At 45.4% G+C, this 71194-nt stretch overlaps 3 protein-coding genes across 9 annotated transcripts in view; 1 reads left to right on the plus strand and 2 right to left on the minus strand.

Moving 5' to 3' along the window:
* Window positions 1–1462: 1462 nt before the first annotated feature.
* FOXRED1 (FAD dependent oxidoreductase domain containing 1) lies at window positions 1463–18220 on the minus strand. 2 transcript variants are annotated; one of them, XM_066607268.1, is made up of 12 exons: window positions 18038–18219; window positions 12475–12695; window positions 11980–12090; window positions 10466–10584; window positions 9504–9598; window positions 9296–9397; window positions 8488–8564; window positions 8177–8334; window positions 7769–7898; window positions 7577–7681; window positions 6340–6595; window positions 1463–2541 (listed from the first exon to the last, which is right to left on the minus strand). In XM_066607268.1, exons 1-11 carry the CDS (start codon window positions 18174–18176, stop codon window positions 6341–6343), a joined length of 1512 nt encoding a protein of 503 aa, XP_066463365.1. In that variant the 5' UTR covers window positions 18177–18219; the 3' UTR covers window positions 1463–2541; window position 6340. The 2 variants fall into 2 exon arrangements, 1 of the variants encoding a protein (XP_066463365.1); XR_010793162.1 differs by lacking the exon at window positions 1463–2541 and adding an exon at window positions 6716–6860 and having other exon boundaries at window positions 6466–6595; window positions 7566–7681; window positions 18038–18220.
* A 196-nt stretch (window positions 18221–18416) lies between these two features.
* Window positions 18417–40596, plus strand: SRPRA (SRP receptor subunit alpha). The gene is made up of 14 exons (XM_066607270.1): window positions 18417–18606; window positions 19332–19415; window positions 19669–19832; window positions 20362–20516; window positions 30716–30866; window positions 30951–31107; window positions 31892–32004; window positions 32092–32210; window positions 32631–32717; window positions 32972–33144; window positions 33230–33443; window positions 34267–34430; window positions 34691–34789; window positions 37019–40596. Exons 1-14 carry the CDS (start codon window positions 18490–18492, stop codon window positions 37145–37147), a joined length of 1926 nt encoding a protein of 641 aa, XP_066463367.1. The 5' UTR covers window positions 18417–18489; the 3' UTR covers window positions 37148–40596.
* A 6850-nt stretch (window positions 40597–47446) lies between these two features.
* FAM118B (family with sequence similarity 118 member B) overlaps window positions 47447–71194 on the minus strand; it is a 29791-nt gene continuing 6043 nt past the window's right edge. Inside the window, exons 1-8 of one of the 6 annotated variants that reach the window (XM_066607275.1) lie at window positions 69478–69496; window positions 61151–61202; window positions 60460–60539; window positions 55456–55729; window positions 55057–55284; window positions 54774–54902; window positions 53519–53804; window positions 47447–48277 (exon numbers count right to left, since the gene is read on the minus strand). In XM_066607275.1, the coding sequence (XP_066463372.1) occupies window positions 47574–48277; window positions 53519–53804; window positions 54774–54902; window positions 55057–55284; window positions 55456–55729; window positions 60460–60536 (1698 nt within the window). In that variant the 5' untranslated portion in view covers window positions 60537–60539; window positions 61151–61202; window positions 69478–69496 and the 3' untranslated portion in view covers window positions 47447–47573. Of the gene's footprint in view, window positions 48278–53518; window positions 53805–54773; window positions 54903–55056; window positions 55285–55455; window positions 55730–60459; window positions 60540–60769; window positions 60943–61150; window positions 61203–62359; window positions 62465–69477; window positions 69497–71194 lie in introns of those variants that run through there. The other 5 variants (XM_066607273.1, XM_066607276.1, XM_066607274.1 and 2 more) reach the window with 5 other exon arrangements.

Consider the following 71194-nt stretch of genomic DNA (forward strand, 5'->3'; position numbering starts at 1 on the left):
TGAGTCCACTAAATGTCTTATCCCATTTGAAAAAAATCAATAATGGTGAAGTGGGTATAAGAGTATTGTGGATCAAACTATAAAAGGAAAATCTATATTTCCGGCTGCTGATTAGTCTCTGACTGGTTATTGGTGTTAGATAGCCCAGACACCATCAGCGAGTCTAATGTGTGCAGCTGTGTTAGAATTTCTTCAGAATTTCTTCACAAATGATAGAAATTGGTTTCAATGATTCGAGTCTTCTGATGTAAGAGTCGAAATTGATCCCAATACCAAAGAGTTTATGGAGACTTGGTACTGATGTTTGTGCCAAGTCTCTCTTCCGCAAAGAAGTCTCTCAAAGGTATATGAGACTTGACAAGCTTTAAACTCTATTTGTTAGGGTCATTAGACTAAGTATGATGCAAGACCCAAAACTCCAATTCTTATTGTAGCTCGTTTTTTGCTCTATTCTCGCTCGTTTTTGCTCATTCTTGCTCGTTTTTGCTCAACGCGTTTCACCACTAAATTGCGTGGATCATCAGGAGCATTGTGAGGTTAGAGATTTTCATCATGAGGAGGAGATTGTAAGGTCTTAATAGACTAAATAATGAAGAAACGAGTGTCCTAGCAGGAAGGGAACAACTGTTTCAGCAGAATATTTAGAAGGTGAATATAACGTAGAGAGGATCTCTATTCTTAGGTCCTTTGCAGTGTCAAAGGCCAAGACATACAGCTCTTGTTTCTGACTTTTTTCTGACTGCCTCCTCTGAATTGACGATGTATATTACAAAGTGCATTAATATGGCCATACAGAAGTGTATAACCCCACTTAATTTCACGGGACAACCCCTTTAACCGAGCCGAATGGCAGTGGGAAGAGACCCAAAAATGGTCCCAAGTCACAGCCCTGGATAAGAGCTAGACAGTTTAAAGGGATTTTCTGGTTTTGTAAGTTATAAAGCCAAATCTGATACACTCTAATCTTCGATGGCCCAACAGATGAGGGTTTGGTAATTGGTTGGACTTCGAAATGTTAAAATTAGAGATGAGCGAGCGTACTCGGAAAAACACTACTCGCTCGAGTAATTGGCTTTATCCGAGTATCGCTGTGCTCGGGTCTAAAGATTCGGGTGCCGGCACGGAGCGGGGAGCTGCAGGGGAGAGCGGGGAGGAACGGAGGTAAGATCTTTCTCTCCCTCTCTCCCGCCCGCTCTCCCCTGCTCCCCGCTGCGACTCACCTGTCAGCCGCAGCAGCACCCGAATCTTCAGGGACGAGCACAGCGATACTCGGATAAAGCCAATTACTCGAGCGAGTAGTGCTTATCTGAGTACGCTCGCTCATCTCTAGTTAAAATCTCAGCAGATGTAAAATTATTACTACATAGCAGTTTGGGATTCTGGATGATACAAAACAGTTCTGTCGCTGGAGAAGAGACGAGACCCACAAGCCATAAATGTATAAAAAACATCACACAGAGGGTCTAGAAATAGATTTTATGATCGTAAAAAGTACATTGCATTGTATAAAAAGGGAACTACCAGAAATCATTCTATTATAACATAATTTTTTTCACTTATCTTATTTCTGTCTTTGGTTAGAAGAAATTCCTCATGACAACACTTCCTGCTCTGTGTTTTGGCACGTCGGTGTTCCCATAGCAAGCAAGTAGAATCCAGCTTTCATTTTTCCATCTGACTAGTTGCTACAAGGCTCCGTAGCACTGTAACAGTACGGTTCCCAGAGGAGCAGGAAGTGTTGTCGTAGGGACACTTAAGTGTGACGTGGAATGTTAATCTCATTGTGCTATAAATTAATGGAGGTTGAAGGCCATGTACACCGTTGGACTCTTTTTTAAAATCAGTATGTTTTGGTGGAGGAGATCAGGGAGACAGAGAGCAGAGAAAGCTACTACTACAGGGGGCTTTAACTCACTCCAGGTGCATTTTCTGCTCTTATCAGCAGTGAGGGGGAACAGACAAGTAACTACACAGATAGAGGATGGAGGGATAGCTGTGTAGTATTGAGTGGGTGTAGGTATGCTGCACAGCTTATGAAAGGGGAATCTGAGCTTGTGAACCTTTATGAGAGACTAGCAGATCATTGCTGAGAATGCCCCCCAGACAGAAACTTAAAATGTACAAGAGTCTGCAAACCAAGTAGGAGGTTTTCTAAATGCATCAGAAGGAAAACTCAATGCAAAAAAAAAGGTGCAGAATTTTTTCTTCTGCGGGGACTTAGTAAGACGTGTGTATTGATTTTTCATGCACAAAGGTTGCCATATCCTTTAAATTATAAGTAATAGTATTTAAAGCAGATATAGATTTTCTGGTAATTCCCATTTAATTACAGGTTATAGCAGCAAATTATTAAAAAAAACAAAAACACATTCATAAAAGTCCTGTGATATGTAGTAATGACTGTGTAATCCCTGAAGACTTATCATTCTGCCTTCATCATCTTCTCCTTTTATTTTAATGGACACCATTTTCAGTTGAAGCAGCAGCCATTGTCGCAGCCGCCTTGTAATACAACGCCAGAGTGCATATTCTCCCTTCTCTCTGTAGTGACAAGAATTTTTTGTTAAATTCTATGAAGATTTCAGTTTAAAAGCAACCCCCCCCTCTCCCCACAATCCGCTGTCAGTACAGTTCCCATAGAGGCGGTCATCAGCCAGCTTTCCACAGACCCTGAATGGTAATGCATTGGTTACCCTCCTTGTGTTAGACTGATCCAACTCCAATAAACTATAGGAATTAGCTCTGCTCTGGTGTCAGTTTTTACTGCAATTCTAGAATTCCATTTATGAAACAGAAAGCTGTAAGTTAACAGCAGAACAGGTTCCTTATGATTAAAGAGTTGCAGGCGACTATAAGGCCGCTTTCATACAGGCAGCAAAATCGTGAGATTTTCTCGCGATGCAACAGTGCTACAAATCACATGTATGTGATGCCCACGCTTTCCTATGGGTTCCTTCACATTAGCGATGTTTTGTAGCCTGCTACATTGCAAGAAAAAAAAAAGTCATGGGTTGCTGAATATTGTCGCGATTTGCTATGTTTTGTAGCCCTTGTTTCACAAAAACGATGTCCTACTCTAAAAGCCCTTAAAATAAGGCCTATCTGCATTAAAAAAAACAAAAAAAAACAAAAACTAAAAACGTCACCCAACAGGCACTGTCCGCTCTGCCATATGTCTCCTCCACAGCTCCAGCAGACTTGCTTGTAATTTTCAGCCAGCGCTTCCTGGTTTGGAGGTTCATAATCCCCGCCTCGAGGAAGTGCTGGCTCCGATTGTTTCTCGAGCGCTGCTGCTCAGCCAATCACTGCAGCACCAAATGAACCAAATCACAGCCATTGCATTGAATGGCTGTGATTGGTTCTTGAGTGCCGTGGCTCAGCCAATCAGAGCCAGCACTTCCTGGAGGTGGGGTTTTTGAATTCCTGACCAGGAAGCGCTTCTAGAAGACTGCAAACAAGTGTTGGGGACGAACCAGGGCTTATTTTCAGGGTAGAGCTTATATTTCACAATCCCGTTAAAAGCACACTAGAAAGTAGCGACCCAAAAATCGCGATATCGCGGCGAAAAACGCAGCAATATTGCACAGAACACAGCTGCGATTTTATCGTGGCGATATTGCCATTGCTCGTGTGAAAGAGGCCTAAGAGATAAGAGGAATCAACGATATAGTGATGAATGAAGTCTGTGATGACGACAAGCAACATCGCTGCATCTGAGGCTGGAATCTATGGAGCTCTGGAAAAAAAATACTTCACCTCCTGACCGCTAGGCCCATGACAGACAAGTGTATTTCAGCTGCACCCATGCATCCGTAATACGGACATGTGTGCTCGTCTGACTGTGGGTTTCTTGACCCACACTATATAGATTCCTGTGATGCTCGTTATTTGGGTTCGGAGACTCGTCCGTATTACAGACGCATAAATCAGCCAGAATCTGCTTGTGTGTCATCAGTCAAGCATTACAATTTGAAACATTTTTGTTTTTTTGGGTGGGCGGTGGAGAGACAACATTCTATTGTAGACTTTGAAATTAGTGTTCACATAAACATAGTTACCCATAAATCAGGAACACCATATGCCTTTTAACTCACCCTAATGACATTCCACCCTACCCACTTTTTTTTCTTGATTGTAGCTATGAGGTACTGTGTTTTATAGGCAGAGTTTTTATAGGAACCATCTAGAGGTATTCAGAATTCATACATTTATCTTTTTTTCGGGGGAGGGGGGCTGTTTGAGTGTTAAAGTTTTAGAAATATAAAAATTCTACTTTTTCATATTTAATTTTTAGAGCATTTGCCATGCGGTATAAATGTTAGAATACCACCAAATGTATAGGTTTTGTTAGAGCTTTTACACACTAAAAACACTTTTACAAAATTTGGTTTTCATATTGTTGCCTGAGTTTTTAATGAAAGCAAAACCAAGCCCCTTCTAAGCGCTTGTAGATGTAGTCAGTCAGTGTAGAGAGAACCTACAAACAGCAGTGGAGGTACAGGGTGGGCACAGAGAAGTACCCCAGTACCACACTTGTATGAAAGCTGGCTAAAAGAAAGGCCTTTGTTTCTCATGGCAGCTCAGCTTTCATTTCTTGTACTGCGGAGGTAAAGTGAAAGCTGCGCTGCGATTACTACATTGTAGGTAAAATCCAACGCTTTGGCGCTGGATTGATGCTTTCATCAGACTAGATAATGATACAGTGCAGTTTAAAGAGTGAAAATGGTGACAAAGGGATAAACCCCACAGTGGGAGAAAAATAAAAAGTAGAAAAGAATAAAGAAAAAAATAAAACAGAAGGAAAAAAAAAAGACTAAACCACACCTTTTCGCATTTACTAGGTTAAAAAAACAAACAAACAAAAAACCCCACACCAATTTAAAAAAAATGCCAGAATTGCAGATTTTGTTAATCTTGCCTCTAGAAAAAAAAAATGGAATAAAAAGCAATCAAAATGTTACATGTTGCCAAAAATTGGAGAAATGAAGACTAGAGTTCATCCTGCAAAAAACAAGCTCAGTTGGTCATCAACCCCTTAACGACCGCCCATAGGCCTTTTGACGGCCTCTATTGGCGGGCTATGTATGAAGTGAGATTGCATGAGATCTCCCTCCATACAACATGGGTGCCGCCTGTTACTTACAGCCGACACACGGCGGCAACAGCTCTGACAAGCCACGTGGCTGATCGGAGGCGTTAACCCTTTAAATGCAGCTGTCAGTTCTGAGATCGGAGGGAGCTGTGTGAGTGTCATGGCAGGCGGGCGGCTTCTGAAAGGCCCAGGGCTGTCATGGCAGAATGCCTATGAAGCTGTGCCAGAGGGGTGGCTTGATAGAAGGCCTGCCTGATAGCAGTATGATGTAATGCTATAGCATAACATCATACTGAAGAACCGATCAAAGCATCCCAAGTTGTTGTCCCTTCTGAGGACTAAGAAAAATAAAAACATTCAAGTTTTAATAATGATTAAAAATGAGCCCTTGCACAACTATTTCAACGGAAAAATAAAAAGCTATTGCGAGCAGAAGATAAATATAATTTGAAAAAAAAAAAAAATACAGCAAAAAAAATTCTAATATATTTTTTTGGTATCGTAGTAATGGTACTGACCCATTGAATAAAGTTATCAGGTCATTTTTGTTGCAGTTGGTGCGCCGTAGAAATAAGACGCAACGAAAGATGGCGGAATGTCATTTTTTCCCCACTTCTCTCTACTTAGAATTTTTTAAAAGTTTACATACTACCATTGAAAAATACATCTCATCCTGCAAAAAACAAGCCCTCAGACAGCAACGGCGATAGATAAAGGAGCTACGATTTTTTACAAGGGGGGGGGGGGGGGGGGGGGGAGACGAAAATGAAAAAAAAAAAGCTTGGTAACTAAGGGGTAAGGTGCAGACAGGCTTCCGAATTAAAGGTTTACGTTTCATATTGCGGAGCTAATTTTGCTCATAAACTACCTTTTGGATTACATTGTTTTTTTGGGGAATTAAGCAATAATCATCAAAGCTCAAGAACAAACATTGAGGACAACATGCAAAAACGTGAGCACTCTGTTTTTTGGTGTGTCCAACTTTATGCAAAATGCTCACAGATGGCCACTTTTAAGGCTTTTCTCTCCTCACCCCGAGTGGAAAAATAAAAATGTGGTATACAGAGAAACTCCATAACATGAGCTAAAGTGTGAGCTACTGCCATTATGTAGTCTCTTCATGCACTCGTAAAGCTGCCCGAACAGTTCTCAAGGAAAACTGCAACAGCCTTTACCTCTTGGCCAAATCACAGCTTAGGATAAGATGGGATGCAGAAAGTAGTAGTAGACCCCAATCCACAACTCACCTCACACAATGTTTCTCTCTAGGACGGGCTGTTGGATAATAACACGCTTAAAGTCAAAACAGCTAAGATTCAATGTGATAAACCGTCCTTCGTGCATTAACTCTGCCAGCCCGCGCCCCACAGCTGGAGCCTGCTGCAAGCCGTGCCCACTGAAGCCACAGGCAAAGTACAAGTTCTGCACCAGTGGGTGAGCCCCAATGATCCCGTTCTGGTCAAAGGTGTTGTAATCGTAATACCCGGCCCAGGCCGACTTCACCTGCAAAATTGCAATGAACACCACGTTATTACATGAATTACACGATTCAACCCAAAGTGAAATGGACAATTTCCAGTAGCCAGAGTGCCTTTCTGAAATGCCTTGTGTCCAGACACTTACATGAGGAGCTTAAAGGGCCAGTCCAGTCTGTAGAATAATAGAAAAGTTGTGCATCCTTCTAATATAATTTGTTTCAATTCCTCACTGTTCGCAAGAGCTCTGCTTCCTGTGTGGGAACAGCAACCTTCATGTTCGCATCTAGAGGCTAAAAACATGAAGAAACCTTTTACTTCTCATAGCTGGGGGTTTGCTAGTTACAACCATGTCCTGTCTAGGTAAATATATTTCCCGAGAATTTCTTACAATGTATCAGTGTGGCAAAATATCAGTTCAGCTCTCAGACCATAATCTAGACTAGAGATGAGCGAGTATACTCGCTAAGGCACTACTCGCTCGATTAATATGCCTTAGCCGAGTATCTCCCCGCCTGTCCCTAAAGATTCGGGGGCCACCGCAGCTGACAGGTGAGTTGCGGCGGGGAGCGGGCGGGAGAGAGAGATCTCCCCTCCGTTTCTCCTCGCTCTCCCCCGCCGCTCCCCGCCCGAACCTTTAGGGACGAGCGGGGAGATACTCGGCTAAGGCACATTACTCGAGCGAGTAGTGCCTTAGCGAGTATACACGCTCATCTCTAATCTAGACTGAATACTACAGTAACAGAACCTCAAGCTGTCAGAAACTTTAGTTCCTTGTAAGTTTTCATCCTCTGTTCACTGCCAGAAAACAAAAAATTTGGGAAATGGCGAGGAATTGAAACAAAGTTATGAAGTTGCAGAACTCTTCATTATACAGCAATTAATGGGGGGGGGGGGTGGCTTTCTCAGGCTGTAAAGAAGATTCTGGCAACAGATAAAGGGTGACTGCACTTCTATAAAACCACCCGCATCGCCAAGGCTTTAGTAAGACCACTTACCAAGGACCTACCTTTAAGGACTCAAATACCGGCACTCTGTGCGCCAAGAGCGGCCAAACCTTCTCTTGGAAATAATTGTGGTCCACATCCAGATTACTGGTGTCCGGCTCCTCTTCCTGCGTAGAAGAAAGTGACAAAATAAACGGCTTATTTTTTTTTTTTAAGTTTGAGCTGCCGCCATCTTGTATGTGCCAACCACATACCTCCGTGGGAGACATGCCTCCGATGTAGTTTCCTCCCAGCCCTTCCCTCCTGAAATAAGCCCCTGTGCTGTCAATCAGCAATGGGCAATCCAGGCCTGGACCATTGGGACAGTGGAACATGTAGACGTATCTGGAAGAGAAGTCACATGATCGTTACCTCCGCTGCGTTATTAATTTGCAAGTGAAGTGTGTCGTCATTTGTAACCGTGGAAGGAAGATTGATAGGTAATTTCCTAAAACTGTAATTAACTCTTAGTAGTTTTTGTGGTGCAAATTTAAATCACATAAATAACTGGAGACGATAATATGTTATAATGCTGCATCCTCGTTGCCATGCCTCTACTGCCATTATATGGCAGGCTGCAATGAAAATGGCGCCACTGTTATAATTGACTAGGATGAGGATACCTTTTTCTGGGCTCTACAGGAAGTTTGACTTCATAGGTGCCTGGGTTCCCATGGCCAATCCCAACCATCTCTGCCACTTTGGAAGACCAGGCGCCAGCAGTGTTAACGACTGCCATACATTCCACATGCTGAGTTTCCAAACTGTTCTGCGTTTGAACCTGGAATTAGAAAAATATCAGAATACCCAGTGTGTGCGTGTATATGTATATATATATATATATATATATATAAATAATTAAAAAAAAAAAAAGATACAACTGTAAAAATATCAGGAATGAAATCACACAATGGTCATATCCAAGCATACTCACAATAACTTGTTTGATTCGTTTGAGGTTTATTGAATCACCCTCCGCCGTCAACATTTCTCGAGTGACATAGTCAAACCCTACAAGAAAAAAACCCAAAAATAACAAATTTATAAGATGCAGCAAACATCGGATATGGCATTCTAAAATAGTCCCAGTCAAACCAGTGGTCGGGCCAATTCATATGGGGTATATTCAGGCCATGGGCTGTCCCTGTATTCCACAGACAGCACAGAGTCCTATAATAGGTTATTCACAAGTCTGATTTTTCACATGAATCGACGATCCATGTGAAAAAAAATGACTATGTGTCCTATTCATTTTTGCAGGTGAGAATAGAACATGCAATGTGCAACTGGTACAGAACAGGGACGGGCGTTATTGTGCTGTCTGATACAAGCTGGACTCAAGTTTCTCGAGTGCAGCTTGCAAAATGGTCATGTGAGGATGGTCTAGGTCTCATATCACACTGTACAATACAGCCTCAAGTAGAGCGCTGCCATCGGGGGGTCATTAGTGGCCTGCATTTATTTAGACAGTATTAATTTTTGAGGGGCGATTTTTGTCCACTAAATCCCTATGCAGCGCGCTCTTAAAACAAGTAAAACATAGTATTAGGTAAAGATAATTTATGGTCACATTGCCCAGAAGTTCAGTCAACGGCTCAATTCAAGCAAAAGAGGCAGTTTGGAAGCTCATGCTTTGGGGAGGGAAGGGATACCATATCGTTGGATAAAGGATACCAATTATTCTTACACTTACGGAAACCATAGTGAAAATTGACACTTGTTCAATAAATTGGGGAACTCACCTACTACCTCTCCATGGCAATGCAAGACACCCATGGACAGAGCCTTCTGCCGGAAAGCATTGAGCAGAGTCCAGGGATCGAACCAGCCTTCATTCTCCAGACCTAGAAACCAAGTAAGGATAAATAGTTCCTTTAAGGCCGCTTTCAGATGAGCATATTATAGCCCTGGTGACCGAATCCAATAGTTGAGCATGGAGCAGCATCTTACCATAAGAAGCCAGCGCCACATCCTGAATATTGATCCACGGAAACTTTTTCTTGAGCTGATCTGGAGAAAGTAGTGCGACTTTGGCTCCCTGTTCCCTGGGATGTAAGAAAATACAAAGTATCACCAAAACAATCGGAGATTTCCTACTTCTATTCTTGCCTTGGAACGCTGGGTGACAATTCATTTGGCAGCTCCCATAACGGCCGTCACTCATTTCCTGGGAGTTCTGAATGGCTATAAGAGGGTGTTGTATAACAAGGCAGGTCTGCCATTGGGAAAGCTGGGTAGCAACGCCATGGGACAATTCTTAGTTATAATGTACTTACTGCCCATGACATCTTGTGCCCAAGTGTTAATAATTAGGACATAAAATATACTGGCTCAGCTCTGGCACTCACACTTTTTGGAATGTATCCTAGATCAAGGACTTGCTGACAGTCTAAGGGAGGCATTCATATGATCTGCCAGCTGTGGGCAAAGTCATGAATGAACGATGACCCGTAACAGACGTCCACAAGAACTGCAAAAATCTTCATACGGCAAAATCCATTGCTGCTCTCATAGAGATTGCTGTACTCACAGACCCTGAACGGCATCTAAATCCGCACTCCTATATACATTCCTCGTCTCACCTTTTCTCCCAATGTTCTGTAACGCCACACCTTACAATTTAGCAACTAAACAGTCCAAATTGATACAATGTATCAGTGCAGGTAAAATGTAACAAGCTATCAGGGCAGGAGAGAGACGTGTGCTGCTAATGTCTTCATCTAGATTGGATACTATTGTAGCAAACCCTCAGCTGTGAGAAGTATTAGGTCAGGATTCGTTTTCAACCTCTTTATATTAGCAAGGTTTCCATTCACTGACAGAACACTTCATTGGACAACGATTAAGATTTACGTACAAAAGACTACGTACAGCTACAGATGGACGGGTCTCAGCTGGTAGCATCTGTATACCTTTGGACTCGGTAGTTTTCCTCCAGGATCTCGGCACTTTTCTCACTGGACAGGAAGAGGTATCCAGAGGGATTAAACTGAATGTCAATACGGTCTCCGTTTTCAATGCCCAAGTAGTCCTGTAACAAGACCCGCAGGGTGTGAATACGGCCCTATAATAATCTAGGCTTCACACCACGTAAGGGGGATCAACAATAGGTTAAAGGGGTTATTGGAAGCAGCCAGCAAGCTTTTGGACAGAAGACCTTTCAAACTGAGTTGAGCTCACGCAAGGCCGCTTTCACATCTGTGTTGGAACCTCCAGCTGGGAAGTTTCGCCGCAGATCTGGATGAAAATACCGGAAGAAGAAGTGATGCATGCAGTGCTTTTTCTTTAGTCCAAAAGCCAGGCAGAAAGCGGTTGGACCCCATCGTAGTCAATGGGGTCCGGCCGACGCTGTTCAGTTTCATCCAAAGCAGGAAACCAGAATCCCTGATGCAGATGTGAACCCGCCCTAAGGGGACTTACATGGAGTGAGAAATCGTTCGCCAGAGCTAATGAGCAAACAATGACACAATGTGCTTGGGCGGCCACTTCAAACACAGAGATTTAAAAAATGTAACTGGATCGTTCAGTTGACTGAACCAATAAATGAGAACGACTGAATGATCAAATACGTTTTTTTTTTAACCATAATCGTTCCGTGTAAAAGCACCTTAACGCAGGAGAGGGCAGTTAGACTTTTTTCCGTCAGTGTCCGGTGTACAGACCACACGTCCCAGAACGCAAGTCACGAGAGCAAGTTACGTGTGGACACTGATATATATTATATATATATATATATATATTCTAATGCTACAGTGTTTTCCCGAAAATAAGACACTGTTATTTTAAATTTTGCCCCCAAAAGAGGCACGGTGTCTGTGTCTGTGTCCCCCACAATGATCTCCCAGGCGTTGCGGCAGGCTGCTGTATAATCCTCCCTGCTGTCAGAGGATTCTCACTCTGTTAAAGTGGGCTTTGAATTCACCTCTCTTTAGCAAGTCAGGGCTGCGATTGGATCGAGTGCCAGCCAATCACAGCTGGCGCTCAATGAACCGATCTCAGCCATTCAGTGATGTCATTCACTGAATGATCGAGCGCCGGCTGTGATTGGCTGGTGCTCACTTTCCGAAACCAGGAGAATTCAAAGCCCCATTTACCAAAGAGAGAATCCTCTGACAGTGGGAGGATTACACATCATCAGCCTGACGCAACGCCTGGGAGATCATTGTGGGGGACACAGACGCCGACTGTGAGGTGAGTATTGTGGTTTTCACCTAGTGTAGTTAGGGCTTATTTTGGGGGGAGGGCTTATATTTCAAGCCACCCATGAAAATCAGAGTAGGGCTTATTATCGGGGTGGGTCTTATTTTCAAGAAAACATGATAGATGTGGCCTATAGTGTAGGGTTTAGAGGTGGATATAGAAATAAAATACAGCGAGTGATATATTGTATCCCACGTCCTTTACATTCGGTATCCTGGTGCCTTACATTAACATTGCGCAAGAAATCTGCTCCAAACAGCGACATCTGGATGTTTTCTGGTCGGGAGAACTGCTGCCGGATGCCGCCTGCCGAGAGAACGGTGGAGGCGTGAGAGTACTACGGGATGAGAACAAGACAGGGCGTTATAAGATAACAGTATTTGGTATGACCCACTGAGATAAATTATATATAAAGCTCACAGGACATTCGGAGTACGCTATACGACACATAATGGCTGCCAAAGACGGGCAGACAGCGCTTTATGGAAGACACCAGGGTAAGGGAAGCCTATCACAAGAAGCATGCATAGATTGAGGTACAAGATACATATTAGACAAATGCTTACAAGGCAACTCCCTAATATAATGGTCTCCAAAAGGTGTCCTGTAACTTTAAAAAGTGACTGCATGGATGATGTAATCACGCTATAAGAACCAGTCTGATCACAACCTCTCGTCTACCGGCGTCCACTGATAGCCTTCACCTGGAAGTACAACTCACGCTCGGGTCTCGCTCGACCACTACGACTTTGAACGTTGTTCTCTGGGTTTGCAGTTTTTTCACCCAATAGGCAACCGACCAGCCCATGATTCCGCCTCCAACGATAACGACGTCTGCATGTTCCGGAGGTAGATGGTCCATGGATTTAAATGGTGACCAGTCACTGCCCGGTAGAGCTTCCTTCGCTTTTTTCTGGATCTTCACCATTTCGGTGGATATAACTGGGGAGGAAATGAAAGAGAATTAATGGAGGCGACAGATTTAAACCCAATCAGAGGTGATCAACAGTCATCAGGCTGGATGATCAAGTTGTCCTCCGCCACCATATGCCAGGGATCGCACGTACGGAGGACCACAAGGGTTTGTTGCAGGTAACCAACATCTGGAAGATACCAACGAACCGCTGAAATCCCAAACTATTTCTTTAACGGTGACTTAAGGCGCTGGTTTACATCTGCGTCATCTTAGCATTTGGTAAAAAAAAAAGTCAATTCTTGGCATGGTTTCTGCGCAGAAACTGTGTCAGGTTGCCACACGTGTCCATTGATGGGCGGAATCCATATGCCGATTCGCATCAGAAGTCTGAGGCTCAGCGTCTGAGTTCTGCAAAAGATTGAACTGTCAGATCCATGGCGAAGAATCCAATATGGATGTCACGGTTTGTAGCACGCGTGAAGGTCGCCTTCGGTTTCCATGCTACGGTAACTGCATGCGATCAAAACCCTGCCAATCCTAGGCAGCCAATGACTGCATGATTGTACAGCCATTGGCTATCGACAGGTGAGCGGGGTACGGACACATGCGGTTACTGCAGCTTAAAACTGTTCTCACACGAGCGTCTGTGAAATGCCGCATTTCAAAGCACTTGACAGCATTTTTTAACGCACCCCATCATTGCAATGGGCGACGATGAGGTATGTTAAAAAGCGCTAAAATGAACTAAAATAGAGCAGACAGCGTTCGACGATCGCAGCGGTAGAACGCTAGTCTACGAAGCCCCATTGAAATCAATGGACATGTTTTACAGAGTTTAGAAACGCTGGGCTAAACGCTGTAAAAAGTGGCGTGTGCGAGAGTGGCCTGAAGCTATTTGTACACGAATGATATTTCTGTCTGATTTTCAATGCTTTTATTTGAATGGGTGTAGCAGGTGGCATTTTTTTTTTTTTGCTTGGACAGAAACTCAGGGTCAGGCATTATTCACACAAACGTTTTATCGTGGCTATTTTGCCGTTTTTACACACGGCTGGAAATGATAGGTCTTGCCCTATCTTTTGGCCACGATCAGCCAGCAGCTCCCATAGAAGCCTATAGGAGCTGCCGGCAAGAGGAAGGGAGGGATTGTAGCAACTCCTAACCCCTCCCTTTTTCGGCGGCTCTCATAGGCTTCTATGGGAGCTTCTACTGCCGCGATCAGCTGGCAAAGGCAGGGGGAGAGAGTTTAGCATTGCTGCTCTTTTTGCGCATGCAGGGCACACCCCTATTTAAATGGCTATTTAGCTTAATGAGTTCCAGATTATTATTTTTTTTTTAGAGGATTGCGCAGTGTATCGCTCATTGCGCAGCATTGTGATTGCACTTGCGCACCCCCCCCATAGACGTCTATGGAGACTTTTGGTGCACAAATGTGCAAGAAAGATAAAAGCAGATCTTGTTTTTTTTCAGCGTGTGCAAAATGTGGAAATGTGTAAAAACCAACTGACATCAATGAGTTCTATCGTCTGCGTATTGTGCACAGAAATTTTAGGCATGCAAATACATGGGTGTGAAGGAGTGTGTGGGGCCGTGACAACCTCGCAGTGAGGATATAGAGGCTGGTTGTCAGCAGCGGAGGAGCTGTTACTGTAGTATGTTGTGTGGCTGCCGCGTCTCATCACAATATATTACATTCTGGGGTGGCATTTTCTGCATTCACTTGCTGCGATGAATGAGACAAAGGCCTGCTTCACACGGGCGACAAAGTCACGCAATTTTGTTGTGTTGCTACAAATCGCATGTATGAGAAGCATATGCTTTTTTTATGGGTTGATTGACACATGCAATGTTTTGTAGTCTGCCACATCCCGACACAAAAACTTTGCGGGTCCGGCGATATGCCCACGACTTGTGAGGTTTTGTAGCCCATGTTTCCCTATGGAGCCTTCCTCTCTGCTGCATCGCACAAAAATGCAATTTTCTTGTGGTGCGATGCAACTTTGACAGTAGGAAATCCTACCCTTAAAGCCGTAAACTAAGTCCTGGCTGCAGGGAAAAATAAAAAAACGGTATATATCACCTTAGAAGCGCTGTCAGCCCGGCCGTATCTTATCCCTGGGTCCCCGGCACTATTCTGCTTCATCTCTTCTGGCCAGGGATTGAAAAAAAAAAAAAATCACCGCCTCCTGGAAGCGCTGCCTCTGATTGGCTGACGCTTAGCCAATCACAACCAGCGCTCGATCAACCAATCACAGCCATTGATTAAGCACTGATTGGCTAAGCATCAGCCAATGACAGACAGCGCTTCTACGAGGTGGGGATTTTTCAATTCCCAGCCAGAAGAGATGAAGAAGACCGGTGCCGGCGATGGGAGGAAGCTGCAGCGGAGCCCTGGACAGCGCTTCTAGGCGAAATAAACTTTTTTAAAAAATTTCTGCAGCTAGGGCTTATTTTCAGGGTAGAGCTTATATGTGTAGCGCTACAAAATTGCGGTATTGCTGCGAGAAGACGCAGCGATATCGCACAGACCAGCGATGCGATATTGCTGCGATTTTCTCACAATGATGCCGTGTCACCCGTGTGGAGCAGGCCTAAATGAATTTTCATGTCTCCACTGGAAATCCACCGCCAGGTACTTGTCTGTGAGGGAAATTATATCTTGTATTTCAGTCTAATTTCCACTGTCAGTAAGTAGAATGTTCTGCAGAGTAAATTCATACACTGGGTTAATGATGTTTATGAACCTGAGAAAGACAGCGCGTCTCCAAAAGACCAGATAAAACAAGAGATACAAGTTTTCTACCTCTTCAATGTATATAGCATAGATGAGTCAACAGAACTTCAAGAAGGAAAACACGTTTGAACCAAATGTATGATGTAGCTGTGTTTTGGCTTTGTAACCCCCCCCTTTCTGTTTTACCTAGAAACCTATTTTGTCCTATAAAAAGCTGTGGGAATAAAGCAGAGCCAGCGTTTGCCACACATTGTCTTCATGTGTTACTTTTGTTGTTCTCTCCGAGCTCGTACCAACCACACTTAATATGGGCCCACAGTATATTGAATAGCGCCGATAGCTCTAACATCGTTTATATAGTATTTCACAAGGGTTTAATAAGGTCAGGAATATATCAGCAGATATTGCGCACTTAGAACAGGATTAATCAGTAACGTTTAATATCAAACAATAACCAGAGATAACTTGCACGGGGTCACTTACACTGTCAGCATTACTAATGGCTCTTTGAACTACACAGGGTTAATGTAGTGTAACAAAAATAAGATTTAGTCCGGTTTCACACAAACAATTTTGAATTGCAGATTCTGCGACCGCCGTCTGCACGTTAATACGCGGGAATTGAAATGTATGCACCTTCGCAGTTTTGCTCTCAACTGCGGATTCCGCGAGTGGAAGATACATCGCAGCCTGCTCTATTTTACAGCAGATTCCGCCTGTATGAGCTCTATTGATCTCTATGGATGCGTACGATCCAATGCATACAAAATTAACACTGGGTGCGGAGGTGGATTCATATGCAAGTTACTAGGAGACGAGATACAAATGGAATAAAGAAAGCAGGAATTTGTGGACGGACAATGCAGGACAGTCTGGGGAGCAACAACATCCGTCCAGACTGCTGTCTGCAACCAAGGAGATGTCCCGCGCCGAAACGGGTTTTTTTTTTTTTAAACCCCCCCCCCGTTCGGCGCGAGACAACCCCGATGCAGGGGTTAAAAAAACCACCCGCACAGCGCTTACCTGAATCCCGGCGGTCCGGTGACTTCAATACTTACCGCTGAAGATGGCCGCCGGGATCCTCTATCTTCGTGGACCGCAGCTCTTCTGTGCGGTCCACTGCCGATTCCAGCCTCCTGATTGGCTGGAATCGGCACGTGACGGGGCGGAGCTACACGGAGCTACACGGAGCCCCATAGAGAACAGCAGAAGACCCGGACTGCGCAAGCGCGGCTAATTTGGCCATCGGAGGCCAAAAATTAGTCGGCACCATGGAGACCAGGACGCTAGCAACGGAGCAGGTAAGTAAAAAACTTTTTATAACTTCTGTATGGCTCATAATTAATGCACAATGTATATTACAAAGTGCATTATTATGGCCATACAGAAGTGTATAACCCCACTTGCTGCCTCGGGACATCTTCTTCCTCCACAAGAATAAGTGGCGTTTTTAAAGTGGTTCATACTACTTCCAAAAAAGTAGTATAAACCAGCCAAGCTTAGAGAGCAGTATCCTGTTCTGAAGGCTCAGAAGAGCTCTGACCATGACCGCACAAGAGAATGTCACCTGAGCAATAGGCCCAATGTCCACGGGCAGGTTGGATTCCGTGTGGGGAATCCCGCACGGAACCCAGCCCTGCCCGCAGCCGGTTAGCCCTGCATACCTGTTTTGTTACTGCGGCATCTGCACAGGCCTCTCTACTTCTGGGTTCGCTGTACTGCGCATGGTCCTCACGACTCACCATTGGACGTGCGCAGTTCAGTTTTTTTTTTTTTTAATCTCCTGCTTTCCCACGGTGTCCGCGGTACATCCGCAATGTCAACTGAGGTTGTGCCGCAGATCGGACGGCTTCCATAGACCTCAATAGAAGCAATCAGTGGGAGATCCGCACAAAAGTGGAGCATGCTGCGATTTATTTTCCAGACAAAAAGGCCCGCAAAACAAATCCGCACGCTTTAAGCCATTTGCGGGTGCTCATGCTTTTCTATGGGCAGCTTGATTTGAGGGTCTGCCGCGCAGATTCCACAAATCAAATTTGCCCGTGGATATCGGGCGATAGAAGGGGTTTCAAAAGGATTGGGCAACTTTCTGATGTCGTTCCCTGCTAACAGTCCTGCTACCGCACGGACGATGTGCTCTACTTCTGCGCAGAAAAGCACAAGTATGCGCGACCATACGGCATTAGCTTCTGTGATTATACACAGCTCATCTGTGTGAGCCGGACCCGATGGGCTGAGAAATAAAGACTTTAATATCCCAGCAAACATAAGCCTTCCGCAATGTGATAATGCATTTGTAATGTTTGCTTAATGGGACTGACTAGCCATTCAGGTGTCTGGGAAAGCTGGGTGACAGCCTGTGTAGGAGTTGTAGAGGTGGTCACCCGACTTTCCCAGGAGCAGATGCAACTTTCCAGCTGCACAGAGAAGAACATGCATGTTATATAGATATTACAGCTGATCTTGTCAGCAGCTCCTGGGAATATAAAGTGATTTATCTGCTGCAATCATCTATATATCCCATGCACAGAGGTCATAGGAAGAGATATATATATATTACACACACACAGCTGATATATACAATAACTCACACTTGGAGATATACTTTCTGCCCCGTAATGGGAGGCTACTCACGTTTGGAGAAGTCGTCCTGCTTTAGTGCAGCTGTGTACGTCTTGAAGCTCTTGTGTTTCCATGCTGTGGCCCCCAGCACAGGGTCCCCCCGGGCCAGGAGCAGGCACGATCCCTTTCTGCACAGCCTGCCCGCACTCATAGCAGCCCTGCAATGACACTCCACCGCTCAGTTTAAAGAGATAGACGACTGTCAGGATGACATAATCAGAAAGCGACAAGCAATCACAGCGCAGGACTGTACATTTCACAGGCACCACTAGAGGGCGCGCTGTGGTGAAGAATTCCTTCGCGCAGCTGGCCAGGTGATGGGTGTACAAACATGGCGGTGGGTGTATCGCTTCCTAGTCCTCCACCTCCTCTGGTAAAAGCGGAAATGACGTGTAACCGGTGTTTCTCTGACGTGTCCCGGGACTGTAGGTGACGTGTGGTGTGTCTGGTCCGGACGGTGAAAGATGTTGGACTTCTTTACCATCTTCAGTAAAGGCGGCATCGTGCTGTGGTGCTTCCAGGGTGTACCCGGCTCTATTAGCGACTCGGTCAATGCGCTGCTGCGCTCTGTCATCCTGCAGGTAGCCGCCTGGGGGCGCTGTCATCTCAACTGTTAGGGTTCTGAGAGCAAATGGCTGTACTATAGGGGGATATTGGGGTGACTTTCAGGAGATGTGACTGGTTTAGGGGTTCCAGCCTTCATATGGTGACACTTGGGGTTCAGGACCTGTTGGACCTCTAATTCTGTAGGACATTGGAAATGTCACTGCATATTATCCTATTGGGTCCCCATTAATAATATGGGGTGTCAGTAAGGGGATGACATGATTGCTGTATTGGGGATCCTCATGTGATGGGTTGGCACGTGGCGTGGGCATGACTGGACATCGGGTATGATGATGATGGTGGTGATGATGAGAGCTGTGCTATCGGGTTCATGGGAAGTGAAGAGCTTTGGTTGTTTTGGGGTGCCACTGCCCTGGAATATTGGGGTTGATGGCAGGAGGGCGGAAGCGTTCTGGGATGACAGGTACATGTGGGGTGTTGTGTCTTGACATATGGGTAGTTCATGTCCTGCAGAGCTGTAATTTTGGGGTTCATGATGGGGCACTGACCGGGACAGCTTAAATACTAGCAGGGAATATACATGGCGCCAGTAATCTAGAGCATGACCGTGCAGTGGAGGCGGAGCTTGGTGATGGGCGGCCATGCCTGCAGAGATCTGAGGGGTCACTAACGCATCATTACTGGAGTTCCCCTTTAAGGAGCCATTAAACTTTTTTTTCCATCTTTGTATTTTCTGTAGGAGAGAGGCGGCAGCAACTGCTACACCCATGACTCGCTCACCCTCAAGTACAAGCTGGACAATCAGTTTGAGCTGGTGTTCGTGGTAAGACATTTCACCGTACTCGCAAGTCGCCCCCACGGATCGCACGCCTGCAGTTATTCATCTGGTCACTTCTATACAATGTTATTACCTCCTCCACCCCAATGCATGGAGGGAAACTAGAGCTCTGTTCATCCTGGACTTCCTGGTTCATAAATAGAATGTCAGAACTCCAGTGAAGACTGACACAGAATTGGAGGGGGAATGTGGCTGCACCATATGGGTCTGATTAATCATCATTTTTTTTCCTCTTTAGGTTGGGTATCAGAAGATTTTAACCCTGACGTATGTGGACAAGTTAATAGATGACGTCCACAGAGAGTTCCGGGATAAATACCGCAATCAGATACAGCAGAATGGCGCTCTGGGCTTATTAAATGGCTCCTTTGATTTCCATGGGGATTTTGAGATGCTCCTCAGGTACGTTATCCTTCAGGGGCTGCTGCTTTTGGATGTCGCCATTTGGACGGTATGAGCAGGGCGGTAGTAGTGCGGTGTAGTAGTGCAGTGTAGGGGTATTTGGGGGCAATGCTTTGTACTGTCTGATTTACTCCCTGACCTACTGACTGCAATCCCTGCTAGCCATCATAAACCGCGCCTGCAGTCATACTGTTTCTGCCGTCACACGGCTAAATGTCTGACCATTGTCTATGTGTAGAGCATCCCTCACTCTCCACCTCGCCATACCGTGCACATCTCCAGCCCTTTACCTTCTGTATCTCCCCATTACTTGTAGTATGTAAGCTCGTTGGAGCAGGACCCGCACCCCTATTGTTTCCATCAACTGATTACTATTTAACCGTGGTTCTGTAATGTTTGTATTTTGTCTTTCTGTATCCCCCCCTGTCTATGTAAGCGCTGCGGAATATGATGGCGCTATACAAATAAAGTTTATTATTATTATTATTCTGCGCTCGGCCTTACTTGTAGTTATGTCTCCGCCGTGCAGGGTTGCAGAGAAAAGCACCAAAGCTCGAGCCCCTACTGCCATGAAGACGTTCGAACAGTCAGAGAAGTCTAAGAAGACGGTGAAGTCCATGATTGAGAAGCCAGGAGAGAAACTGAAAGAGAATAATAAGAAGAACAAGTCTTCGAAGAAAGAGAGTGAGTCTAGAGGGTTAACCCTTTTAACTTTTGATGAAGCAGAACGCTGGTTATGAGCAGTTGGCACCGGTGGGTAGCCTTTGAGTGAATAATCAGCAGGGCAAGTAGCCAAGTCTGTCTTTGAGATCAGGAGGCACGCCATAGGCCTACATTCACATGCGTCAATCTCGCATGAGTTTTGTGTGTTGCGAGATGCACAAAACCCGTGCGAATATGAACTCCATTCTTTTGAGTGATTAATTGTATTTATTTTTCCTCACAGCGGTGCTCTGAGGTAAAAAATGGCGGCATGTCTAATTTTTTTTCCGTGCCCCTCGGAATGTATTGCCCATTGTTTTCAATGTGACAGTCAATCACATTGCCCCCGCGTGCGCATCGCATTGATTTCCATTGAAATCATTGGAAAACACTTGCTAATGCACAGACACGCCTGAACCGAGCGCTGGAGGATCGGAATTTCACAGAAGTGATGCAAGTCATTTTTGCATGAGCATCGTACCCGCGGGTAAAATGCACATTGACGAGCGTGATATTGGGCCAGGGTTCTCGGCCCAGTATGGCATTTGATGTATGAAGCTAGCCTGACTGGTACATGGGCACAGTCCTGCTCTGACTGTGGGGATCAGAAGAATGCTGCAATTAATGCTAATTGCGGACTTAAAATGGAGAGCCTGGTGAGGGGGAGGTGATACCTCTTGGATAACATCATAGGTAGTCTGGTATACAAAGTAGCAAATGAGAATGGAGTCTGTAGCTAATCTGTAAGGACTGGGTGGTCAGACTATATTTCCTGTTGTCGGCACATACCTAACGGTCCATATACGGTACTCTACTAGTATATAAATATATGCCATACAAAAAAATGAATAATCTCTCAATGCGGTTATTTTAAATTTAAAAAAATATAGTGTTTAGTCCCCTGACGGTCACATTAAAACTGGAAATCCCCTCCAGGAACTGTCACTTTTTTACTGTAATCTTGGAATGTGTCTCATGTAAGTGTAGTTGGCGCAGAACTGTCACCCTAAAGGGGTGTCGGAGTAAGCGGCTGCTTCTAGGTGATACTCAAGCAGTATTGAAGTATCGTTAGTCTAGTATGGCCATTCAGCGGTGCATCGGAGAAGAACACACATGAGACAGTCAGGTGATGTCTCCAAGCTCTTCTTAGTTATTTATATAGGAAGATTTCCAGGACTTGTCAGGAGGTGATCAGGAGCTGCTTCAGCCCCTCAACAACCAGTCAAAGTATAGTGAGCATCTCATAGCAAATCCTAGTAGGTTCACAACCCCGTTCACATGCAGGTATCTTATAGCTTGTAGAAACAGAACATTCTTCTACAAATTATTCTATTGCAAACAAAACCATCCCTGAGAAGGACCCATCCAGTCCAGGGATTATATTATATTGTGGAGACGTCCAGTACATAACAATAGAAGGTCAAAAAATCTAGAACTCATTATTCTTATAAATTGTATTTTTTTACTGTTGACCATTGCTTTGTGAAGTGCGGAGAAGTGGCTGCAGGAATGATGTTTTGTAAGGCCTAATGCATATGGCTGGAATTGCATTGCGGAATCCGGAGCGGGTGTCTGCCTCCGGATTCTGCAGCAAATACAGGCCATAGCATGCAATGTAAAAGTGGGTTTTCATGCCCACGAGCGGAAATCAATTGGCGATTTTTCTGCTCGCTGGGGGAAAATCGCAGCATGCTCTATTTTGAGCCAGATTCCATGCGGACAGCTTTCATTGAAGTCAATGGAAACTGTCCGTCCCACGGCACTTCTGCAATCATCATTGCGGAAAGGGCGCTGAATCTCCATCATTGCCTAGCGACAACTTGGTCACATCTGTACTGCGCATATCGCTGGCCGGCTTATCTGCAGCACAGGCAAAAACCATCCAGACAGGTATGTAGGGGGTCACAGGCATCGGGTTGGATTCCGCTACAGGATCCTGCATGGGGAATCTGACCCGGTCGTGTGCAGGCGGCCTTATACCTAAATGACTCTTGCATTTTCCCCTCTTTGTTTATACACATCATTACTGACCCAGGTACGTCGCTCCTAAGCGAATTCCAGAGGGGACAACTTTCATTTTTCAATGTACAAGGGCTAATCCCTTGTCTTGACTTGTTTTTACCTGATTCCTCAGTCAAGTAATCCGTAACCCTTTCCAATCCACTGTCTGACGTCTAAAGACATTCTGATTGAAGGCTGTACAGCTCTGATGTCAGAAGACGTCCGGCAGGGTATTCTTACTGTATATTACTGGCCGCTCTGTTGTGGGGGGCCTCTCCAGCATGTCACATACTGCCGTACTAGGTCTAGCCAGCAGATGGCCCCATTGTATAATGACAGAAAGAGAAAGCCCCCTAGGAAACCCTGAATCCAAAATTGGATTGCAAAGGGTTAAAGTAGTGGAAAGATTTTGCAGGCGTGGGATGCATGTAATTGGTTGGTCATTAGATAAGCAGCATCATACGGGCATTGTCTAGGGTTCACTAACTTGGTAACTTCTTAGTTCCTGTTTTGCAAGCTTCCTTAAACATATAAGGTAAGCAACGCATTACCAACCTGAATATCCGGTAACCAACTACACACAACAGCAGTATTGGAAATATAGCTTGTCCTGCCTCCAATAGTTTTAACCTTTTCCAATACAGTGTTGGCTCTCGTCCGACATTCAGCTTTTTCTGTGTAGCTCCCATGTCGAACGAGGGCTGACACATTTTTAATTGTATGTAGGACAGTGCTGCGATGTCAGAGGCTGTTCTGCATATGCAGGACAAGTAATCAAGTACTATTGTTCGTCGGTTGGTGGCTGCAATTATGTGGGACTGAATTACATTTATCTGATCATCTAAATAATTTGTTGCCTACACTAATTTGTTCACATTTGCATAAACTTTGGGACAATGAACAGGGTGATACAAACCTTATTTGCCATGCTCCTAGACCGTGCATGAGGTCTACCATTGGGTCTGGGCTCATCTGCTGTGGCTCTTCTAAAGAGGGGGTGTTTAGGAATACTCGTATAAGAGAAACCGTCATGTGGAAGTAATAAATGTGGCAGATGGAAGCCGAGCAAAAGCGCACAGACCTGTTTTACCTTGTGGAGCCATTTATAGGCTTGGTGAGAGTGGCAGGACAGAGTTATTGAGGACCGCTGCCAACCACACTGCCGACACAGCTTCCAGTGCTTATCCCTGGTTCTCAGCAGTGTTGTTGGCAGCTACGTCCAATATTACACAGAGGGAATCGTTGGCACAATACTTGTCTTTTCCTGCACTGGCCGGTTCTTCTATACACCGGCATGTTTTGTTTGCACCGTTACAGTCTGTACGAGGTGTATACGCAAAGAGTATTTGGAAACAGGAACAGTTGATTACGGAGGGATAGCAGGTCACGGGCTTGTATTTTGTTTTTTCTTGGCTTCCCAATAAGATAGACCGGTTCCATACCAACCACAGATCCTGATACCAGGCAGCACCTGGAAATGCAACTTCCTGTACCTTGTGCTCACTGCTCTTCACTACGGTACACCCAGCTGTATTACAGAAAACTAGAGATGAGCGAGCATACTCGGCCACGCCCCTTTTTCGCCCGAGCACCCCGCGAGATTTTCGAGTACTTCCGTACTCGGGCGAAAAGATTCGGGGGGCGCCGTGGATGAGTGGGGGGGGGGGGGGGGGGGGGTTGCAGCGGGGAGAGGGGGAGAGAGAGAGGGCTCCCCCCTGTTCCCCGCTGCTACCCCCCCGCCCCCCGAATCTTTTCACCCGAGTACGGAAGTACTCGAAAATCGCGGTGCTCGATCAAGTAATTACTCGAAACGAGTAGGTTCGCTCATCTCTACAGAAAACCCTTAAATCTGAAGCATGTAAAAGAATGGCTATGTATGGCATGCTTCTTGCTGCAGTGGGGCTATGTGTGCAAATCCAGCAATTTTTATGTTTTTTTTTGTAGGGTCAAAGTCTCTGATTATGACCTCGAGATGTTCAACAAACTTGTTATCCTAAATATAACATTCTCTGCATGACCAGCATGTATCCAGTGTCTTTTCCTTCTAGCTTGGCTGAAGTAGCGGTTGGCAGCTGTATCTGGCATGGTCTGTCAAATCTAGGCTCCAGGATTTTCCTCACGGGCCTTTTGAGGACCACCCAGTTGCTTGGAAGTTTGTGTGACCCCCCCCCCCCCTCTTTTGAGTCTGCATCTGGGAATGAAGCAAACACATATATTTATGAGTATTAAGTCTGAGGAGTCCCTTCACATGGGATGTGAGGTCTCCATCTCCGGTCTACAACTGCTGAGGGAAGTATAAGCCTGTCACAGGGGCTGTACCGAACAGGACGTCCTATGGAGACAGCTTGCCCTTTCTATTAGGTGTGGTTCTCGCTGAATAGAGAGCTAAGAGAAGACAACATTCTGGACATGGGTTTTCCTGCCTTCTTTAGCTTTCTGTATTTTTAACCTCGAAGTGTCATTCAGTCTCTACCTTGATACCACTTTTTGTGGGTGGTTTGAAGTGTGGAACCCTGATCCCTAACCCGTGTAGGATTTCCTGAAGTATCTGGCCAGTAAAATGTGTACCTCTATCACTTTCTATGATCTCTGGTACACTATAACTACAGATTGCTTTGTTCAGTAACGTCTTAGCTGTAGTCTTGGCATTGACGGTCTTCACAGGCCATGCCCCCTGCCACCATGAGAGGAGGTCTATGCAAACAACACTAACTCCCAAACACCTACCTTAGGTAGCTGTATGTAGTCAATCTGCAGGTCACTGGAATGGGCAGTCTGGCCTTGGAGTGCAGCGAAGAGGTGCTTTGGCAACTTTGCCTGGGTTGTGTCGGTCACAAATCATGCATCCCTGCACAAACCTGCAGCATTGTTGAACCCCGGGGCAATCCAAGCAGCAGACCCTACAACACACATTACCTCCTTTGACTGATGCGTTGGTCCTTGGCTTAAATGTGACATCCTAGAGTAGAGCGGGGAGGCACAGGTGTTTACCTTTTACTCTAGACTCCCTTCTCATCCGGTTCTGCACCCTCCTCCTTTTCACTCCTAGGGGCTTGATCGTTCAAAAGAGACAACAAAGACACATCTACACCCGATTCATTTGCAACCAGGTGGATGGCTGATGTATCCAGTGGGAGTAGGGCTGCCACTTTGGCTGCTGCATCTGCCTTTCGACTTTCCAGAGCTTCTGGAGCCTTGACCTTGACTGCTACCTGGTTGGGAAGAGCTAAAGCCTGGTGCAATAAGAATGCCACCTCTGTATTTCGGATTGGTTTACCTGATGATCCAACAAAACTTTTACTGCGCCTCTAGGGTGCGAAATCAAATGAGATTCCAAAAGCGTGCCTCAAATCGGTGTAGACATTAACAGTCTTACCTTCAGCCAGTTTACATGCTTTAGTGAGCGCCATCAGCTCGGCCCGCTGAGCAGATTTCCTAAGAGGGGTGGTTTCTGTTCAATTACCTAATTCTTGGTTACCTTAGCCTGTCTTTGCTTGTCCAACTCAAAATCTGCATTAGCAATTGAAGTTTCAGCAACATTTTCAAGACCCCCTAGTTTCATTTTCAATTGGCTCTAAACAGTCATGCATTTGCATTTGATGATCCATGTTTCCCTCCACACTTTTTCCTAATTCAGTAGAAGCAATGAAGCTGGATTCTGAACGGTACATCTTTTTATAGCCTTATTTGCAAGTTCACACATTGCTGTTTCATACTCGGTGAGCCTGGCCACTGAGAGAATTTATTCTGCGCTCGGTGGAGTGTTTCCAGTATGACGTGGAACAATGACTGAGGGGGTGACCAAGTACAATGGGGGTGGATTTGTCAATTAATACTGCCGCAGCCATGACCGTGCATGTGACTGTGACCCTAATATTACAGTGTCTTCTTTCATAGAGTAGTAGGCCTCTGGCCTACTTTCCCTCCATGTTTCTGTGTGAGCTCACCTTGTGCATGCCCATGTGTTTCATGCAAGAAAAGGGTGAAGGGGAGGGCCGTTAGGAAGGCCAAGAGCTGGGGCTAATGCTATGGATTCTTTGAGATCATGAAAGCATTGCTGGGCCTCCATGGACAGTTCAAATATTTGGAGGGATAGACAGTCATGGCAGGGTTGCAGATGGTTGGAGGCTTGGGGTTTCCATTCTCTGTAGTATCTCGCCAATGTCAAGAAGAGTGAACTTTCCGGGGGTTTCTGGGAAGTGGAATGGCAAGAATTGGTAATGTGCCCTGTGATATGTAATGGTCTAGACACGACTGTGGTTTGGGTTGACAAAGCGGAAGTTTAGACTTTGAGGTTTTGCAACAGTGTTCTGCAAATAAATGTAGCAAACAGTCTCTTCCAGACACTGTTCAGCTGAGACACAACACAGAAGCAAATCATCAACCTACTGAAGCAGTGAGGTGCTGGATACTCTGGGACCCAGTTTTGCAGAAGTGTATGTAGGGCGTCGGAGTACTGCCCTGGAGAGTTGGCTGCTCTTTGCGGGAGCACACAGTAGCAATAGTGCTTGCCACAATGTGTCAAAGCGAATAAAAGAGCTGGGCACTCCCTTGTAGGGGTATGCTGAAAACATGCATTTGTGATATTCACCACTGTGAAAGAGGTGAAGCTGGACGGTACCTGTGACAACATGTGGGGATTTGGCACTTTTAGTGAGTGCTGACAATTGGGACAGCATTAACTGCCTGTAAATCATGGACTATGCAAAAGGTTTCAGGTTGTTCCTTGGCAACCTTTATCTTGACTGGAAACAATGGAGTGTTGTAAGGGGAATGACTTTTCTGTATGATACCTCTTTTCAAGCGCTCAGAGGGTATTGCCTGATGTTGGGCGGCTATGTCAGTTTTTTTCTTTACCAGAGTGACAGGCAGTCGTCCAACATCCATTTTGTTGTTTGGCCTACATAATCTCGACCGATGCAAGAACTTGTTGCATGTAAGGAGATATGTTGTCCTGGTAATCTGCAACTGTAAGTACAGCACAAAGGGCAGTTAGCTGTTGGTTAGTTAGGGGGCTAGTCACCTTAATACTATTGTTTCTTGATTTGCTGTAAGTATATGTGCCCCCAATAAGTTGGCTGGGCAGGTTTCTGACACCAAAAATCTACCCACAGCTTCCTGAGTATCATGAAGGATTGCAGTTAATTGTTTTGTTTTTCATAATTGCATTTCTTTACCTCTTATTTTCATTCCATGGTATTATTGTACCTTGACGCCACTGGAACTGGTGGGTGTGCACAAGGGGAAGGCTGTTTGACAGCCAGTTGATGCCCCATTTTTGTAATTGGCTGCAGGGCTGGCTTCCCGTGCTCGGACTCACAGGTCCTGGCAGTGATTAATCACTCCAGCCGCAGTTTTCCCAGGCGTGCTGGTCCACTGGTGCAGGACGTAGAAGGAATGTGAGCGGCGTCTGGAGGAGCGCCTTTCTGAACTAGGAGGCAGCAGACCCTCAGACGGAGGAGCGGCGTTCTGACTAGGCGCTGTGACTGCTTGCCGGGAGGCTGCCTGAGCGCCTGTGCCAACAGTCACAGCGCTGCCAGTAGCACACAGTGGAGGCCGCCGGGGACACTCACGAAGATGTGAGGGTGCCGGTGACTGTCTTATGGGCCGAGGGGACTCTGATGCCAGTCAGCCACCTTGGAGCACAGTGAGTGGGGAAGAGGGCGGCGGAGGGAAACAGTCACAGCGGGACGTGCAGCTCTGGTCCTTCTGCAACGATGCTGTTGCTTCTGGACCGTGCACCGCTGTACCCTCCCGCTCCCTGTCACTCACCCCCGGCGCAGTGTGTCTGTCCCCGCCACTGTCCTCCCTGAAGTGGTTCAGTCAGTGCTCTTGTGCTAACAGTCTCGGCGCACTGCAGCAGGACTCCAGTCCTGCTGCAGCCTCCCTTGGACCCGCTGTGTCCACTCACTGACTGCCAATGACAAACGGGTCATCACCTGGCTGTAAAACAGCCTTCCCCTTGTGCACACCCACCAGTTCTGGTGGCGTCAAGGTACAATAATATCTAATTCCATATTTCATCACCCCTGAAAGCAATTCTGTTGGTATATCAGATGTGCTAAAAACTGAACTGGCTGCTTTAGGGGCCAATAACAACTGATGGGGTCACTTGCTGGTAGGGTGAGGGTAGTCAAAACAGATTGACTTTCCTCACCTGGAATTGCTGGTGCAATGAATGGGTGTGGGACATCCGGATCGCCAATTTTTTAATTGGCTGGTGGGTTTTGCCCTGCACCTTTTGTGGACAATTGTGAGAAAAATAACCCATTTCCTGGCAATTGTAACACCGAGACTGCACTAGATTCCTCCTTTACTTTGTTGGACCATTGCATCTGAGCTGACCACCTCGTGCTTTTGAGAATCTGTGTCGCATTCATTCCAGTATTTCTAGATTGCTCCTGTGTAAGTTCAACTGACTGACATACTGTTAATAAGTGAGCAGGATCTTGACCTCTGTTTTGGCTCGGGGGATTACCTTATGGATAGGTTTATGAAGTCCACCCAGGAACGTACAGTATAGGATTCTTTCATCTGCAGTTGCTCTTGACTGTAATCCCATGTGGTCGTCTCCCACTCCCTCATACCACACACATCCTTGCATAATAGACATGGTTTCCCCTTTCTTTTGGGTGATGTTATCAAGTGAGAGAGGGTTCCTCTCCATCTGTGCCATGACCTTCACAGCAGTCACCTCTCAGGTCCTTCCTAAAAGTCTTTTAACTTGTCCCAATTCCGCGTTAAATCAGTCTAGCAATTGGGCATCCCTTTCTCTAGTCTTTCACCATCTTGACATACAGCCACAATACAAATAGACACAGTAGGCAAACCCCTCTATAAAGTGCACTTCTATTAACCACAAATCGCCTTCACACTTTGCAGCATTCATTCAAGTAGTCTTAGTCCCAATAACGTTTGTCAACCTAGATCCGGTGGGGAACAGATCAGTCTGTCACTGTATGAGAGAACGTATCGTTTTACAAAATAATCCCAATCTCTGTTGCATCTGGAACAGGGGCAACGTACTAGTTAAGGATACTAAAATGGTCCACTCAAATAAGGGGCTATCGGAACTGTAAAGGCTCTGATTTACCCCTCCTGTGAAGGAGTAGTACACTACATATACAAAGGGGACACTGTCTACTCATTCACACTCACAGACAATGTTATTATTTTCATACACTGATGATCTTACAGCAAGTAAAATAGAAATTGAATTCTGTACCCTTCTCTAGACAATAGACAGTCAAACACACTTAAGAATCAAAAGGTCTTACTGCGGTTTGGTGTTTTGCTTGATGTCTACTATCCGGAGATCACTGGCAGGTTTCAGGACATCTCACTTGCCCGCATTCTCCACCAGAATGTTAGAGTAATCAACTGCTAGCAGGTGATACTTGTGGAGTATTGAAGCCTCATCAGTCAAGCATGCCCAGCGGTTCATCAAAGAATACACATGAAACACTCAAATGATGTTTCCAAGTTCTACTGAAGCGTTTTATTATTGCATAGTTTATATAGCAAGATTTCCAGGACTTGTCAGGAGGTGATCAGGAACTGCTTCACCCCCTCAAGAACCAATCAAAATAGAATAAACTTTTCATAGCTAATCATAGTAAGTTTACAACCCCTTCACATGCAGGTATCTTATAGCTTGCAAAAACAGAAAATTCTGTTACAAATTATTCTATTGCAAACAAAACAATCCTTGAAAAGGACACATCCAGTACATAAAGAAAGACATGTCCAGTACATAATCGTTTGTAAAGGAATATTATCCTTGAAGAAAGACGTATCCAGTACATAAACAGTAGAAAGAATGTCAAAATATCTAGAAGGACATCTGCTTAGAATAATTCATTACTCTTATCATTTGTATTTTTCTGTTACTATACTAAAAAAAACCCTTTTAAGTGCATTGCAATTTTGACTGGAGAAGGGGGCACCCTCGGCAATTGTCAGTGTATTTCTATTGTTGAGTGTCCTGATGACTGTTTTCTGCACCACATGACCTCGTCTTAACATGTTTGCGTTCCACAGACATTTCTAGCAGGTTCCACTGCTGTGCCCTATGCCCAGAGCAGAAGAGGGGCCTGGGCCTCGGGCGGCTTTTGGAGGCTCTGCTTATGCTGCACACACTGATTTCCTGCCCACACTGAAGCCTTCTCTCCGTTTTGTAGACATTGCACCAGAAGTCGTCCCGTCAAATAAGGTGAAGGTCAGTGCCCCTGCATCAGCCGGGGACAGGGAGGAGCTAAGTACCGAGGAGGCCATACAGAAGAAACGTGAGGAGTTCTTTAAGAAGAGAATGAAGACTGGGGACAAAGCCAGGTGGGTATATGACATGGGTCAGAGTCATGCAATCACTTGAATGCTGATGTAGCCTATATAGTTGTATTTTCTTTCTTTCCATAGCAAATCCCCAAAACCGGAGGCTCAGAAGGAGAAAGGAAAGCAGCCCCGTGTATGGGAACTTGGAGCATCAACCACCAAAGAGTTAGATTACAGCAAACCCACTACCAATGGCAACGCAGAGGAGGTGGCTGCACCAGATGATGATCTGGAGGCACTGGTGAGATAGAACACCAGGGGGTATCCAGTCATAGTCCTGGGGAAGAGCTAGGATGCAGATATATGGATCCTCCAGTTATATATAATGAGGTTTTGCAACTTTGTCCCCTTCCTGTTGCGTGATGAATACTCAATTGGTGGGAGGTCAACTGCTGGGACTCACTGCCCTTCCTGTCATAAGACTATGGCTAGGAGCTTGGATGGAGCTGCAGTCTGTCATTTGCCCTGACATTCTATTCAGTCTATGGCAGTTTGCTTGGGTATTCTTGTCATAGCCTTTACTGTTCTGGCATTTAGCACCTGTGAAGTGGATGGGTGATTCAGCTGCCGTTGCGGGTGAGCGGTGAGTTGCGGGAGTGAGCGGGGGGAGAGAGAGATCTCCCCTCCGTTCCTCCCCGCTCTCCCCCCGCCGGCAGCCGAATCTTTAGAGATGAGCGGGTAGGTACTCGAATAAGGCACTACTCGCTCGAGTATTTTGCCTTAGCGAGTATGCTCGCTCATCTCTAGTGATAACTGCTCGTGGCCAGCATACCCCTTTTAATAACCGTATGCAGAGGCGTAACTTGAAGATTCAGGGTCCCAATGCAAAATCTGTAACAGGGTCCCCAACTATGCTTTATTCATACTACTAGGCTCCCTATACGGAGAAGATAGGCCTTATGGGGGCCCCCTAAGGGTCCTGGGCCCGGGTGCAACCGCATCCCCTGCACCCCCTATAGTTACCCCCCTGACCATATGTGAACCTATTTGGTCATTGTGGACTGTTCATGTGATGTGTTTTCCAGAGATCCCGTAGTGGTCTCATGTCAGGAAACCCCCCGGATGTGGAGTATGAAAGCAGCAGCGAAGACGAGGAAGACATCCCTTCTGTTCAAACTAAAGCTGCAGCCAAGTCCAGGTAACCTACATGTCACTGGCCGGTGAGGAGAGGGTTGAGGGATCTGTGTTGTCTTCTCATCACTAGGGGTTTTCTTTCTTCTTCCAGTGCCAAGAAGAGCGCATTTGGAGGAATGTTTGGGATGTTGAAGGGCCTGGTGGGGGCTAAAAGTTTATCTTTGGAAGACATGGAACCTGTTTTAGAGAAGATGAAGGACCATCTCATAAGTGAGTATCAGATTGATAGGAAATAGTGAAATGTGTGAGCAGTGGAGCTGTGATGCACCTTACACTCAGCTTCCCTGGAGTATTGACTGGAATAAGAGAAGGTGTCTCATAAGTCAGTCCCTATCACATATACAAGTACCCATGGTGCTCAGTAGGCTGCCATACTGGTCATGTTATACACACTGTAGAGCCTGCTTATGCCGAAGACTAATAATGCTCGGTGTACCACAGGGCCTGAGGAGTGGATCATGACTCAAGTCCTACCTGACCACAGATAGATGCAGATGCAAATACCTTTTTTTGTCATGCAGAACATCACCTGTAAGGCATTTTAGTATAAAATTGATATCCAGAAGAATGTTGTCAGTGACATTCTTGTGCACAGATCAGTCATTTCTAACATTTTTGCAATTCTTGCAGCCAAGAATGTAGCCGCGGACATTGCTGTGCAGCTGTGCGAGTCTGTGGCAAAAAGACTGGAAGGGAAAGTCATGGGAACTTTCTCAAGTAAGTCGGAATACTTCCTCCAAAAATGTAAATTTGTAAATCCCACATCCACCTGTTCACTATATTATCCTGCATTGTACTCCCTATTCTGCTGGTGGAGACATAATATACGAAGACTACATTAATTATCCTGAATTGCAACCAGTAATTACACTCCGGAGCTGCACTCGCTGTTAGATTGCTTCTTGGTATAATAGTGATCAGGGGTGGACATTGAGTTTGTGCCTCTCATCTCTCCACTTTTCTCCTATTAGCTGTGACTTCGGCAGTGAAACAAGCTTTACAGGAGTCCTTAGTGCAAATCTTGCAGCCAAAGCGTCGTGTGGATGTGCTGCGTGATGTGATGGAGTCACAGCGCATGCGTCGTCCATACGTCATCACTTTTTGTGGGGTGAATGGAGTCGGGAAATCCACCAACCTAGCTAAAGTAAGTACATAAAAGAATGCAGGGAGATGTCAACTTTACCCTCCTCCCAATTAATAACTGACCTCTCCTCCTGCCCCGGATACAGATTTCCTTCTGGCTGATCGAGAACGGTTATAACGTGCTCATAGCGGCTTGCGACACATTCCGAGCCGGGGCGGTGGAGCAGCTACGCACTCACACCAGACGCCTTAATTCCCTGCACCCTCCTGAGAAGCACAATGGGCGCAGCATGGTGCAGTTGTATGAGAAGGGCTATGGCAAAGATGCCGCTGGAATTGCCATGGAGGCCATATCTTATGGTGAGCGCCTTCACTGGAGAGATACAGATTAACATTAAAGGGCAACTCGACCTTCTAGCATCTGATACAGTTTTATGTAAATCAAGTATTTAATCTCTATACCATTAAAAATTCTGTGATTATCTAATAGACTTTTTAATTTCTCATCCATTTCAAGATTGCTTTGAGCTGTATGTGAATGGAAACCTTGTTGATTACACTCAAAGCATGAAAACTCATACAAACCTTGTACTTTTTACAGCTGAGTGTTTGATATATCCTTTCTAGGCAATCTTTCTTTTGTGAAGGTTTTCAGCCTCTCGATATAAACAAGGATGTTTCCATTCACTGACAGCAAGCCAAGATCTTGAAAATGGTGCGAAGTTGAAACAAAGTGTTTTAGAAAGTTGCAGAAACTTTCATTCTACAATAAGCATGCATCACACAATGCTTGGCATGAATCTGTTGGTTAAACTGCTCTGGTGAAGTTAAAGCTGTGCTGTGATGGTTGCTATGGACAAGTTTTAGAAAATCTGTGTCCCGCTCTGTCAGGTTTCCATCTTTTATGCTGAAAATGGAAATCTGCCTGAAACCACAGAGTTTAATGTGCGAAACAGAGAAACGTGCCGTCCACGTTGCTCTTATATTCTGCTAAAACAAGACTGCCAGGGAAGGAAACCTTGTGAAATGGAGACCAAAGTGGTCTCCTTTTCACACATTAAGGGCTATGGTTCTGTCTCAATGCATCTTGGGATGTGAGACAGAACTTTGGACACAGTGGGGTCAGGCCTGAGACTGTAGTGTGAAAGGAGCCTTATTGTGTGTTTCTCTTGTCATGATGCAGCTCGGAATCAGAGCTTTGATGTAGTGCTGGTGGACACAGCCGGCCGCATGCAGGACAATGCTCCACTGATGACTGCACTGGCCAAGCTCATCGCTGTCAATATGCCGGATCTCGTCCTTTTCGTTGGGGAAGCCTTGGTCGGCAATGAGGCGGTGGATCAACTGGTAAGGTGTTCATTACCTGCTTAGAATATTTGAGTCTAATGATAAACCAGTCTGGGGAAGCTGTCTGACATCCCATGTGGCTGCTATGTCAGTCGTGATAGCTGTCACCCATATATTCTAATTACCTGTGGATCATAGATGCAGCCGGCAACCAGACAAGACGATGATACACCTTAAATCTAAATCCTTGTAAATGCTCAGATGCCAGGTGACTATTTATTTATTTCATGGATGTAACGATGGGATCTCTGGATTCGCAGGTGAAGTTTAACAAGGCTTTGGCGGATCATTCGATGTCGGAGAAGGCACGTCTTATTGATGGGATTGTGCTCACCAAGTTTGATACAATTGATGATAAGGTAGGAACTTACATATTCCAGGTTAAAATTCAGTAGTTTTCTTTTTGGCACTAAGCTGCCACTGTTGTTCTGTACTGTTCCTAATTTTGGCATTGTGCTGACCCCCTAAAAAGTTTCATGTCATTAACACCAAATGGTAAAGGTTGTAAAAAATTTTTTTCTCTGCTCTGGCCCCCCAAAAATAAATGTTTTAAACAGAGTAGTTTTTAGGGAATTTGGCCACACGGGTGGGCAGTGTATAATTAAAAAAAAAAAAGTGCGGCTCAGTTTGTAAAGGCTGGGGGGCCCTGCGAGCAGCGAGAGGTAAATATTTTTTTTTTAACTGCTCTTCGGTCCACCCTTGTTGTTCTTCCTATTTTCTTTTGCACCAGGCCGTTTAACCCTCTGCCTGGTTGTAGAAATGGGAATGGTTATACATTATATGTACCCCAAAATGGTACTAATAAAAACTACAGCCCCACAAAAAACAAGCCCTCATATGGTGTAATGGCTTTTGAAACTGGGTGATGAAAATCTCCAAAATATCACATTCTAAGGTTCCAAACTAGGCCACGTCCTTAACGCCACTGGATGTAAGTTACGTCCTGTGGGTCGATTGCGCTCCATACAATGTGGGTGCCTGCTGTTTCTTACAGCGGACACCCAGTAGAAACAGCTCCGATAAGCTGCGCTGCTAATTGGAGCTGTTAACCCTTTAAATGCCGCAGTCAATTTTCACAGCGGCATTTAAATGCCCCGACCGATGTTCGGGTTACCGTGCAGGAGCGATCAATAAATGTGAAAAAAGTTTTACTAATTATTAAAAAATAAATAAAAGGTAAGTAAAAGTTTTACAAAACCCTTTTCCCATACTTATATTAAAAGAATCTAAATAATAAAACAAAAATACATATTTGGTATTGATGCAGCTGTAAAAGTCCAATTTATCAAAGTAACGCGTTATTTACACGGTGAACGTCGTCAGGGTTAAAAAAGGTAGCGGGTCATTTAATAGCTGATCAGTTGAAGTCCACTGTCCAGGACCCCTGCCTATCAGATGTTCACTAAGCTGCACACATCTCTTTGCAGTGGCCTTGCATGGCATTGCAGGCACAGCCTCCATTGAAGTATATAGGAGCTGTGCCTGTAACACCATGCTGTACCATGGCAAAGTGTACTTGTCAATGTAAGTATGTATGTTTCTATATTTTCATCAGTATGACAACAGCAAAACCAAATTTACATAGTTGTCTTTGTTTCTTTGTCTTTTGCACAATAAGATTGCGCTCACACATAGCAAATTCAGTGGAGATTTTCTACAGCACAAACACTGGCAAATTTTGCATTAAAATTCATACCATTGGCGTGGATTGTAGTGCAGATCTGCAGAAGACTTCACCCCTTCACTGCCAATCTACGGCAAAATCCACCATGCATGAACATTTAAAGAAAGAAAAATTTTTTATTTTTTTTTAACGGAAGACTGCGGTGTCTGAGGGCTTAAACTGTCAGGCTTGCAGCTGAACTCCAATCCTGCCAGTTGTGTGTATGAGCCGGGCGCCTGCTGCCAATATATCAGTCATGGAGCAGAAAGTAACCCTCACCGGTCCCGAGGAAAGCTCAGCAGTGCTTCAGTACAGTGAAAACCCTCTAGCTGTATGAACATCTCAGAGCAAAATATTTTCAGAGTTGACAGCAGGAATTTTAACTTTTTGTCAGCTTTTCAATAAGATTATAAAGTCACTTTACAAGTTAATTAGCATTTTTGCTAAGTTCTGTAAGGGAGGGGGTGTGGGCTGGAATCAGATTGCAGTAGGCTGTGTTTTTAATTGAAAATAAATAAATATATATAAAAATCCCCAACCTCACCATCCTTGTCCAACTCTTATCTTCATAGTTGATTCACTTCATAATAAATAGTTCTGCACCTTCTGAATAGGATACAAAATTTCAAAATTGAAACCATAGTATCAGCTGTATCCTGCTGTGAGTCCCTGATAAGGCTCATTGTTGTCAGCATGCTGAAAGACAACGATGAGCGATGCTTTAATGAAAACTGCATGATCTCAGTGCAGTTACACACAACGGTTATTGCTCAAAAGATGGCTTTGAGTGATTTTTGAGCGATAATGGTTGTGTCTAAAGGGCCTTTACAGTGGTTTCCCAATCAGCTGATCGGCCAGAGGCCCGGTGCTGCTGTGCTAATATTAGATGATGCTCTCCTAACCTCTCGTTCTTCCTCTCCTCCAGGTTGGCGCTGCCATCTCCATGACGTATATCACCGGACAGCCCATTGTGTTTGTGGGTACAGGGCAGACCTACTGTGACCTGCGCAGCCTGAATGTGAAGGCTGTGGTGGCTGCACTGATGAAAGCCTGAGCGAGGCCTGCGGCCAGAGATCTCTCCATTAGTGTTATATCTGCTGTATTATCTTCTGATGTGTATTCTCTGCTGCCTAAATCCTTGTCCCTACTGGGCTCCATTGTCCATGTGCCTCGCACTTGTTGAGCTCTGAGCAGCTGAATGGGGGGGAGGAGGGAAAGGCAGGACCCTATATATACACAATTCTCGGCCATAGAAAAAAAGCTATTTGGATTGTGCTAATCTGGAATATAGTAAAATTCCAATCATCCACGATTATCTGGACTATTTGGAATTCAAAGTGACTGGAAGTTTGGACAGCCGTAGCCTATTTCTACTGCTACCTTGACTGTTTAGGACCCAATGTCATGGTTAGGTGCTGACACCCCAGCCCTGAACCATCACAATAGGTTCTGGGACCTACAGGGTTGTCATTAGACCCGCCAGATAATGATACTCCGACACAGAAAAAAATTTTCAGTCAATGGCTGTTGCACCATGAATGGCCAGCAGGCGGTGCTGACCATCAATGTATCTTTATATTGCTGCTAATGGAAATCTGCAATCTCTTAAAGGGGTATCCCGGTTCCAACAAGATATCCACATGATGGTGGATAAACCAGTTGATCATTGCAGGACCTACTGCTGGGACCCCTAGTGCTCACTAGAAGGGGGAACTGGTTGGTCCCTGGATAAAGGAAGCACGGGTTCGGCAACCACACTGTACTTGATTTGAGTGAGAGCGCCGGAGATACCTGGGGATTGTCGACACATTCAATGAAATGAATGGAACATATAATGCGCCTGCCTGACATTTGTTTCCTTACTTCAGGGATGGACTGGGCTCCAGTTATCATGATCTGTGGGGGTCCCAGTGGTAGAACCTCCACTGATCAGTTAGTTATTATTTAGTCTGCGTGCAGGGGATAACTTGTTGGAACCGGAATACCACCCCCTCCCTTTTATATATTTTTTTTAAGGGCTCTTTCATGCGGTCATGGTGCTGTTAAAACCACATCTGAAAACCCATATACATTTTTAATGTAACTTTTTGGGGTGAAACACTTAAAACAAATGTTTCATCTGGGGAAACTGTAACCGTATCAAAAAGAGCTGCAAAAAATGCATATGCTTTTAAGGCACCTCAACCATGACCGTATGAATACACCCTCAAGGAGGCCTCCAGTTTTATGTAAATCTAGTTCTATCACCGTATCATGGAAGGCTGTGCAACTTTGTAACAGACGGCTTTAATCCTTCATTTTCAAAATCTATGTGCTGTCAGTGAATTGAAACATTCTTGTGTCTAGCCAGAGCCTGAAAACCTTTTCCAGACCTGATCCTTGACACAGCTGAGGGTTTGCTCATGTGTTTCCCCTCTAGACACCTCTGCTGGACATCAGCCTGATACATTTAGGGTGGCTTCACGCGGACATATTTGCGTGCAGAATACACAGAGAATAGAACTCATTGAGTTCACTCTCCTATTTCCCTTTTTTTGCACGTGCATTTCTCTGGTTTGCAAAAAACTGCACCTTGCTCTATTTTGTGTGCATATGCGCACAAAAGTGCCTGTAGAAGTCTATGGGGGGAGGGGGGCGCGCGAAATACAGCACAAAACAGACGGGAAGAAAACGCATTTGGACATCAAAAGGCTAAATGGCCTTTTAAATCAGTGCGGAGAAGTGTCTCGTGCCCATGTGTATATGCAAAAAAGTACAGTAAAATACACTGATACGTGCACAAAAGTGCCTTGTTCGCTGTGCAAATGTATTGCGCTGAGGCACACCACACACAAAAACACGTGTCTGTATGAAGCCGACCTTAGAGCGGCCCTCTGGGCCTAGACAAACAGAGATGGCTGCACAGTTTCTCTGATTGGCAGGTGCTGATCACATTAGCAGCATCAGCCAATCAAGGCAGGTTTCATGTCACTAATAGACAGTGCACATCAGGTAGTCGGAGAAGTCGTGCTGGCACGTGCCTGATCGATAGTTCTCGTGTTTGTTTGGTTCGGAGGACTAAGACAAGCAGAAATGTGCAGGAGCACGGGCACAGGTGTAAAAAGGGGCCTTAGGGCTCCTTCACACGAATGTCCTTTTAACACTCCGATAGCCAAACTAAAAAAACCTAACTATCGGAGCTTGAAATTGTGTGAACGAAGAATAGCCATGAGCAAATTGTAGCTATTTTTCACAATTTTACCCGGCTGGCTGTGGCGTCTTGCAGTGCAACAACGCCGCAGCCCCGCAATCCCTCGGCCGCCCAAACTATAGAATGACATGAAATGCCTCACTAGAGGCACCTGTCATTGTTTAGCAGCTCCCTGCTCCTAAACTCCCTCCTCCCCATTGCTGGCCAGTTCCCATTGACTCCTAGAGAAGTCTATGGAGTCTCCAGCGTTTTGCCATCAGAACAAATCCTATTTGTTGACCTTAAAAAAACACGCCTATTGCGCGAATTATTTATTTATTTTTTCTTTTTTAGGTGCGTTAAAAAAAGGTGCGTTCATCTAAAAGAACTGGAAGCCATTGGTTCTTTTAGATGCAATATTTTTGACTCGCCTATTTTGCGTTAAGGCCTCTTTCACATGAACCTGATTTTATGTGAACTGATTTGTGCTTCTGCTGTTGACTTCGCAGGGCTGGTCTGCGCTGACACACTGTAACGTAGCAGCTGTTAAGTATGATTAGTGGGAAACAAGAATGATTGATTCCATGACTGCATTTTGAAAATGGTGAAATATAAAATCCAAGGCATATCAAAAGTTGCAGACCTTTCATCATAAAGTGAGTGCATTATTTACATTTCACTGGAGTGGACCCCTTCCATGTTCCTGCCACTTGCCCCTGCAGGGGGCAGCACCTCTTGTGAGATCAGCCAAAGGTCCCTTTACATGGGGCAATTATTGTCCAAATTATCACTGGAAACAGCAAATTCAGGTGATAATCATCCCATGTACAAACGTCCGCCAACAGGGCACTGAGCCAAAAATCAAGTGACTGACCGATGTAAATGGGAGCCGCTCAATCTTGTTTATTGTGAATGGAGGCGGGTGGGCTGCCATGAACCCCGGCCGCTCCGCCTTCACTCACTTGACCGACTCTTGCTCCTATGTAATGCACAGGAGCGACCGTCGTACCTGAACAGTCAGCATCGTAGGAAGACCTAGTGAACGTCCTCACGCCTCCGCAAGAGCAGTGGTTCAGTGACGGGCGGTGGCTGCTCGCAGTAGATTACTGGCCACAGATCGCCGGGTTCATGCTTGTCTATAGCCTCACCTCAGCAATGTTCTTTATGATCTGTTTATTCCCTGCTGCATTCAGATGGGGAACTTAGCTTAATGACATCTTGTTCCTCCTCGTCTAGTGGCGCCATGTTCTGCTGATGTGCAATATATGGATCAGTCCATTTAAAGAGAGTAAAACCTAATTTATAAGAGAATAAATTTCTTAAATAAGAATAAACTTTCTGTATCTGCAAGTTGTTCTGGTGGGAACAGGGGGGCTTCCAGTCCTGGCTGTACACAACAGGGGGGGACTCTGTGTTCTCATTACTGTACGGTATGATCCTCTATTCCTGCCAGTTGGGGGGATGCCTAATTCATGCCATTACCTGATGGGAGCACCCTGGCCCTCGTACCAGCCGGAAGCGTTTATCTCCTCTCCAGTTATGTCCAGCGTGGCTCCGGCGACACACAATGTAAAGGTTAGATGTCGCCTTTGAAGATGGCTTCTCACACTCTCCGTTGTGGCACAGTTTGGTCCTCTGCCCTTATTTCCCCAGTGCATAATAGTTACCAACTCGGCGTCATCCTCGATCAGATTTTCCTCAGCATTAGAGCTCTTTCACACGGGCGCTGCAATTTTCGTCCGGCCGTGTCATGGCCGCAACGCTACCGAAAATCGTAGAGCAAGAGGCAGCCATAACCAAGTCAGGCTGCATCTCCCGTTTCTGCACCCGTTCAGACGGCTGAGTGCGGGGTGTAGACGTTGTACCCTGAATATCGTCGGGCGAAGGGAGAGAGTTTAGCTCTGCTATACGCCCTTCCACTCTCTGCCCCTTGCCGGCTGGCTGCAGTGTGCTAATCTCCCATCCCGTCCCCTCCCTTTTGCCAACAGCTGGCAAGGGTGAGGGAGTTTAGTAGAGATGTTGCTAAACTCCCACCTCCCTTTTTTGGCAGCTCCTATAGGAGTCTATTGGACCGGCCGCCAGATAGGTCCAGAACCATCTTTTCCGGCTGGCATAAAAACAGTCGCCTATCTTTTCGGGCTGGCCATTTTTACCCACCGGAAAATTTGCCGTCTGAACTGATTCATTGGAAACCAATGCATCAAATGGTCGCGTATGTATGCCGGCCGTGAAACCATGGTCGATAAATGTTATTTTAGTTATATCTGCTCCTGTGCATACTAGGTGTCAACCCATATGGATGATGTAATAGCTGCTATGTGCGTAGTCACCCAGCTTTCCCAGCCTCCTGAATGATACATGTCACTTTGTGTCATACAAGCAGATTTACTGCCATTCAGAGGGCCGAGGAACTGTTGAATAGCTATAATGGCCAAACCGCTCCTAACCCAGCTTTCCAAGGAAACACGGAGATAATTAAGCAATCTAGAACAGAAGAGACAATTTGAGGGTTTGCATTCACTAGCATTCTTTGACAGTTTTACTGTATCCCAGTTCTTAAATCCCCCTTAGCAGGTCATGATTGAGGGTTCATTTACATGACTGAGTACGATTACGGTCCAAGTTTGATATTGCACTTGCAAAGCTGCGATTTGTTTTCTCGTGATGCGTAGTGTAAGAAAAACAGATTGCTGCACATGCCATCTTCATGCGTATGAAAACTGCAGGTTTTTTTCAATAGGAATAAACAAAAATCATACTCATGAAAATCGCACCTGCATGACCTGTTGTGTGAACATGGGGATTGGAGTTCAAGGGGTATTGCAGGCTTTTACTATTAATCACTTATCCTCAGGACAGGTCATCAATAGTCGATCAGTGGGCGTCCGCCACTTGAGATCATCGCCGATTAGTTGATCCTCCAGCCTGCTGTCGGTGCAGCAAGGTCAGACATTGTCACCAGAAGTGTAATTGGAGGATCTGTTCCTACTGATTCCAGTGGCCGTGAAACCATCTATTACATTTCTACCACTGATGACAGTGGGCTGGAGAGTAGCTGATTGGAGGGATCCCCAATTAACTACTGCTGTCGTGTCTAGTAAAAGCCCAGAACACCCCTTTAAGAAACTAATTTAAACTTGACGACCAGTAAACATTTATCCTTGTGGTAGCACAGGGTTCCTTCCTTGCCTTGTGCCAGGGTCACAATCACGGTCCACAATCCTCTGTGCAGCTATCAGTTATGTAAGCAATCAGACCCAGCAGTGCCTTCGCATAGAGGATCTGAGTTTATAGGTCCAGCCCCAATCACAAACGAGCCAGCCGATCAGTATCTGCCTCTACTCGACTGTTTTAGCTGGCGGAGCATTTATTGGGCATATTTAGCCTGGGTTCCCACACAGCGGATTCCCGGCGGAAATCTCGCGGTTTGGCCGCAGCGAAAAACCGTGAGATTTCCACCAGGAGAAGCGCTGCTTCAAAACCCGCGGCACTTAGCTGCGGGTTTTGAAGCGGCCCAGCCGCTTGCTCTTCTGCTGTGGCTGGCGCTCCCATAGAGGAGAGCACGGCCGCAGCAGAGGAAGAAAAAGAATGAGCATGCTGCGGCCGGCTAATCCGCGCCGCAGTGCCGGCTTCTGCCCGATTTGCCGTCCTGTGTGAATGAGATTTCTGAGCTGGAAAAATGTTTAAGCCGGAGTGGGCCTATAATAAATCATCACATTGCTAATGTTGATAAAGACCTGACCAAAGGTCGAAGCGTTGTAGCTGGCTTTTATATGGAAGAATACAGTGTTTTAGGTTTACTGCATCATCGCATGCTGCTGTAGATCCTCTATTCTCCTAAATTTTTCAGTTAGGAGGGGTTGAACCATCCAACATAAGTGGTATCCAGTCCTATATACATAACACTTTTTCTAGGCTAAAACTATTGATCTATCCTTAAGCTAGGTTATCAATAGCAGATCAGTAGGGATCCACCACTCTGTACCACGGCCAATCACCAGAAGCTGCTATGGGCCGCTGGCTTGGTTAGAATGCCATCCATAGTGCAAAGCCATGGATGTGAATAGGAGAGTTGCAATACCAAACTGGGTTACTGCAATGCAGCCCACACTGTGACAGTTCCAGCCATCTACACCCTCTCCTAAATGATAGGTCATCAACAGATTTAGCCTGGAAAACCCATTTAAAGTGATTCGGTCATCAGGTTCATGCTACCCAAAAGCACAGGTAACATCAATCTGGAAGAGGGATGCCTGTTGCCCCTGTGGGCGTTTTAGTCTAAGACGTAGCAGTGTTTCAAAGTAAACACATTTTGAAGTTTGACATTTTGAAATGCTGTGTCATGGAGGGGGGCCGTGTTAGCAACTCCCCACCTACAGCATGCAGAATGACAACTCTATGCCCCCCTTTTTTTTTGTGTAGGGAGAGAGCTGTCCATCTTTATGCTGCGGGCGGGGAGAGGGCAAGCATATCCCAGCTGTTATTCAAACTTCAAAGCGGATTTACATAAAGCATACAAAGGGCCTACAGGAATCCCTGACCCACATTCCTGGTGCCTGTGGTTCAGACAGCAGGAGGGCTCCTTCAGACAGACGTATGCACATTTGTGTGTACTTTTTACGTACTCAGGGCCTATGCACATGCGCGAGTGCCATTCCCCCCCATCGTGATTTAAAAGGCTAACAAGGCTGAGGTCCAGATGTGTTTTTAAAGTATTGCACTTTTGCGCACGTATTGACTGCGCACCTCCCATAGACTCTTGTGGGGCCATTCGTGTGCAAATTCACACAAGAGGAGCACGCGCTTTTTTTTTTACCACACACGCGAAATGCACAAACAAAAAAAATAAAGGAGAACGAAGCTATTGAAATTAATGAGTTCAATCCTCTGCCCATTGCGCACGCCAATCCATCCATCTGAGGGGACCCTGAACCTGATGACACAATCTCTTTACAAGGATTCTCCACTTTTCATCATGTGGTTTCTAGGTTCAACATTCTGCTTGGATGAATATAATAGGAATTTTTATAGTGGTTAGCGTTCTGTGCTTCTGATACAGAACTCCAAATCCTCTGCGTAAGCCCACGTCAGTCTTACCTGCAGCCCAAATCAGGGCAGCTTACTGTGCTGTAAAAATGGTTTCTATGACTAAAATAGGATCGGTCATCAACAACAGAGAGGTGTGGGTCTAGCGCCCCTGACGATCGGCTGTTTGAAGTGGCTGCAGCATTTGGGTGCTATGACCTCTTTACTATGGGTCAGTCACAGCGCCGTACATTTTCAAGTGTCTGTTCCTGGTATTGCAGCTCAATCCCATTCTCTTGAGTGCGATTAAGCTGCACATAGACCATTGGATCAATGAATATCACAAGCCTGAAAAGGGGTGGAAGCACTTGCCTGCACACTGCAGTGCCTTCACAATTGCGATCACGAGATACCACAGTTTTTTGTTTTTTTTAACGCGAATGTCAATGGGACTTTCTAAATGTTAGATATACCTCGCACAAAAATAGTGTGCTTTGTGATTTTTGTGCAATGCGTTTTTAGCATTAGTAAATGCCATTGACATTTGCGTTAAAAAGCGCAGCGATATCACAAGTGTGAAGGCACCCTCAAACAGCTGATTGTCAGGGTTCTGGCAGGATTTGTCCATGGTGGGGATTTGGAGCTCTGTATCAAAAAACTAAAATCCACCCACTATAAACGATATAATAAATCGGAACAGAATTGTAAACTTCGTAGAAATTGATAATGGAGTTGATGGCTGCGCATTTACTTTAATCACAATATAATAAACGTTCTACAACTTTCTAACATGCTGTTTCACTTTCTCACCATTTTCCACATGTAAAAAGAAATGTGATTGAGCCTCCACACAAACCTGACAGCTGAGGGTTTTGTTACAGTTGCATCCAGTCTAGACAAGTGAGGTGAGCAGTCTGGGCTCCAGTCTGAAACATTGTAGCAAGATCTCAGACTAGGAGACCCATTTGTGCTGCTGTGATTTGATGACCCTCTGGGAGGCAGACTGGATACATTGTTGTAACCAACACTCAACTTTGAGTAGTGTTTGATCTGTCCAAGTTTACTGACAGCAAGCTGAGATCTTGAAAGTGGCAAGGAATTGAAGCACAGAGAGCAGAATGTTTCAGTACGCAATGCTTATTTACACCATCTGTACAGATTTTACATGTAAACATTACAGGAGCGGCGTCCCTGGTGTGAGACATGTACAGATCTCACTACAGTATGAAATGGGTAAGAAAACAAGACCTAGAAAATGAGTGCGACCGGGTGCTGGTACAGCTGAAGAAGCTAAAAAGCCTTTTAACAAGACTGGCGCCGGGCAGCGTCACATACAGCGCACTAGTGTTCCTGTCCTCCTTGCCAACGTCGGCTCGTCTTCCTGCAAAGACTCTCGAGCTGCAGCCACGTCCTCGGCTCATCTGACATCACAGTGAGGTCGGTGGGGGTCATGTGCTGTCACCTGAGAACGAGAGAGGAATGAGAGACATAGCTCAGACAGGAGATGCAGATGGCGGCCTGGGATATCCCACAATGGGGGGAGATTTACTAAGCAAAGGAAGGAGTCCATTTATATGACATTATGTACCACTTTTATATATTTGCTCCATTTATACGGGATGTATTCATTTAGGCATTGACAATTGCACGAATATCAAAATAGCACACATGACAATGAACCCGATTAAGTGCCACTTTTATTCGAACCTCTCATTCCCGCTTCCAAGATTTCTCCAGAGCAGCACCAGTCCTCTGCAACGCGTTACCAAAAGGTATCCGGTAACAGCAGTCGGTCGCTTCTGAACGACCTTCTGCTTACAGTGAATGGAGGTGGTGGTGGTTGAGGGGGTTTGAACTCATCCTGATACGCACTGTCTCTATGCTGGCAGTGCTGTGAGTGATGCCTGTGGTACTCTCTCCTATGTAACAGCATAGGAGCGAGCATCACTGGGATGAGCTGCCAGGCATTGTTTGTATTAACTTAGACCAGACAGTTTAAAGTTGCACCAAATTTATCACGGTGGCTCACGCTGTAATGATAAATTTGGTGCATCTAGTTAGAAGTGCATATAATAATAATCTTTATAGCGCCAACATATTCCGCAGCGCATATTTTTGTTTAAATTTACTCCAATATTTTAAACCACATTCTAACCCCTTTAAGCCTTTCCCTTGTCTAATTAGGTACAAAAGAGCCTAACATACATTAGCATAGTACAAGGGATGTAAGCCAGATTTTGGCGCAAATTCTGCTGTATTCAGCCCCAATTTATCACATAAGAACCCCAACCATAAATTCCACAGTTCATACATTCAATCATGGTTGAAGATGTCACTGGAGGGAGGCCCCAACCAGTCACTAGAATTAAATGTCTCCTATGCATTAGTGTAATTTCACATGTAGCGGGATTTGCTATGGAAAAATCTGAAGTGTTAATTGACCTCTCTGTATTTAATTATCTTATACTGATCCCGAGTTGCGCCCTGTATTTTACTCCAGAGCTGCACTCACTATTTTGGAGCTTTGCCTTCTGGTTCAGCATACTCTAGCGCTTTGAATTCTTGGAAGTGCTACCCTTACACCAGGCTCTGTAGAGTCATAATACAGTAGAAGACTTTTTTTTACTACATTACAAGATCCCACTTATGGCTTTTGTTAACATCTGTAGCGATCAATTATGTCATAAGAGAACAATTTAAAGGGATTGTCTCAGTTACAGGTACCCCATGCCTTAAAATACAAAATCAGCAGTTACTCACCTCTCCCATTCGTTCTCCACTGCGACGTCAGTTTGCATGCTCAGCCCATTTATGAACGAGCTACAGCAGCCAATCACCGTGCTCAGCAGTCATGGCTGAGCGCAGTCATGGCTGCTACAGCAGGTTTACAGGACGTCACCGCTGCCTGTAAACAGACCGGAGCTGTAAGCAGAGGACAAACAAGGAGAGGCAAGTAACCGCTGATTTTTTTTATTTTATGGCATGGAGGACTCTGTGCCAGGGGTGTACATAACTCGGACAACCCCTTTAATTGTTGAGTGCGCTGCACTCGTCACAGGATCGACACCAGTGACTTATAACTCGGTCCCATCAACTTACTATGTTCCCTTTTACCCCCTTACATAACGCACAACGATCCTCATCCATCAAATAGTCAGATCAGTTTTCAAACTCTTTAATGCTACAACATAGAATTTTAGGAACTTGCATATTCTCCTATAAATAAAGAATTTTTTTAAAGTTCATTTGAAAAACAAAACTATTCTGTGGTTCATGAAAGGCATTTTTATTTCCGTCCCCTCTTTGCAGGACGCAACCCTAGGTCTGAGCTGTAGTTTAAGGCAGGGGAGGGCATTGTTCTAGCTCGCATGGAGTAGCGGTACTGTGAGGGAGGAGGAGATAATGTTACAGAAGAGGGTGAAGGCGTCGCTTCGGCACTTGTTTCAAATGTTGACCTTTGCTGATCAAATAAGGATCTCAACTCCCGCTGGTTGGCACCCTGCTGGATCACCAGTAAGTGTAAGCTTGCAGTGAGTTTGCTGATGTTGGTGTTCATACAAGCGAGCAGATTATTTCTCTCCGTCTCCACCTTTAGAATCTTTTTAAACACAGCGCTGTTGCTGTTAACTCCCACGGCGAGTTGGCACAAGTCTAAATGTAATTCGTTCACTTTGGTCATTATTCCCTTTCGTAACCCTTCCTGTGCGGCTGTGAAGCTCCTCAGCTGCTCCTCCAGCATCCATAGGGTTTGGCTGTTGAGCGAAGGTGGTGGCTCTTGACATGATTTCCGGTGACAGTTAGTCCATGGTGGATCTGTAGACTGAAGCATCATGGGAAGTGTAGATGGCAAGGTGCTCTGTTCTTGATCAGTCTGTGTAGACCTGTCTCTTCTAGAGTGCTCAGGGTTCTCAAGGAAAAATGGCAGAAACTGGCGCCTGGATTCACAAGACTCCTCCTCCTCGTAGTTTAACTCTTGAGCATGTGATTCCCCTAAAATGGTAACGTGGAAACGTTAAAAATAGCGTAAGATGGTTTTTTAAAGTTATATAATTTTGCTGGTTGACAACCAATATGGCTGCCAATACAACTTGCATGGGGGTTGGCACGCAGCTTATCTAGACCCCTTAATGCCAAATCTGCCTAATTATGTACATGGGAGCAGGGGACAGATCACTGCACTAGGCAGGGTGCAAGAAACCTGGGTGACAAGCCCAGGGGAGCATAATGATGGATATTACCTCAGCTTTCCAAGAAACAGATATAACTGTTAGCGATTGGCAGACAAGGGTTCAAAAAGTGCAACTAAAGAAAGAAGGCTTCAAAGAGGAAGAGTCTTGTATTATGGCATTGACCAAGACAGTCAAAAGCGCTAAGGTCAACTCAGGAGATGGCAGTTAGACTTTGTGGCTCCTCGGATGCATTTTGGGGTCAAGGAATAATCCACATCTTGAGGGAAGGACCTGAGATCTCCTTCCTTTTTAGATTAGAGCTCAGCTGTAATCCCATTGTCCTTTATATTTATGTAAGATTGCAGGAGGGTGCGGTGTGGTGATGTTCTGCAGCCTCTTCACTCCACTCACGATCTACTAATTTTCCACTAAATCTGCTTCGGTTGGGAACACAATACCGCAGGGGCGAATAAGAGGAAGGTAAAGAAGTGATGCCATTCATTCCTTTTCTTTTTAATCCCAATTTCCGGTCCATAAAGACGAAACGTTTACCAGCCCTGCTCCATGAGTTATGGTTGCAGCTACAGACGAGCATTGTATAATTCTAAAGAATGTCCTTCCCACCACAACTAGTTTTAAAGGAAACCTTCAGTTTTTTCATCCCACGCCTTCCAAAGGCTATAACTTATTTTTCATGGGTGATGTCTTTATCAGCAACATTTAATACTATATAATGTGTTGAAAACCTTGCAAAAAAACTTGTGGCATGGAATGGAAAAAAACAGTAACTGCTCAAATTTTGAAGTTATTATTTGGGTTATGCTGTTAGAGAAGTGTTTCAGGCAAATACTATGGATGACCTATCCTCAGGATAGATCATCCATAGTTAATCGTTTGGGGTCTGCTGCTCGGGACCTTAGCCAATTTATTGATTGGGTGTCCACCGTCAGCACCACAACACACAGGGGTACAGAGCGGAAGCAGATCATTCCAACCTTTGGTAGTGGCCCGTACTTGTAATTGCAGACACAGCTCTTATTAAATTAAATACAGTTACCAACACTGACAACTACACTGGGCTTAAAACTAACTGCTTCCGCTCCGTACCCGTGTGCTGTAGCGCTTAAGGCCCATTTAGACAACGATTATTACTCAAAAGATGTCGCTCAAGTGACACTTGAGCAATAGTCGTTGTGTCATTTGCAGCCCAAGATGAGCGATCACCTTGCGCTGCCAGCAGAGGATGCAGAAGACAAGTGGGGTGCCCCGCTTGTCTTCTGCATCCAGTTGTTATACAGCCGAGCGCTCAGAGCGGAGGATGTAGAAGATAAGAGGGTGTCCCCGCTTGCCTTCTGCATCCAGCTGTTTTCCTTTATACAGCCGAGCGCTCCGGGCCGGGTATGGAGAACGCAGCTGGACCGCTCTGTTTGTCATACCCAGCCTGTCATTAGGGAGCGGGATACAGCTGAAACAATAGTATCAGCTGTATCCCGCTGTGAATCCCTGATAAGACTCATCGTTGTCTTTCAGCATGCTGAAAGACAATGATGAGCGACGGCTTAACGAAAACTGCACGATGTCAGTGCAGTTACACACAACGATTATCACTCAAAAGATGGCTTTTGAGCAAATTTTGAGCGATAATCGTTGTGTCTAAATGGGCCTTTACGGTGGTTACCCAATCAGCTGATCGGCCAGAGTCCCGAGTGACGGAGCCCAGCAGATCCACTATTAATGACCCATCCTGAGAACAGGTCATCATTAGTATTTGCCTGAAAACCCCTATTTAACTTTATGCTGCAGGTCAGTACAATTGCTGCAATACCAAAATTTATATATTTTATGTTTTACTACTTTTCAAACTAAAACTAAAAAGTAATAAACTAAAATAAACCATCTGCTCTGTCACTGTATTCTGAGACATAAAACTTTTTTGTGCCAATGGAGCTGTGTGAGGGCCTGTTTTTTGTGTGGCGAGCTCTAGTTTTTATTGTTAACATTTTGGGGCACATATGATGTTTTAATAACTTATTTCATTTTTGGGGGAAGAGGAGATGACCAAAAGATAGCAATTCTAGCTTTTATTTTACTACTTTCCCCATTTGGTGTAGATTTGTGATATTTTAATAGGTCAGACTTTTATGGATGTAGCAATACCAATTTTTCATTGTATTACTTTTTTACTAATCCATTTGGTCTAAGGCCTCATGCCCACGCCCGGATTTACGTTACAAGAGTACCGAAGTGGCAAACAAAATGCGCACGCTGGTGATTGTGGAAAAACAAGCGTTTTTCCGCGGCCTCCATTACTACTATATTAATGAAGACCTGCCACAGCATGAATCCGCGGAAAATAGAACATGCCACGATTTATTTCCCGCTGCGGAAATCCGCTGTAAAATTCCGCGTGACGACATTGGCTGGCAGAAAAGTTATTAGGTTCAGTAAAACCTAATAGCGGTGGAATTTCGCCCCGGGAACCGCAGTACAAATGCGTTCGTGGGCATTTGGCCTAATACTGAGACAATGTAAACTTAGGTCAGGCAGTTTGAAAACGTGCCAAGTTTATCATAAGGGCTCCTTCTGGATGATAAATTTGGTGCATGTATAGACACTTTTGTCTAACTTTATGACATATTGGTGGACTTTGTTTGTGCCAACATTTTGTGACTTGATTTATGGCAAATTTCGGTGCACATTGTTGCATATTAGCCATGCCGCCTATCCACATAAACCATGCGCCTCTGTCAAACAGGTCATTAGGCCACTTTCACATCGGCGACAAAATCATGTGAAATTTGTGCGTTGTGAGACGCACAAATATGAACCCTATTCATTTGAATGGAGTCATATATGAGCAATGTTTTCCTGTATAGCACCGTAATGCTATGTGAGAAACAAATCGCAGCATGTTCTTATCTTATTGCGGTATTGCCCACTGCTTTCAATAGGGCGGGTGGCAGCCCCCAATAACAATAACGGGGGCTCCAAATAACCTTTATGAACAGAGTGCTGATCACGTATGCACACCACCACTCCTTTCATAGTTTGTGGACTGACAAAGATAGCACAATGCTCAACCATCTTAATCAGTCCTATAGACAGTAAATGGAGTGGTGGTGTGCATATGTGGTCACCACTCTGTTCATAAAGGGTTTTTGGAGCCCCCGTTATTGTTATTGGGGGCTGCCGCCGGCTCCATTGAAAGCAGTGGGCAATATCGCAGGAAGATAAGAACATGCTGCGATTTGTTTCTCACATAGCAACGCGGTGCTATACGGGAAAACATCGCTCGTGTGCATTACTCCATTCAAATGAATAGGGTTCATATTTGTGCGTCTTGCAACGCACAAATTTCGCATGATTTTGTAGCTGATGTGAAAGCGGCCTAATGATCTGTTTGACAGAGGCGCATGGTTTATGTGGATAGGCGGCATGGCTAATATGCAACAATGTGCACTGAAATTTGCTATGAAACCCCTGTTCTTGTGGTTGGTGAGGGGTCCCAGCAGTTGGACCCCAGCGATGCTTTTATGCTGGTTGAGAGTGAGCAACAAAGGAAAAGTAAACAAACGATGCACGACGGCTTTGCATTTCAACGCGTTTACTATTGTAAATCATATTTCTTTTGAATGAATTTTGCGCGATAATTGTCCCGTGTGAATGTCCCTTAACATTACAGTTAGTCCCCGACTTGCGAACAGGTTCCGTTCCGGGAGCCCGTTCGCAAGTCCGTTTTGTTCGCAAGTCGAACAAATGGTTGTATGGAGGGGATCGCGGGTGGATCCCTCTCCATACAACGTCGGGTGCAGGCTGTTTCTTACAGCGGGCACCCGGCGGCAGCAGTTCCGACGAGCCGTGGCGCTTGTCGGAACTGTTAACACTTTAATAAATACCGCTCTGACAGCGGTATTTGAAGTGTTAACAGTTCTGACCAGTGGCGCGGCTCGTCGGAACTGCTGCCGCCGGGTGCCCGCTGCACCCGACGTTCAGGGGGCCCGTACAGCGTCCCACGATGAGATCGCAGGACGCTGTGTGGTTGCTAGGCAGCCGGGGACCTCCTGAAAGGCCCCAGGGCTGCCTATGCAGAGTGCCTATCAAGCGCACGGCTTGCTAGGCGCTCTGCATAGACAGCCCTAGGGCCTTTCAGAAGGCCCCCGGCTGCCCAGCAACCGCGATGTGACCGGACAGGCTCCTATCAGGCTTGATAGAAACTTGTCTGGTCCCTGCACAGTATGATGTAATGCCATAGCATTACATCATACTGTGCTGTACAGATAGTTCGTATCTAGCGAAATTCGTAAGTCGAATGTTCGCAAGTCGGGGACTATCTGTATACATATTACTTACCCTGTACTGATCCAGAGTTACATCCTGTATTATACTCCAGAGCTGCACTCACTATTATATCTGCTTAGTTGCACTCCTATACCTCGGACTCGGGTAAATTTCTCGTACATCAGGGGACTGCAGAGAGCGTGGTGTAAAGACAGAACTTCTTAGCATGCTTATCACTGAAAACATGGCATACTGGAATATTTCAGTGCTGATCAGGCGTGAAAAGCACCATTCACAGTCAAAGGGTGTTTTCACATGTGGAAGAAAAATATGCAACAAACTCCAGATGACCAATGTGGATTTTGACACTGATTTGCATTGGAATTGCTGTAGATTTTGCCATTTGCAAATCTGCAGTGATTCTACTGCAAAGTTATGTGAAATTCTGAATATTAGACATGCAGATTTTGGCACAGAATATTCCGCTTTGTGTGAAAGCACCCTTACGAGTCCAAACCCTGTATATACTGAACTAGAGTTAAACGCATGGCATGCTCCTTGCAGCATTGAGACCTGGGTTCAAATCCAACAAACATGCACTTATATGTTCTCTCTATTTACCTGCTGGTTTCCTCCAGAACGGTTATGAAGTGTCTGATGTAATTGCAACAAGGATGAATGTGTCTCATATGGGGGAATAGTGACTTGTGTGTAACCGTAAACTAGGTGTAGATACCCAGCAGAACCACCGTATAACGACAACGAGCAAGAGCGTAATCCGTACCTGTGCGTCCCTTTGTAGAGATCTCGTTTGCCAGTCTCTCAAAGTATTCAGGGAGGTCAGAGTACTCCATGCCGTAGGAGATGACCTTAATCCCTTTATCCAGCATGTTCTCTCGCAGCTTCTTGAATTCATCCACATCTTCCCTACGAACCAGCATGAAGTGTTCCAAGTCCGATTTGTGTTTTACTGCCTCCAGGAACAAGGCCTGGAACGTTGTGTCATCCACGGTGCGACCACAGCCCAGGAAAAGGAACGACTTGGTCTCGTAGAGCTTCTGAATTTCCCTCTTCAGGAAGAATTAGTAATATGTAATATAAATGTTCAATAATATGTAATATAGACGTTCAATAATATGTAATTATATATGAAATAAGAAAATATATAATATAAAAACTATAACATCATGAGCGGACCGAGGAGGGGGGGGGGGGGGGGGGGGGGGAGATTGGCTTGTCCGCTCACGTATTATTAGACAGGACAAAGTTAAGCGTTTAAGGGGCTGTCCAGCTACCAGACAACCTTCCCTCTATGGGTCTAGATTTTCAAAAGCAACAAAAAGGAACAGTACTTACCTGTCTTCAGCCCCTGCAATCCAGCGCTGCAACCCCGTAGCGGTCCCGGCATTTGTTGTGGAGGACAATATCAGCGTCTGTCACCTGACTGCTGCAGCCAATCAGAGGCTGCAGCGCCATCATTCTGAACTCCTAGCATCAGCGCTCACATCCCGGGCTCCATGTTGTCAGAATTTAAGAACGACAACACTGCAATGGTCAGCTGACATCCAGTGACGACATCCTCCACAACAGACGCTGGGACCATTGTGGGGCTGCAGCGCTGGATCGCAGGGGCTGAGAACAGGCAAGTACAGCTCCTTTTTTTTTATTTTAGCACAGCTGGACCCACATAGGAAAGATTGTCTGGTAACCAGACAACCCCTTGAAGTAGAGGAGAGGTCACCAGTAACATGGAGTATTTCACATCAGACTACTGATCCTATGGGAGGTAGTAATATGTATAATGGGGCAGTTACAGAGAAAATAGAAGAAGCCAGATCCCTAGAGGTACAGATTATCCCAGCAGAGAAATATGGCAATATACAGAAATAATGGAAGGTGCAACAAAGAGGGCTTCACCAGAGCAGCATAGAAGTGCCCCTACAGACTTACTGCTTACATACACAAATGGGGATCTATAGAACTTATAGATTATGTAAGAATTTCTATATGCAGGAAAGTGTTGTGTGGGGTGAGCTCACCATAACCTCGGTGTTCCTGAGAACGTTTTGGTATCCAGCTGGGTGAAGGACAATGCCGCTGGGGTTGGTGTACACTCCATGGATGTGTAGGACACTCAGTTTCTTCTTTTCCTGAGCCCATTCCAGTACCTGGTAATAAAAGGACACTTGGATTAAACAGAAAAGAGAGAGGAAAGAAGTGATCTGACAAGAGAGTACAGATTGCATGTCACAAGGCAAAACGCTCTGATATAACAAATGTATCACTACACAGAACCGCCACTTTGTCCACACTGATATGTACCATCTTCTCATCGGTGAGGTCTATGGATTCCAGCTGTTTTCCCTGATGAACCGCGTAGATCTCCAGCAGGTTGTCGAAGTTAGTAGTCAGCACAAGAGCTCCGTGCTCCATCAGCTGCAGGACGGACTGTAAAAGCTGCTTTCCTGAGTCCTCCATCTTTGACTCCAGGTCATCAAAGACTTCATAGAGACAGTCCTTGAAGAAGGTGGAGCGAACATTACTGGTGCGCTGCAATGAGGGAGCAATGGGTGACATGAAAAAGAAGTCAGGAAACAGTAGATTAAATACAAAAAAAACAACTCATAGAAGGATAAGGAAATGAACTGCAAAGCAGAGACCCCTTTTAGCTTACATGCTTATTACAGCCCCCAATATACATATATATAGCATAGCACTGACCGGTGAGAGCTTCTGGATGAGGTCATGAGCTACATGGATCAGGTTCTTGTCTTCATGGAGACACTTCTGGAATTTTTTACTCTCTTCTTCTTCTAGAAGGTCAAAATCGTTAGCAGCATCGAGCAGGGCCTGGATTAACCCTTTCCAGGACTTCAGAGCTGGGACTTGAGGTGCTACAGCCGCACTAATACCGGTTCCAATCACCAGTACTAGTTCTTGTGGCTTCTTAGTCTTTAAGCTCGGTAAAAGTTTTCTGGAATATACAAAATCCGGTCTAATAGAACTAGTATCGTTAGCTGGCATTCTGTGTACCCAAGTGACCCACCTCCCTACCCAGTCACACGATGGTACGTCCATGCATTGTACCCAACAGGAAGTAACATTACACACGGTTTATGACATAAGCTGATGACATCAGCAGACAAGCTGAGGACTTGAACAAACCATAAAACACTGCAGGTAGAAGGGATAGACAACCTGCCAGTAATCTAGAAGACTCTTGAAACAAGTCTCTTGCTTCTATGCCGGGATCTCATCATTTAAAATTACAATTCCAACATCAGGGTACTATTGACAGGTCCTGATGACAACATGCCCCCCTTCTGATTTCTGCCAATGTGGCCATGAAGATCTTGCGTGAAATGAAATAATCATCCACATCAATGTTCACACATTTGCCCCTATTGAAATCTGGTAAAATATGGTCAATTTCCTTTCGATAACTTGTAGTGATTGGGACAAGATTTACTGAGACTGACATTTGAATTGGCGTGGGGGCGGATGTAAGAGCATGATAAATGGCAAGAATGAGGCGTGAAGGCCATAAACCTGAGAAGTTAAGCTGATGTGGAGTGCGTGAGCGGGCAGCGACTCTATTAAGTCTACTAGGTAACAAGTGAGGATTACCGCGATTCCACATAGAGTGGACATCCGGATTACTCTTTAACCCGTCTGTCCCTGGTTGGGTCATCAGGAGGGGTTGCTGGTTATTGACTACTCCTGACCTCCTGCTAATATCCCTGTACTACGGACACAATATCAATACTACACACATTTGGAGATGGAGAGGTTTCTTGAACTGTAAACTTCAGATGGCAATTAATGATCCAGAAACAAGAAGGATAAAGGGGTTTGTGAACTTCATTCAAGGCAGATCTGCTCCTGCGATACTGATGTCCTATGTGATAGGAGTCACATAGTGAAAGAATCAAGGCCCATCTACGCTACACTTTAAACACGTATCATATGGGCTCCATCTTGAACTGGGTCTGGAAGGAAGGTAAAGGAACTGTAGATATGAGTTGCCGAAATGTTTTACTAGTAGCTGCCAATTGTAGGGGTTGTTAACTGCACATGTTCATATAATGTGGGAGCCATATATAAATCCAGGGGATCGGGAGTTCTGCATCAGAAAAAAGGAGCTTTGATCCCTTTTAAGACATATAACAAAATTAACCTCTTTGTATGTGCTGCATTTGTATACTGAAAGATCACTGTTTACATGCAAAGACAATCTTTCAAATGATTGAAAGTTTTAGCAATCATTTTTCGTAAAGTGTTAATGGACATTAGTGTCCATTAACACTTTATCATCTTCATTTTTGAGTAAAAGGGCCTCCAGAAGCTGTTTGCAGAGACCAGCATGTGGGCTGGGCACTGAACACACACATGGACTGCCGGCCGGCAGAATACAATAATCTCCCGACTCCCGCTGAGAACACAGCATGCGGTCTGTTGACAGATACTTTATCTCTCCGTGGCCGAATGCTGGATTTTAAGCTCACCCTAAAATAATCATTTAGACAAACTTTTACACGTAACGATTATCACTCATCTGCGATTGTTTGAACGAATTTTGAGCGATTATTGTTGCGTGTAAATGGGCCTTTAGGAGCAGCTGGCATGTGACTCCTTGTGATCAACATTGCGGTACTATGCAATTGCTGCATCACAATCTGCTCTCGGATAAGAAGCTGACCTTTCCTTTGCATAGCAGAAGGCAGCATTTGGCAGTCAGGAGTTAACATGGGTAACTTGAGTGACTAACTGCAGACAGATCGTTGGTGCCCGGAGGTGCAATGCCAGTATGTCTGAAGCAGCCACAATTGTTAACAGTTTCCACACCAGGGTATCAAAGTGTAGCAAGACTGGTTGAGCAATGGACAAACATCCAATAGAAGATCACACCGCAGCAGGTGAGCATCGGTTGGGTACATCTGGTATCTCAGCAACCACGTGCCACAGTAGACCAACTGAAGCAGCGGTACAATAGCGGGAAAGTTTGACAATTTTCCATAATGATCATTTGGTGTACTTTGCGCCGACTGGGGTTTCATAACCGAAGACAGACAAGGGTGCACCTGATGACCCGGCATCATCGCCAACAATACCTTGCATATGCCAAGGAAAGAGATCACATGGCAGAAGGTCATCTGGAATCAGGAGTCCTATTTCCTGCTTAACCAGATGGCCGGGTCCGCATGTGCCATAAACTGCATGAAGCTGTAACCCATGGGTGCACCGTTTGAGTTTAACAGGCCGGTGGAGGCGATGTCATGTTCTGGGGAGCGGTTTCCTGGAATGGCCTAAGACCATTTGTTGTCATACCACAATCCTTGAATGGTGCAGGCGACAGGAATCTGTTAGCTGACCATCTGCACCCATATCTCCAGCAAGTCTTCTACAACCACAATGCCATCTTTCAACAGGACAGCGCTGTGTCATCTAGCTTGGATCACTAGGGAGGTACAAGACAAGAAACTCTCCACAATGCAGTGCCCCTAAACTCACTCGACTATAACCCCACTGAACATGTTTGGGGTATGCTGGAAAGGGATGTGGGATCTGCTCCCACTTATTCGCAAAATGTGCACTAAATGAGGAGGTGGCTACAGTGGGCATGGGATGGGTATGGAGAATGTTTGCCACCTTGTGGAATCTGCCTGACTTCTGAAAGCCTTGATTGCCCAAGAAGGTGGACCAACCCATTATAGAGTAGGTGTTCTTAATTCCGATCATTCAGTTTATAACCATACCAGCGAAACCCCCAAATTCTTTGATAGAATACTAAGAATGTTCATGTCTTGAACTTTGTATAAGCAAGTTTTCATAAGTTTCCATCTCATAGGGGAATAAGGGCGCCTGCACATGTAGTGACCTTCTCCAGAATTCTTTTACAGCACGCTGCTTGACTTAAAAAGCTGCTTGTTACTGCTGAGTGATCTATCAAGGGCAGACTGTACAATCCTGGAGATAAAGAGCATTCTTCTAGGGATTAGAGACTGATATTGGTGGGGGTCAGGTTTTTAAGTTTTGGCAGAGACTGCTCAGCTGGTGTGCGGAGGCATTCCTTGCTCGAGTGATATCCTCAGCATTTTTAACCCTGGCAAAACAGCAAAAACGGAAGTAGGAAGAGAATGAAAAGTAATAATACTGCATCAAAGGGCCATACAGTGCCACATGACCGCACAGAACATACTATATTGGCACTTAAAGGGAACCAGTCACATCCCCACAACACCATAAACTATGTAAGTTATGGTGTTGTTAGGGAACATGCCAGGGAGCCAGGTGAGCTATTTTTTTTTTTTATAATCCTCTGCTCCAGTGATCCAGCGGTGTTCTCCCTAAATGTTGCGCCGACATTACAAATCAGAGTCTTTCAAAGTGCCGTGTACGCACTCTCCCTTAGACGTTTATGGGAAAGCGCTTGCACGGCAATGAAAGAAGTCGGATTCGCAGTGCTGGCGCGATTTTCAGAGGGGAAAACCACTAGAAACGAGAAGTCGGTGAGGATATAAAAATACATCGCCGGGCTCTCCGTCATGTTCCCTAACATCACCATAACTTAGTTTATGGTGCTGTGGGCATGTGACAAGTTCTCTTATAACTTGTAGGCACTATGATGGAATTTAACATTACCATAAAGTACCATAAAAAAACTGCCATATGGTGTATACATGATAGTGCTGTAGAGTGAATTCATGACAGTATTATAAAATGCCCTAATAATATTTTCATACAGTGCCATACATTAAATACATCAGTGCCATATGGTGCCAAACAGTTCCTTGATGTTCTCTTCTAGTCCTGCTATACGGTGCCTACATGATAGGACTGTACAGTACATTCATAATATAGCCATATAATGCCCTAATAATACTTCTATACAACACAGCTACAGCAAAGCCCCAATAGTACCTAAATAAAGCCACTGATGCTGCAAGTTTCAGAGCACCAGTCCAGAAGGTTTAGCATCTGTTGAGGACAGACTGCCAATGACTACTTTTGTCTATGCTATAGCCCGGCCCTGATCTAGAAGCACTAAATAGCAGGGAACATCTTTTACCCGTTACACTGCATTTACTATATGGATTGGTTAAACATGTAAAGCGTCAGAGTGTCTGGAGAGGGTCCAGCAGTTTCTCTATTCATTAGATTTCTCTTTTTTGTTACTTTGAGTCATTAACCCCTTTTCCTAGCATTGTTGGGTTAGCTGAGTATTGAGACTTCAGGCCCATTCACACGGGTGTATTTTCTATCCATAACAAGTCCATATTTTTACTAAATGAATATAATTAGTGCATTCAGATGTAAATAAAAAAAATGCAGAATATGGATGCAACACGGACATAAAAATGCATATTCACATGCAGTGAAATGGTGCGTTTTTCACAGACCAAAATTGCATGCGTCCATGTGAATGAGTCAGGAGGGGTATCCTCACTCCTAGGTGAATGAGGAGACTTTTAAGGCCATGCATGCTCCTCTGGGTAATGTGCATTATACATACTATGTATACAAAACAGGGAACATCTTTTCTCATTTTGTTGGAAGTATTGGGGGGGGGGGGGGGGGGAGTGACTTCCCACAACACTGACAATGTTCTCTATTAGTGTTAGAGGGGATTAGTAACAGTGGAGCAGATGCGGTGGATGGGTGTTACAATGTGACCATACTATATGTGTATAAGGAATGGACACCTGGAGGATAGTGACGTCTTACCTGGGTTTCTTGGCTTGGGGAATGCCGTCTTCTATCAGCATCAGTCTTTCCGACTTTAGGTTTAGAGCAGAAGCCATCAACTGCAAGACAGAAGATCCAACGTTTACTCCTAGGACCTGCGCAAGACCCCAACACTACTGCATCGAGGCTCACAATATACAATGTACCAATCATCTTTTACAGCTAGTCGCCTGTTTTATCTCCTTCCTCTTTTTTGCAGTCCCTTCACCTGGAAATCCCCTTATCTCTATCCCAAAGCTACACAAGCCCTACTCTACCAGTAATCAATGAGCTCTCGTGCAGCACTCACCACGCTGGGGCCGGCTGCTGGGGTGCAATACCTGGGCCCTACGAAACTACAGTAAAGCAGGAGGGATTGCTCCGGTCCAATAATACTGGCAGAGACGCTGTGTTCCTGTACAGCGGCGGGGTCATGCATTCGCCCATCTAACGGCTACAAAGCTTTCTTTGTGATTACATACTGGAAATTAAAAAAAAAAATTAAAAAGTGTCTCGGGGCTAAAAAGTGATTGTTTTCCAAGATAGCGGTGATTGCCGAGAAGGGCAGCCAAGAAGCAGGCAGACATCACCATGGCAGCACAGGCAGGAGCCGGGAAGCGGCAGCCCTGTGCACAAACTTTCCGGCAGCTCTGCACATTAGTAACATTCTTAAAGCAGCGAGGATGTTTACCTTACTGTGTCGGTCACTTCCTGATTGTGCGAGTGTTCAGATCATCAAGACCCTGCAAGGAAGGAACAGACACTTTACATCACGTCTGGAGGATCCTATATGTATAAAGGGGGGCTCCAATGTTATGTAATTCGATAGTAAAAAGTTACTGCACTTTTAAAAAACTTTTCATGTCGGAGCGAGATGCGAGAAGGTGCTCAACCAAGCACTGCTCCCCTTCGACTGCCTTCGTTGCTGGAGATGGATGCACAGACTTCTACAGACCTCTACGCATTAATCTTCAGTTGCCAAGAGGAGCTGACAAGAAACAAAGACAGCTGAAGGGACACAACATTCTACTGAGCGCTGCTGCTCTTTCATTTCAGCGATCAGTGGGGGGAAATCAGCACCCGGAACCCCTGTTTGATCAAATCTTTTGACATCTCACTTTTTAAAAAGTGCTGTTACTCTTTAATCATTGCATAATAAAGAATTCTGCAACATTTTAACACTCTCAAGATCACTGATTGCTGTCACTGAATAGGAATTTTGCGTCCAGAGGCTGGAAACCCATCCTAACCTCCCAACTCACAGGCTAGAGACTCTTCTCTGATCTAAACAGCTCAGAATCCAGAGATACATTGTAGCAAACTATCCAGACAGGAGAGATACTTGTGCTGAAGTGCCTGGCTCACAGAGACTGGATACAACTGCAGCAAACTGTAACCTGTGATAAGGTTTGTTCAGTTTTGAGTCACTGATCGCAAGCAGAGATCTTGAAATCAGTAAGGAAGTGAAATACAAAGTATATGAGAAAGTTACAGAGCTTGGAAAGCTGGATATACCTGGAGAGGATGAGTGCAGTTGTGACATTCCCCCCCCCCCCCCCCCCCCAACTAAAACAAAATCTATCCAAAAACATGAAAGGAAGGGGTTAGGGTAGCAAGAAACTCGTCAGAAATTTTATGACAGTCGCGGGTCATTGGCACGCTTTCCTAAATACTAATAAAACACAATTGGATTACAACCACTTCCAGGTACATCCTGGAGATAAAGTGCTGAGGTGTCCTGTCCCTTTAAGAACAGAAGACAAAGCAACAGAGTTGGAGACGTGGACCTTATTCAGCTAGATAGGGCCCAGCACAGGAGCTGACAATCTAATGTACCCATGATAGCAAAAGCCCGCCCCCCTATCACAGGCACCATAGAGGAAGTCAGAGGGTAACTCACAGAGGTGACCAGCTGGTGTCCTGGCAGCGGTGCAGTGTGACGGGATGGTGCGCTCAGGTTATATACCCAGTCCTGACTAGTCAGTTTAGATTTATCTAAGATGATGCAAGAGGAACTGAGTGCAGCCCGGAGGCTGGAACACTAGGAGATACAGAGGCGTCTATAGACTGCAGGGAGGGAGGGGTGCGAGGAGACACTTCACTGCTCAATATTGCAGTAGTGCAGCCTGTGTTCTATACCTTAAGTGTGATTCCAGGTGCAGCATTAGGGTTCCTTCACACTGGCGATTGTGGGAAAATTGGGACAAAAATTGTGACTTTGGAGCATTAACGCTCCTTTTCCTCACAAAAACATGGCTGCCTCTTGCAATTTGCTCGTGCGATAGTCAATAGGACTTTCTAATGTAAAAACGCATCACGCAAAAATTGCAAGTTTGTGCTTTACGATGCGATCAATAGGAGGCTCCATAGGAAAACATGGGAGATTAAAAGAAAAAAAAAAAACCCTGCAAAACACAGGAAGAGAAGACATACCGCAATTTTCTTTTAAATCGCAACATCCCATGAGTGAAAACATCACAGATGTGAAGGAAACCATTGAAAATCATTAGTTTAATAATTCTGCATTTACTCACTATCGCATCGCATGATTTTATCGCCAGTGTGAAGGCGACCTTATAAGGAAACTCACTTGCAGCGGCAGTTACATCACCTGCAGCCATGCTTGCCCTCAGTAGCACCAACTACATCACCTGCAGCCGCCAGCAGTTACAACTCCCCATTGCAACAACAGCTTAATCTATTCGTTTAGAGCGTATTAGAAGTCATATATTTGTATGACCTTATAAGTCTCCTCGTACCTTCTAAGTCAGGGGTGTAAAACACATTTTTAACGAGGGCCACATCAGCTTTATGGCTGTCTTCAAAGGGACGATTCTAATTGTAAGACTGTGGCCCAGGTAGTCATAGCGATTCCCCACAGTGGCCCAGGTAGTCATAGCGATTCCCCACAGTGGCCCAGGTAGTCATAGCGATTCCCCACAGTGGCCCAGGTAGTCATAGCGATTCCCCACAGTGGCCCAGGTAGTCATAGCGATTCCCCACAGTGGCCCAGGTAGTCATAGCGATTCCCCACAGTGGCCCAGGTAGTCATAGCGATTCCCCACAGTGGCCCAGGTAGTCATAGCGATTCCCCACAGTGGCCCAGGTAGTCATAGCGATTCCCCACAGTGGCCCAAGTAGTCATAGCGATTCCCCACAGTGGCCCAAGTAGTCATAGCGATTCCCCACAGTGGCCCAAGTAGTCATAGCGATTCCCCACAGTGGCCCAAGTAGTCATAGCGATTCCCCACAGTGGCCCAAGTAGTCATAGCGATTCCCCACAGTGGCCCAAGTAGTCATAGCGATTCCCCACAGTGGCCCAAGTAGTCATAGCGATTCCCCACAGTGGCCCAAGTAGTCATAGCGATTCCCCACAGTGGCCCAAGTAGTCATAGCGATTCCCCACAGTGGCCCAAGTAGTCATAGCGATTCCCCACAGTGGCCCAAGTAGTCATAGCGATTCCCCACAGTGGCCCAAGTAGTCATAGCGATTCCCCACAGTGGCCCAAGTAGTCATAGCGATTCCCCACAGTGGCCCAAGTAGTCATAGCGATTCCCCACAGTGGCCCAAGTAGTCATAGCGATTCCCCACAGTGGCCCAAGTAGTCATAGCGATTCGCATAGTGGCCTCTTTAGTAAGTGTCCCTTATATTGGTGGCCCAAGTTAGAACAGTGCCCCCAATGATGTGTCCAATAGTAATTGTGTCCCCTATATTGGCCACAGTAGTAAAAGGTGACCCCCCCCCTCCTCCTATTGGTCTCTGGCCAGCCAGCATCCCAACAGGCATTCCACTCAATTGGGCTATAGCTCCGTTCTGACGGCGGCAGTCGCTTCTGAGCCAGTGACCACTGACCTCTCACCTCTCACCTCAGCATCCATGCTGCATACAGGGCAGCACGCCCAACACCACAGTAAAGAAGTCAGCGGTCACAGAGTCTGCATTTCTGCCGCAGGCTGGATGAACAGGTTGCCCGTTAGGGTGCCTTCACGCTGGTGATAGAATTGTGCAAGATTTGTGTGTTACAAGGCGCATAAATATGAAACCCATTCTTTGAATGGCTTCATACACATCTGCGGTGTTTTTCGGCATAGCACTGCGTTGCGATGCAGAAAACAAATCACAGCATGTTCATTCTTTTGGCTATATCACTCATTGTTTTCAATGAGGCTGGTGGCAGCAGCGCCGGCCCCATTGAAACCAATGTGAGAACATCCCGATCCCTGCTGCAGCTGTGACAGCTACAGCAGGGGATCCCTTCAGCAATCTTCTCCTATTGATCTCAATGGGGACGGCGCTGCTGCCACCGGTCCAAGTGAAGATATTGCAGAACACCGGGAGATGAAGGGAACCCCTGCAGGGATCGAGGCAGTTTTCAAATGAAAACACCTCGCATCTAGGGGATTCCACATGTTTTCAATGGGGGGCGGCAATGTGTGGGTCCAGTCCTATATTTCTAGCTGTGTTTGTGAAGCTGCCCTAAAGATGGCGTACAGGTAGCAAAAGAAACACACCACAAAAGTGTTGTTAGCTGCACTGGAACAAAATGCCACAAAGTAGATTCCAGCAGGTTCTTTTAATCTTGCTCTGACACTACTTCCGCACAGACGAGAATCCCACGTAAGCTTTGTTGGTATCGAGACGCAAGAATAATATTAATAGCAATTTTTTTGCTAATAGCGATGCTGCAAGGATACAAAATCTATCTTTTGGGGTTCCCTTGGAACACCTCGCCCATTGTCTTCATTGGGACCTTAAAATACATGGCATGCCATGTGATGTGCATGCGAGCGCGATGCGATGTTTCCCATTGACATCAATAGCAAACACCTGTGAACCTATGAGGTGTGTGAAATACGTGCCCGAGGATCACAGCTTTACAAAAACAATGTGAGGCGCTTTTGAATGAAAAACGCCTACATCAGCGTGAAAAACACACGATGGGAAGCAAATCATGCTCAGAAACGTGGAATATCCCGGCGCATGCAAAGCGTTGTGACAACTTCAGAGAAGCAGCGATCCTCCGGCACGGCTGGATCGGCAAGTGCTTCCCACTGTTTTCAATGGGAAGCCTCACATCCCACTCACATGTGCCTTGCACGCCACGCAATTTTTTTTCCTGCCTCATTGAAAACAATCGGCGAAGTATTCTGAGGGAACGCCCAAGGATAAGCGATGCCGCAAATATTTTTCAGCGCCGCACTGCTGGAGAAAAAAAAAAGAATAAAAAGAAATTGCTCATGTACATGGCCCTGTTCAGAAGAATGGGGTGCATATTTTGGTGCATCTCGCAACGCATCAATCTTGCTAAAAAAAAAAAGAAAACTGAAAGGAGGCAGAACTAAATTACGAACAAACACAATATTTGGTGCAAAACACTGGCATCCAAGGTGGGGTAAGAAACAGAGGCGTCTGCTGTGCTATGAGCTGCGCCAAATGTATTTATCAGGAAGAATCCTGATTGACCGCAACTCAACCTGAAAACGCCTCTCCTGCGAGGGTGGCGCAACACATTACTGCAGCGCAAAAACAGGTTTTCATAACTTTATGGTTTTTAATTTGAATAAGCTACTTAAGCAGAAGTTAGCAGCAGCCCATCAGCAGTGTGTACACAGCCTTACAAGGCGAGGACACCTCGCCGGTGGCTGTCACAACCCTTTTTATAAAGTTTCTGTATTCTTTCCCATAGAAGGTTACACAGCAGAACCCGTAAAACAAGCGTAAATGAACTTGTACGGACGCAGGTCTGTAGGTGTAGCTGGGAGCGGCAGGCAGGGTTTCATGGTTCTGCTCGTGGGTGGCGACCAATACAAGACAGTTGTCATCCCGCCTTCCTAACACTCTGAATGGTACCTGTGTCTAGTTATGTACCAACGATGCATCACCGACTCCTGTCCGGCAGTATAACTAGGTAGAGTTGGCGTTCAGCGCTACATGCATTAAAAAAAAAAAGTCTATTGTTAAAAGGCTTTTTTTTTTTTAAACTGTATGCTCACAAATAACAAATATTCCGCTGCGTAAAATTCTGATTCGTTTCTGCATCACAAACTGGTGCACATGTTGCCTCTGTGTCCGCGGCCAATTACAGGCTTCCAGGAGCTTCTCTTACTTCAGCGCATTATTCTGTTTCTTGGCTGCACTACTGCTGGTGACCACTATGGAGCGCCACTGCTGGTCAAGTAATGCGGTGCTTCCAGTGCTGACTGCGCCATTTGTTCCATTTGAGAAACGGAAATTAAACGGAATCAAACCGAAATATTTCCGTTTTTAATAAAAACTCATTGAAATCAATTGGGGAACAAACCGGAAACGTTTAATTCCATTTTTATTTGCATTTCTCAGCTCCGGAAAATGTTTAACTAAACCCAACGGCAGTGGGAAGAAGCCCTGACCCCTCAGCACCCGCTTATCTGTTTGCCATCTGTTTAGGTGTTATCCAAAGTGTGCAGAAGTATTCCGGTCCGTCAGCATAAAGCCAAGGATGCAGAAGTGTCCGTGTACTCTGCCCTGGAGCAAGCACTACAAACGGCGTTTAGGAAGGGGCTTCATGTTTCCTGTTCCCGGGCTGTGAGTCTCTATAGATTACACATGTTGCATTAAGTTGCCGTGCCTGCCGGCATCTATTTGGGGTAAATTGCAGAGAATCCGGTATCAGAGCCGCAATCTTCCTGCTCATTTTATAAACCTTTGAACTTTAACCTGCCGCTCCCCGGCAGCGCATGCTGGAGGTTGTAGTGTCACAACAGCTGGGGATACACATTTTATTATGTCCCGATTTAGTAATCAGGGTGGATGACTGAATACACCGGCATCATTTTATAGACGAGATTATGCAATTCTCTCATTTTCATCATGTTTTATACAAGGTCATGTGATGCAATCGCCGTGTGACACACAGGATTAGGTCGGCTGCGGAATCTACGGTGGGCGTCCGCACGGAGGATCCACAGCAAATACCTTTCAAAAGCGTGCTATGTAAACCCGCTCTTTCCTTCAGACTTGCGGAAACGAATTGTGATTTATCACGAGCTGAGGAGATGTCGCAGCATGCTCTATTTTGCTGTGGACTCCACATGGACGGCTTCCATTAAAGTCAATTGAAGATGCCCAGCCCACTGGCCATCCGTGGTTGACATCGTGGATCAGTTGCAGGTACTTGCATCATTAACCTAGCGACAACGCGGGGAAAACTAATATTTAAGATAAAACCTGCTGTACTGCACATGACCAACAGCGAGCGTCTGCGGTCATCCGCAGTACAGGAAAAGTAGGTACACAGGGTCGCTGGCTGCGGTCAGAGCTGGATTGTGCTGCGGGCCCTGGATTGGTCGTGTGCAGGCAGCCTTTGTGAGAAGGATGCCAGTCTTTACTGTAGTTCTGGTATTCTGTTCATGAATCAAAATTTTAAAAAAGCTGAAACCAGCTGACTGGCTATAGAGATATTCAATCGTGGTCCATGATGAACGGCTCAATAGAGGAAACGTCCAGCTCATCAGGATATTTAAAATGCCACAAATATTGATAAAAAGGTTAAAATGCATATGGCGATCACAGCGCATGCACAACGCCTCCGCTGCAGAGGGGCTTCCGATAGGCTTCAGCTTCCTTTACCTCCAGGGGTGTGTTCACACAAAGCGGAAAAGCTGCAGATTTTCCGTAGCAGAAAACTCCACTGCAAAATCTGCATCAAAACAGACTGATAATCCGCACCATGGGCAAAGAATGTGAGGTGCAATATGATTGTGGCCTGCACAGCGCTCCTCCCCCCCTCCAAATACTGCGCCAATCACTGCAGCAAAGAGTAGCGCTATGCAGACTGAAATCAGGCGCAGACCCACAGCTTAATTCAAGTCAACTCCTGCAGTATTTCTGCTACGTGTAAACACTCTAAGTCACGTGACAATTGGGAAAGTTCTTCCAAAAATTTAACTTTTTTAATTTTAGATTTTGAGATTTCTGTTTCATATAAACATTTTTGACGTAAAACTTAGTCACCTTCTGCCCATTTTTAGCCCCAGATTCACAGGAGCATATGCATTTTCACCACATTTTTGTTGCGTATTTGCAGGCACATCTGCGTCTTTTACTGCACTTTTTGCAAGCCCCACCCAAATGCGACAATGGTCTCAGCTATTGAAATGGCCAATTTGTTTCCTGACTTCAAAATGTTCTCTTTCCCTGCGCAAATGTGCAAGAAAATAGGACATGCTGTGAATTTTTTTGTGCGACTGAAATATGCACGCAACCTACACGCATGTGCACGACCCCACTGAAATCAAGGGGTTCTATTTTCTGCATATACCTCGGGTGAATCCTAACTAATTTTAGCCTTTACCCCTTAAGGCCCAATGTCGGCGGGACGTGTGGAATTTCAATGCAGATATCCGCAGCAGATGCACTGAGGATCAGCCTAAAAATGATTTTTTAATGGCTTGCGGTTAATCGTGAAAAGAGATGAATGGAGCCACAGCCGCGACAAAATGGGGTATGCTGTGATTTTAGATCCGCACCTAAGAATCAATTCCGCAAGGTTTAATTCCGTTGCGGACGCCCCATTGTTTCCTATGGGCGGCTAGAGCTGCGGATTTAATAAATCAAATCCGCACGTGGACATTGGGCCTAAGGACTTGGCCTAGCTTCCGAGCCTGCGCCATCAGCAATAATGTTCTCTGATTGATAAGGGGGACTGATAACATGAAGAAAAGTCCATACCGCCCCCCTCCCCCAGGAGAATTCCAGCTCTTCAATGCTGCCTGTTCTCTCCCCTCCTCCTGTCCTCTACAAGCCATCATTCCCGACCCCACTTCAAACAGCTGTAGCTCCAGATCTGTAAGTGCTATTGACATGCTTTTGGTGAATTTGGGCTTTAAAATGACACCAAGAAAACATCGGTATCCCTGATAGAACCGGAGTTACAGCTGTTTAAGCTAGAACAAGCTCTGTTCATCCAAAAGTGTAAATGTCCTGTTCCTGCACTGTAGTGGGGTTTAATCATGGCCATAATGCTCAGCATGCTCACCTGATGATTAAATAAAATGGCATCCAATCGTATTGCTCACCACAGATCACATGATCACCACATGTGTATAAAGAGTGTGTGATTGTGATTGGAGGGTGTTGCCTGAAGTAAAGAAAAAGTATTGATTCATGAATATTAATGAGAAAGACTACTGGTAGAGGTGGCAATGAGAGACAACACATGCCTACTACAGCACTCCATGTAACACAAAGCAGCACTTCTAAGGCGCGGTTCACACTTCAGTCAGCTGGTTCTGTGATAAGTGCCAGAAAAAATTAGCACAGCTCTGGTAAAATGACAGTACTAGTTATGCGCTGCTGGTTCCCATCATTTTGACAGATCCGGCGACAGTTTTATTTTCCTTCGCCTGTTCCATAACAGAACAGAAATATGAGCAGAGCGCAAGACACTTCCAGCCAATTACCCCCACCCTTATTATTGCTAAATTCATGGTCACAAGAGAACAACTTGCTAGCCAGATTACCCCCAGTTATAGAGCTTCCTACATGCTCCATGTTGGACTCCCCGCCAGGAAGTTTGTGGTATGTTTATACATAGCGACAATGCTGCATCATTCCTACAACAGACAGCCAAAATCTGCGGAATTTGACTCAATCAGCTGCACCTCCATAGCTGATTTCAGAAGATACCACACTATCTATAGGTACAATCATTCGGACTGCATGTTAAGGCCGACAGTTTCCGTAAGGCCACCGTCACACATAGCGTAATCGCGGCAGGCATTCCATAACAGAAAACCAGCAGCTGTACATCCGCAGTGGCCAAAACCGTATCAAATGGCGCAGATTTAGCTGCGTTTTTAATTGCAGATCTGCTGCGGGGTTTAACGCCTGGATTTCAAAGGTTGAATTCTGCAGCATTAATCGACTTGCTGCGGTTTAGAATCTGATTTAGAATCCGCAGGATTTTCGAAAAATGCTGTTGATTTGTCGCGGGAATTATGGGCAGTATTTCTCTACCACATGGCCTGTACGGTGGGATTATCGCAGCGTTCACTTACTACCCATGTGACGCCGCTCTTGAGGATGCTAAGTATTGTCGGAAACCCGTCAGCAGCGGAGGAGCCATTATGTGTTCTGTGATCTCCATATGGACTCTTCGTTTTGTCATTAAGGGTCCATTCACATGGGTATATTTTCTGTATTTTTTCTATCTGAATATGCAGAGCACACGGGCCCTTTAAGGGGGTTCTCCAAGGTCAATGCGGGGATGCCACCGACAGAACACAAACAATACTGCTCACCTCCCTGATGCTCCTGCGCCACAAACGCCCAGTCTTCTGTTTACAAGCGCTTCAGCGGTCATGTGGGTTGTATAGAACAGGGGTCCCCAACTCCAGTCCTCAGGGACCACCAACAGGTCATGTTATCAGGATATCCCATGGTAAGAACCCCTGTGGCAATGTCTGAGGCACCGACAATAATTACATCACCTGTGCAATACTGAGGAAATCCTGAAAACATGGCCTGTTGGCGGTCCCTGAGGACTGGAGTTGAGGAACCCTGGTCTAGAAGGCCTGACATGCCGTAAACATGCCGGGGCTTCTATATGAGCAGCCCGCACGACAGTTTTACAGGATATCACTGGGCCTTCTGGTGGGGTGGCGTCACCTATCAGATGCCGCGGTGCCGGACTGCTGTTGTGACTATATTTTATATAGCTTAGGACACGGGGGAACCAAAATGACGCAAGATAA

Source organism: Eleutherodactylus coqui, chromosome 6, assembly GCF_035609145.1.
Source record: "Eleutherodactylus coqui strain aEleCoq1 chromosome 6, aEleCoq1.hap1, whole genome shotgun sequence".
Taxonomy (NCBI): Eukaryota; Metazoa; Chordata; class Amphibia; order Anura; family Eleutherodactylidae; genus Eleutherodactylus; species Eleutherodactylus coqui.

Bases quoted from the DNA above. Each gene is read 5' to 3' on its own strand.
- FOXRED1 (XM_066607268.1), bottom strand. From the start codon at position 18,176: ATGAGTGCGGGCAGGCTGTGCAGAAAGGGATCGTGCCTGCTCCTGGCC. The intron at 9,398-9,503 runs GTAAGATGCTGC...CTTGGTTTCTAG, and splicing joins TGTGGCGCTGGCTTCTTATG to GTCTGGAGAATGAAGGCTGG. The intron at 6,596-7,576 runs GTAGGTCCTTGG...GCAATTTTGCAG, and splicing joins CGGTATTTGAGTCCTTAAAG to GTGAAGTCGGCCTGGGCCGG.
- SRPRA (XM_066607270.1), top strand. From the start codon at position 18,490: ATGTTGGACTTCTTTACCATCTTCAGTAAAGGCGGCATCGTGCTGTGG. The intron at 19,416-19,668 runs GTAAGACATTTC...TTTCCTCTTTAG, and splicing joins AGTTTGAGCTGGTGTTCGTG to GTTGGGTATCAGAAGATTTT. The intron at 19,833-20,361 runs GTACGTTATCCT...TCCGCCGTGCAG, and splicing joins GATTTTGAGATGCTCCTCAG to GGTTGCAGAGAAAAGCACCA.